This window comes from Phaseolus vulgaris, chromosome 10 (assembly GCF_051622355.1).
Source record: "Phaseolus vulgaris cultivar YP4 chromosome 10, ASM5162235v1, whole genome shotgun sequence".
Classification (NCBI taxonomy): domain Eukaryota; kingdom Viridiplantae; phylum Streptophyta; class Magnoliopsida; order Fabales; family Fabaceae; genus Phaseolus; species Phaseolus vulgaris.
In genome coordinates this window covers 12,279,857-12,351,945 of record NC_143507.1, presented here as the reverse complement: position 1 = coordinate 12,351,945, position 72,089 = coordinate 12,279,857, and the positions used below count along the sequence as shown (strand labels likewise).

Genomic DNA, 72,089 nt, shown 5'->3' with positions numbered 1-72,089 from the left:
TTCGTTCTCTTCATCATGAAAGCATTCACACTGAATGAGATTCTTCCGTTCACACTTCTCTGCAACTTTGTTGCTACTTTTGTCGCTGCTCTTGTCACCGCTTTTGTTGCCGCCATATTACCTCCATTGCCACCACAACTTGATTCATGTTCACCCTCCAAATACTTAATTTTAATTATTATTTGATTTATAATTATTTATATAGATAATTAGTTTTATTATATTGTATTTGGAATATAATGTATTATGTTTTAAATTGGGTGATGGTTATATGTTGAACGTTTTGGTATTGGATCCGGGGGTGATTGACCCTCGATAATGTTGAATGCTTTGGTATTAGTCACACCCATAAAACGGCCTCACTCAGAACAGTTATAGTTAATCTGATTAGTCGCACCCGTAAAATGGCCTAACTCGGAATAGTTACAGTTACTTCGATTAGTCGCACCCATAACACGACCTCACTCGGAACATTTACAGTTACTCCGATTAGCCGTACCCATAAGATGGCCTAACTCGGAACAGTTACAGTTTCTCCTATTAGCTGCAACCATAAGACAACCTCACTCAGAACAGTTACAGTTACTTTGATAAGCCGCATCCATAAGACGTCCTAACTCAGAACAGTTACAGTTACTCCGATTGGCCACACCCAGAAGACGACCTAACTCGGAATAGTTACAGTTACTCCGATTAGCCGCACCCATAGGTCGTCCTAACTCCAAGTAGATACAATTACATCGATTAGACGCACTTATAGGATGGCCTAACTCAAAACCGTTACAGTTATTCCGATTAGTTGTATCCATACGACGGTCGAACTCAGAATAGTTACACTTAATTTTATTAGCCGAACCCATAAGACAACGTGATGTGAGTTGATTTTAGATTGTTCCATTTTAGAGATGACACTTTACTTATGATTGAGATTTTAACAATTATATGGTGAATGATGATGGAAGGCGGAAATTGAAAGAGCATAAAGGGAACAACGTAGTGATTATGACCGAATGGAAAAGATGTAAAAACAAGAACATAACACAAAAATCAATGGCAGAATGGAAGATGTAAAATAAAGATGAAGGAAAAGCAAGTTTATGGATGATATGAGAGGGGTGGATACGCCACTTGAAGGGTGGTTTCCTTCAAGATAAGTGTAGAGGGCCATCACTTGAGAGCTCTCAAATCACTCAAGATAAGACCTAATGCTAAGAGGACACAAGCCTCATAAACACCTCACATAAATTGTGCCGTAACTTTTCTATTCAAATTCAACATGAAAAATACAAGGAGGAAGGCATCCTATTTGTGGGTAATGGTGCCTTGGAAAACAAGAAAAAAAGATAGGATGGGAAATACCAAAATAAGGTGCGGCTAGAGTTTTGACAAAGTCAATGTCACCCCTATATGCCTACTCTTTTAGAAACTAAGTCAAAACAAACTAAAGTGATAAGTACTCCCCCTTATTATGCTAAAGGCACCTTATTCTACTGAAAACAAGATAAAGTGATAAGCACACCCCCTATTATGCTAAAGGCACCTTATTTTACTGAAAACAAGCTAAAGTGATAAACACACTCCCCTATTATGCTAAAGGCACCTTATTCGACTGAAATTAAAAATAAAGACACTAGTTGATGCTCAGCTCCCAAGGTCTATGCTCTGCTCCTCGTGATTCTCTATGGAAGACTAAGTGTTAAGGCATTGACTAGTGGATCCTAACCTAGCTCTGTGTCTTGAATCATGCTCCCAGTCGCCTGGAAGGCTGAGCTTAGTCAGTGGGCACACTCTCTCCTAAGTCCTCATCACGACCTAACTCATAACAGTTATAGTTACTCCGATTAGTTGCACCCATAAGACGGCCTCGCTCAGAACAGTTACAGTTAATCTTATTAGCCGCACCCATAAAACAGCCTAACTCGAAACAGTTATAGTTACTTCGATTAGTCGCACATATAAGATGGCCTCACTCGAAACAATTACTGTTATTCTGATTAGCTGGACCCAAAGGACCGCCTAAATCGGAACCGTTACATTTACTCCAATTAGCTGCACCCATACAACTGCCTCACTCGAAACAATTACACTTACTCTTATTAGTCACACCCATAAGACGACCTAACTCAGAACAGTTATAGTTACTCCAGTTAGTCGCACCCATAAGACGGCCTAACTTGGAACAGTTGTAGTTACTCCGATTAGTCGCGCCTATAAGACGACCTCGCTCAGAACAGTTACAATTAATCTGATTAGTCGCACCCGTAAAACTGCCTAACTCATAACAATTACAATCACTATGATTAGTCGCACCCATAAGACGACCTCACTCGGAACAGTTGTAGTTACTCCGATTAGCCGCATCCATAAGACGACCTAACTCGGAAAGTTGTAGTTACTCCGATTAGCCGCACCTATAAGATGGCCCCCCTCAGAACAGTTATAGTTAATCCGATTAGCTTCACCCATAAAATGGCCTAACTCAGGACAATTACAGTTACTCTGATTAGCCGCACCCATAAGACGGCCTCACTCAGAATCATTACAGTTACTTCGATTAGGCGCACCGGCCTAACTCAGAACAATTATACTTACTTTGATTAGCTTCACCCATAAGACGGCCTAACTTGGAACTGATACAGTTAGTCCGATTAGCCGCATCCATAAGTTGGCCTAACTTGAAGCAGATACAATTACTCCGATTAGCTGGACCCTAAGGTTGTGATACAAACCAAGTTAACAAGCAGATGACCAAGGATGCACAACACCATTTATACTATGAGAAGTCATCTCAACAATCAAGTGAAGACCTCACCAAGGATCTAACAAACCTCTCCAGAGGTGATGTGAGTTGATTTTAGGATTGTTCATTTTATGGTGTGACATTTTACTTAGGTTGAGATTTTAAGAAAGTATATGGTGAGAACTCTAAGAAGATTCCCACTGGCACGAACTTAACCAAGTGGTTAAGTAAGTGTGAAGGTTCACTTCACAAGAGCAAAAGGGAAAAGACAATTACAAGGTGAATATGATGACAATTGGTGCAGAATTAAAGAACATGAAAAGGAAATCCAAATAAGAATTGTCGAATGGAAGAATGAAACAAAACAAGAACATAACACAAAAGGAGGAATGACAAATGAAGGAGAATGGAAGAAGGAAACATATGGAAAATGGAGTGGTGTTCACGCCACTTGATGGGTGGTAACCACCAAGATAAGTGGAAGGTCGCGACTTGAGAGCTTCATTCTCATCAAGATAAGACCAAGGGAGAGGAGATAACACTCACTAAAGCTCACACAATATTTGTGCAGAGTAACTTTTCTTCTATTCAATTCAACATGTAAAATACAATGGGTAGGTCTCCTATTTATTGGGGAAGGAGCCATGGAAAACAAACAAGAGGGGTAGGATGGGAAAAGGGAAAAAAGGGGTTGCCTTAGGGTTTGACTAAGTCAACCCCGCATCCTAGGCTTGTCCTTCTAGAAACTAGGTCAAAATGCATTCCTAAAGGGTTAGGAACAAGCTAAAATGATACCTACACCCCCTATTATGCTAAAGGCACCTTATTCTAAAGTGAGCCCAATTTATTTACATAACTTTTCTCTTGTGGAAAAGAATAGAAGGAAGAACTTCTGAAATTCTGGTTTATAGCTTCTTCTTCCGTTGATATTTTCTCGAGGTTTGGTGGGGCCCGGCTTTGTATACTGAGATGACTGACCTTTTTGTGAGGTGCTTGACGTGTCCTTAGTCATCTGCTAGTTGCTTTGGTTTGTATCAAGAGGGAGAAATGGACACAAACCAGAGCATATTTAGTTCTTTCTGATGGTCTTCTTAAGAATAAAATAAGTTGTAAATAAGTTGGACTCACTTTAGGGGTCCAAATAGCAAAAAGATAAGCTAGAATAGGTGCCTATAACATAATAAGGGGGTGTAGTTATTATTTTAACTTGTTTTACGGTTTTTACTTAGTCAAACCCTAAAGGAAACCCTCACACATTTACCATCCTACCCTTGGCCTTCTTGCCCACCAAGGCACCCATTCCTATGAATAGGGTGCCTTACTCCATGTATTTACATGTTGAATTTTGAGAAGTAAAGAAACTCTACACAATTTGTGTGAGCTTGTAGTGAGGCTTGTTTCCTCTTTACATGGTCTTATCTTGAAGAGTGTGAGGCTCTTAAGTGGCGGCCCTTTCATTCATCTTGGTGGCCTCCACACCCCACATGGCCCTTTCTATTTTTCCATTCCATTTATGCTCTTGATTTCATATTTTTCCTTGAGTTGTGCTCTCGAGTTTTTGTCTCATTTAATGAGTATGGATCATCATTTGGTTTCGCAATGACCACCATTGGTGCTTACCATGTTCTCATTTCATTTCTGCAATTGCATTCCATATTCACCATATCTTGTTTTTCCATTTTTGTCTTTCTGAAATGAACCTTCACACTTTCTTAACCATTTAGTTAAGTTCATGTCCAATGGGAATCTTCCTTAGGTCCTCACCATTAATTGCTAAAATCTCAATCCTAAGTAAAGTGTCACATCTAAAAATGGCTAAATCTAAAATAAACTCACATCTGGTTGGCCTAACTAGGAACAATTACAGTTACATTGATTAGCCAAAACCATAAGACGGTCTAACTTGAAACAATTATATATACTCTGATTAGTCGTACCCATTAGACGACCTATCTCAGAATAGCTACAGTTACTCCGATTAGCCAAACCTATAAGACTACCTAACTCGGAACAATTACAGTTATTCCTATTAGCCACAACCATAAGACAACCTAACTCAAAATAGTTATAGTTACTCCGATTAATCGCACCCATAAGACGACCTAACTCAGAACAGTTACAATCACTCCGATTAACTGCATCTATAAGACGGCCTTACTTGAAACAATTGTAATTATTTCGATTAGCCACACCGATAAGATGTCCTCGCTTAGAACACTTACAATTAAATTGATTAGCCGCACCCATAAAATGGCCTAACTCATAACAATTGCAGTACTCCGATTAGCCGCACCCATAAGACGTCCTCACTCGGAATCATTACAGTTACTCTGATTAGCTGCACCTTAAGGTCGGCCTAACTCGAAACAATTAGAGACTCCAATTAGCCAAAACCATAAGACGACCTAACTCCGAATAGTTACAGTTACTCTGATTAACCGCACCCATAAGACGGCCTCACTCAAAAGAGTTACAATTACTCCGATTAGTTGCACCCTAAGGTTGGGCTAACTCGGAATAGTTATAGTTACTCCAATTAGCCAAATCCATAAGATAGCCTAACTCGGAACAAATATAGTTACTTTGATTAGTCGTCCCATAAGATGACCTAACTCATAACAGTTACAGTTACTCCGATTAGCCGAAACCATAAGACCACCTAACTCGGAATAGTTATAATTACTCTGATTAGCCGCACCTATAAGACGAGCTATCTTAGTACAGTTATAGTTACTCCGATTAGCCGCACCCATAAGATGACCTAACTCAGAACTGTTACAGTTACTCCGATTAGCCGAAACCATAAGATGGCCTAATTTGAAACAGTTATAATTACTCCGATTAGCCGCACCCATAAGACGACCTTTCTCAGTACAGATACAGTTACTCCGATTAGCTGCACCATAAGACGACCTAACTTGGAATAGTTACAGTTACTACGATTAGCCGAAACCATAAGACGACCTAACTTGGAACAGTTATAATTACTCTGATTAGCTGCACCCATAAGACGACCTAACTTGGAACAGTTATAATTACTCTGATTAGCTGCACCCATAAGACGGCCTAACTTGGAACAGTTAGAGTTACTTCGATTAGTCGCACCGATCAGTCGGCCGAAGTCAGAGCAGATACTGTTACTTAGATGAGTCGCAACCATAAAAAGCCTTAAGAATGGTTGAGATGGAAGCAGAAGCAAAGCTATCACAAACTATAAGTGACTCACCCTTATTCGTTTTGGAAGGTTTCCAAAAGTTAGCTAGGAAATCCATCTCGAAAGCAGGAGCACCTGCTTTAGCTTGGAGCTTCTTGTAATCAAAATATTTCTCGTGAGATCTAGATGAAAACAAAAAAGATAGGCTAACTACAAAATTTTCAAGTAAAGAAAAACTAAGAATAAGAATCTGACCCAGGAAGAGGGAAATAAGATCCTCAACAAAAGCCACACTAAGATATCTTTGCTCCCTAGTAGCCTTTGAAGGTTCTTTAGGATTTAAATATTTATCCTAACCTTGGCCTTGAGAAAGTACTCAGCCCTTGATTTAAACTTGTCGAGTAATTTCTAGTATAGGGGGAACTGAGGGTCAATATAGAAAAGTAGTTTTTGTTAGAATTATAGGCCTTAAACAAGAGGGGGTGAATTGTTTTGGAAATATTTTCGCAAGTATTTAAGGTAAAGTAAAAGACAATGAAGAATCAATCAATTAGAAAATTGTTTAGCCAATTATAAAATTGTTTTTAGTTTGATTCCAGAAAATCAACCAGTTGTTTTTGCAAAACAACCGGTTGTTTATGCCAGAAGTTTATAAAAATCAAAATTAAAGTAGTTTAAAGAGTGTAAGGATGTAGAGATTCACACAGGATGTTTATACTGGTTCGCTCTTGCCCAAGAGCTACATCCTGTCCTCAGCTAACCACTGAGAATTCACTATGTAATCAAACCTAAATTACACAACACACACCAAGAGTGATAACCTTGAACCCCTCAAGAAGACACACCACTCTTTGGCAAAAACACACAGTTTCCAAAACAACCCTCTGAAACTTCACCAAACCAAATCACACAGAAATACAATGATTAAGGAAAAAGGGAATAGAATATGATAGCTGTCGTTTTGCTGTCAAATTAATATGATTCTAGTGTAGACTTGTCTAACACTAGAGAGATGATAATATAATTGTGGACAAATGTCCCCAAGTCGTCTCCCAACGAATCCAATAGTAAAATCAGTTGATCAGGGTTTAAAATCTATCTGCAAGCAATAAAAGTTAGCAATAACAATAAAGATGAAAAGGGGGTTTGAGATAGTTGTGCAGAAAATATAAAAGAGATTAAAATAGCAAATAAAAAGCGGTTGATCCCAAGTTCTTCCACCATTGAATTCTTCACAGGTTCTCTAAAGATTAATCTTTTCTCAATCCTCCAACAGAGCTAAACCAGATTGAACATGCGCCGATCTGATTCAACTGAAACTCACCAGTAAAGCATGTGTCTACTGGTTTAATCCATACCCACTTTGTTCCATGCGTATACTCCATGGGAATGCTTACCTCCTCTCCCTTGAATCATGCGCCCAAGAAATTAATTAGAACAATGCGAACTAACTAAGAAACCAAAGTTTAAGATAAGGAAGACTCTCAATCATGCGTTCAAGTACAACCTCTCACAAAAACCAGTTTTCCAGGAGATTAGACAATAAAAACAATTGCTATAGAGAATTAAAAAATCGAAACTTTTATTGAACAAAACCTCAGAACTCAATGGGGAATTACAAAAGAATCAACCAAAAAGGTTTAGCCTTCCATGCGGAGGCTAAACAAAAGAATTACTAAGAAGAAAATAAACTAAGAAAATCCTATGAAGCTCCCCCTTTTCTCCTTTATGCTTGTGTCCTTTTATAGGCTTTTCTGCTCCAAGGATCTTGAGAGAATATTGTAGTTTATATTTTGTTAACCGTTTCTAAGTTTCCATCTTTCCAGAATTCTTGTATTTTGCAGAAGATTTGCTTCCAATTTTGTTTCTGAGATATTGTTGATTTTATTTTCTCTTTCTTCTCCTCAGAATTTGTTTTTTGTTTTGGTTCAAGAAGCAACTTGGACTTTTGCATATTTGGCCCATTCACAAAGGTAGATGCTTCCTCCGGATAATTTACTCTAAAAACACAAAATTAAAAATAATAATAGTTAAGGCCCAAATAAACCCAATTATAAGAATATTAATTAAAACAATGGATTTATTTATTATTATAGTCCAATAATCTATGAATAAGGCTAGTGAGTGTGAATAAATATATGTTCATCAGAATACATTTGGGTAAAATCAAATATTACAATCCATAAATACAAGACAATCCTATTCCACACTTTGAGATGATCCAAAAGCTCTTTGCAATCTTGAATATTGTTTTTGATTGATCTCTCTTTCTTAGTTAATGGCCAAGAGCGTAAAAGAACCTTTTTATACTCAAATCAGATGGTCAAAGCATTTAATTCAAGAACCCAAAGCAGTTTGAATCATTTAAAACAGATTGGTACCGCTTAACAAAATTTTGTTAAGGTTTTTAGAGAAACAACAAGTTGAATTTTTGAAACAACTAGTTGAATTGGTGATGCAAAACTAGTTTGTTTTGGCTTTTTCTTTGTTGTAGTTTTGTATGTTGCGGAAGAATGGACTTGAAAATGATATCAATGGTTGAATGGAAGTGTGGAGAAGATGAAAGGAAGAGGGGAAGTAGAGGCTTAGAAGAGGTGTGGCCAACTTCTAAGAAGATTCAAGCAAAACACTAATAGAAGTACAAACTTGAGAGTGAGAATTTGGAGACAAATGAGCTAGCAACTTGGACAATATTTGATTATCAATTCAAATCTAATTTACTAGGGGGCTAGCACTTGTATATATATTGGGTGTTTTGTGTTGGAAAAACAAAAGAAAGCATTATATATATTTTGGGTTATGTTATTTGCACTCCTTTTTCCCTCTTCCACTTGCTATTTAAAAAAAAAACACAAAAAAAAGTATGTTTCAGTTATGAACCTTTTTTATTAATCAGAAATTAGTTTTCATTATATGTTCATAAACAATACATACAAGTTTCTTTCAATTAGTAAGAAGTGAAAATAAAAGAACTGAAAAAGGCACAATATGGTGAGAAGAAGTGGAGTAAGAGTGTGTCTCGTGAGCTAGAGTGGAATGTGAAGAAAGGGGTAAACTAGGAAATCTAAAAAGTTTGAAAATAACACGGGCCATATATTTCTCCTTTCCAATGGGGTTTAATGTTTTTTAAATGTGTTGGGCCTACTGTGGAGGTTCGGCTTTGGGCTTTTTTTGCTTTCTGCACTTAATCAATTCTAACTTGCACCCAATAAATTTTTCAAATTCTAGAATTTTCCTTTGTTTTTAAATTGGAAATTCGGAATCGAAATATTCATTCCCAAAAAAGATGAAATCCATAATATATTTTTCCAATGGGGTTTAATGTTTTTTAAATGTGTTGGGCCTACTATGGAGGTTCTGCTTTGGGCTTTTGCTTTTTGCACTTAATCAATTCTAACTTGCACCCAATAAATTTTTCAAATTCTAGAATTTTCCTTTATTTTTAAAGGAAAATGATAGTGTGACAACTCAAAGAGTTGTATACAACCCTGATGTGATAGGTTTAGAAATAAATATATATAGTAAAGGGTAAATTTGTAATTAAATGATATAAAATGGTATTAAAATAATAGTATTGGGAGTTGTAATGTGGTTGTATAAAAAAATGAGATTGTCCATATATCATTGCTCATTTTTAAATTGGAAATTCGAAATCGAGAAATTGAAATCCATAATATATTTTTTTTGTTTGGAAAATAAAATTTTAGAATAGAAATAGAAACTAAAATCTTATTATAGAAAAACAAATCCATAATATAAATAATACGTTTCGAAAAAGGATTCTGAAAAACAAAATCCAGAAATCATTCTAAAAAGGAATTCCAAAAAACAAAACAATTGTTCTCGTCGACTGACCTTGGTCGGACCTGGAGGTGAACTCCGAATTGAAGCGACTTTGCTTGGTATTGTTGAACTGAGATGTTAGCGCTTTGTAACAAAGGGAGCTCCACCTGTTGATCGCACTCTGACGATCAAGTCACTAAGAGCATTCAAACTATGATTATATGAATAAAATATGTATCAGTGTAGAGTCCTCAGAAAACTTACCTTTACCAAGGGTCTTAACCCCTTTTATAGACATTCCTTCAACAATTTCATCAACAAGAATATAATTTCATCAATAAGAATATTTTGTTAAGATATGACTTTAACTTTTGAGTTCATGCAACTTTTATCTTTATCAGCTTTTATTTACATCTAATATATATATATATATATATATATATATATATATATATATACTTAACTAATTCAGTTATTCACTATGTTATTTAGCTTTTAATTATCTTTTTAATATGAACTACCAATTATTTGGACCGACCTCATGACACTTCATTGGATCTATTATTCAGCCCATGCCGAACTAAGCATTTCTCAAGTGGGCCTGTCTAACAGAGCTATTACACTTAAGTGCTCGGGTCAAGAACCCGAGCACGTCTGACCAGTGCAAGAACAAAAATCCAAAATCATATTTTGGAAAAACTATTGTGAAAAGTATAATATGAAAAAGAAGTGTTATGAAACCTAAATATGAAAACGTATTCTAGAATACCAGATCCAAAATACATTTTAACATGCATCCTTTACACCTATTTAAAAACTAAATATGGTTGCCATTCACATTAGTGTAAGGTACATGATCAAATTTTTTTGGGTGTAGAAAGCAAAAGCCTCTGCTTTGTAGTTTTCCGCTCTTTTGGGCTTGTAGCCCATTTTCAAAACAAAAAAGTTCTATTGGAAAGAATTTTATTGTAAACAAAATATAAATAAAAAAGGGAATTATATTTATAATTTTTAGAAGGAAACAATTAATGAAGAGGAGCTCAATAACTTCGTAAAGAATACAAATATCCTGAGAGTTATTTAATCGTGGTGTGCTTGAGAGGAATCATTCATCTGTTTGACTGAATTGTCCTAGACCACTAGACCATGGTTAGAAGTTGTATAAAAATAATAAATCTGATTTTATCATGGTTATGTCCTGTTAAAATCTCTATGGTAAAAGTCCTCTATAAAATAAATAGTAATACTTAGTTTAAATTGAAAAGAAAGTAGCAAAAACTGAAGAAAAGAAAAAGAAGTCAAGTTGTTTTGATAAAGGAAGAGTGAAGGGAAAAAAGATGAAAAGTTTACTATTGATTTGAGTAATGTAATAGGATAAAGAATTAAATCAATTGGATAATATAATTAATTGCTAAAATATATTTTATTAAAATGGAATAAGAATGACTATGAATTAAAATTCCAAGATGATTATATTAAAAAAATTAGAAATAATATTACAAAATTATTTTAAACTTGAATAATTAAATGGAAATCATTTAACTAGTTTCACATACCTATTAAAAAAATATGAAAATAAATTCAGAATATAATTTATTAATTTTAAAAATTATCATTAAATATTAAAATAACTTACTTCACACAATATCAAAATTTAAATTATTTTATTCTATTTATTATAATAATATTTTTATATTTATTTTTATTATATTATAATAAAAAATAAATGTTTTATTATATTTTGTTTAAATCTAATAATATAATAGATTATATCATAAATATTAATAAATTATGTTTAAAAATACAGTTTATTATTATGTTGTAAATATTTTATTAATATTTATATAAAATTGATTACGTTTTCATAATTGATTATAGGTAAAATTCGAACCCAAGTCTTTCCAGTGACCAGGGAAAGCATTGACCACTAGACCAAACAATTTCTTTGATCATATTATCATTTTTATTATACTTATACATATTAATATAATTTATACATATTAATATAATTATTAATAATAATAATAAAATAAATTATATTTATATTATTAATATTATTAATATTTATTAATATTATTAATATTATTAATATTTATTAATGTTATAATTAATATTATTATTAACATTATATTCATATTATTAATATTTATTAATATTATTATTAATATTATTCATATTATTAATATTTATTAATGTTATAATTAATATTATTATTAATATTATTATTAACATTATTATTAATATTATTAGTATTAATATTCATATTATCAATATTATATTCATATTATTAATATTAATTTTGATATAAATATACATTTAGATATTTATTGTGTGTGTATAGTAGTTTTATTTGACTTGAGTAATATTACTTTTATCCGGATATAGATAGATAGAGAGAAAAAGGAAGAAATTATATAATATTAATATAACTTTAATACTATAAATACATATATATTGATTAATATATTTCTTTATTTAATCATTAATTTTTTAAAACTCATGGTTAAATTTAAATTTACTTTCATATTATATATATATATATATATATATATATAAAATTATTTGATATCTTATTTTCAAATATAGGTTATTATAGGTAGTTGTGAAGTTTTTGTTAGATGGCTATATAGGTGTTTGTATCTTACACTTCTTTTCTGATTTGAGATTCTTGTATAAGGATTGAAATATCCTTAAAATGTTTTGTTTAATTTTTTTTATTCTTTGTCGATAAAAAAAATCTTATTTTCAAATATTTACTTACATAGATTAAAATTGATATAATGTATAATTTTTAAAATATTTTAAATTATAAATTATTTAATCACTTTGTCATTATGATTTATATTATATATTAGTAGAAAGGGTTATTTAGTAACAACCTTTTACATAGATTTATGGAATAATTAATATAGTTTAAACTATAATGATATGCTAACTAGTAATCTGCATTAGAGATTTAATTAATAGTTAATGTAAAAGTCATCATTTTATGTTAAATGATAATATTGTTTGTTGACAATATTCTTTACTATAACACACAAGTAAAACCAACAACCTATAATGAACTTAATTAAGTCAATATGATCGTAAAATAATAATTAATATGATAGTTGATTTTAATGTAATAGGTAATATGATGACTATGAGTATGACATATATTAAATTTGATTCATACTAATAGATAATATAATAAATTATGTTTAGATTCAAGTAGATTATAGATAAATTAAATATGATTCATATGTTAATATTGTTAGTATCATTAATATTGTTAGTATTATTAATATTGTTAGTATTATTAGTACTATTAATATTGTTACTACTATTAGTACTATTAATATTGTTACTACTATTAGTACTATTAATATTGTTACTACTATTAGTACTATTAATATTGTTACTACTATTAGTACTATTAATATTGTTACTACTATTAGTACTATTAATATTGTTACTACTATTAGTACTATTAATATTGTTACTACTATTAGTACTATTAATATTGTTACTACTATTAGTACTATTAATATTATTAATAATAATAAGTATAATAAAAATCATAATAAAACTAAAGAATTTGCTTGGTGTAGTGGTTAAATTTTACCTGGTTGCTGAAGGAACCTGGCTTCGAATCCCATTCATTGCTAATTTTATTTTATGGTGCTAATATTTACATACGAAAAAAATCCGTATGTAATAGGTTTACATACAGATTTTGATTCCCGCTTCATGGCGCCAAAAATTACATACGGAATTTAAATTACTGGTCACCGGAGAATATCTTGCTCCATATGAAATCCTCTACTCTCTAGATATCTACAACCAGACGATTTACAATAGAAAAAGTTCAATATGTCAAGATTTACAAAGATTATAGGGAGTCTCTTATTTCTTTGTCAAATTTCCTAGACCTTTGCTTGTGAATTTTCGGTCATTGTTTATAATGATAATGTAGAAAACTCCATGTTGACATATTATATTTTTTTCACATTAATATTTGTACTTGTTAGGTTGTGATCTTGGTAAGGGGTGTGAAGTGTATTAAATTTTCACATTGCTAACAATTCGTACATTTATCACGTATTTGCCACAATCCCCTCTAAGATTTGACTATCAATGATTGGCAAGGAAAACATGGGTTGCCCACTACAAGAAAAAATACATTTAACTGCAAAAAAAAGTGAGGGTGGTATATGGACACTAAATCTAAACCCTAAACCCTAAACTCAATAAGGTTTGGACCTTTAATGGAGGTATTGGAACAGGCTGGAGTTAGAGTGGACGAAGAGGGAGCGGTTGCGCATCCAATCTCAGACACACGTTTAGTTATCCCTGGTTCGGTGGGTAGTGGGCCTTTAGATGGTGATAAGTTAGAAGAAGCGGAGGAAGCACAGAGGATTGAGGAGTCACCTTTAGGGTGAGAGGGAGGTCGTTCTCTCCAGGAGGGGAGGTGTCGGGTTTGGGGGTGGATTTGGAGTGTTGTAAGGAAGTTGGAGGTGAAGGAGGCTCTTCGAAGGGAAGGTTGTCGATTTTAGTTGGAGACAAAGCTGGAAAGCAACTTACGGTGGACCAAGTTTTTTTGGTTCATCAATCAGGAAGTGAGTCGAATTCCTTATTCACTTCTGACAGTGCAATTGAGAACTGTAATAGAATTTTCTGGGTGAAGATTGATAAGAACGTGGCTTCCAATGTTTGGGGAGTAGGGAAAGAAACAGGGTTTTCGTTCCCAGGCCGAGAAGAAATAGTTTTAAATAGTATTTGTTTGTTGTCTAATCAGGGTGGAGTAACCACGAGAAAGATGTGGAAGGAAAGGAGAAAGGTTGTCAATGAAGATAATTAGTCTGAATATCATAGGGATAGGAGGTGCCTTAAAAAGGAATTATGTAAGGGATTTGATCAGCAGGGAACAGGTGGATATGGTATGTTTACAAGAGACAAAGTGTTCGGAGTTTAGTAGGGAGAAGGTGTGTGTACTTTGGGGAACCAACGAAGTAGAATGGGTGAAAAACAAAGCTATAAAAAGCGCAGGGGGTGTGCTTACGATGTGGAGTAATAAGTCGTTCCAGTTATCCAGATTTGTAAATGGGAGAAACTATACTGTGTTAGAGGGGTTTTGGAAGAGAGGCAATGGAGCACACGTAACTATTGTGAATATTTATTGTTCTAGCTCTCTAAGGGAAAAGAAAGAGTTGTGGAACGAGGTTGGTAGTTTCAGACAAGGTCAACTCTCAAAGGCTTGGTGTATTATTGGGGATTTTAATTCCATTAGAAGGCAGGAGGAAAGGAAGAATGTGATTTCAAATTCGGACTACTCTAGAGAAATAAAGGGTTTCAATGATTTCATTGAAAGATCAAAGTTGGTAGACATCCCATTGGTGGGCAGGAAGTTTACATGGTTCAAACCCAACAATTTGGTAAAAAGTAGAATAGACAGGGTGTTAGTATCTAAGGAATGGCTGGATTTTTGGCCTAACAGCCAACAGTTCATTTTAAGTAGATCGATCTCGGATCATTGTGCAGTTATCCTGAAGGAAGTCTCAGTGGATTGGGGTCTGAAGCCTTTTAGGTGTCTGGATGTGTGGCAAAAAGATAGCAAATTTAAAGAGTTCGTGAGATCGAGTTGGACTTCATACAAGGTGGTGGGAAGAGGAATCTTTGTGCTTAAAGAAAAGCTGAAAAAGTTAAAAGCAGATTTAAAGGTGTGGAACAAGGAAGTCTTCGGTGATATGAATCAGACGAGCAAGGAAATTCAACAGAGGTTAGACGAATTAGACTTCCACGATGACGAAGTCGGGTTATATGAGTTAGAAAGGGAAGAAAGAAAGTCTCTCTTTGCTAAGCTTTCAGTTTCCAAGTCTAAATAAGAGGCGATTTTATTTCAGAAAGCAAGACATAGCTAGATTAAGCAGGGGGGTCTCAATACAAAGTTCTTCCACTCTTCGGTAAAATGGAGGAGGGCAAGGAATCAATTGCACGGGATTTTTGTTAATAACAAATGGTGTGACAATAAGGAGGAGGTAAAGAATAAGGTACGTGAGTTCTTTGAAGAAAGGTTCGCTAGGAATGACGCTTGCCAGGTCAGACTGGATAAGGTTGAATTTAATTCCATTTCAGAAGCCGGCAATGTGATGCTAATTGGTGATTTTTCGGAAGAAGAGGTTAGAGTCGCGATTTGGGGGTGTGATAGTTCAAAGAGTCCCGGCCTTGATGGTTTTAACTTTGGTTTTATAAAATCTTGTTGGGACATCCTAAAGAAGGACGTGGTGTCGTAGTAAAGGATTTTGCAGGTTATGGCAGTTGGCCAAGATGTTCGAATGCGTCGTTTCTTTGTTTGATACCAAAAGTAGAAAATCCTCAACATCTAGGGAAGTTTATACCTATTTCATTAGTAGGTTGCTTGTACAAGATCATCTCCAAAGCGCTATCCTTGCGTTTGAAAAAGGTGATTGGAAAAATTATAGATGCTAGACAGTCGACTTTTCTTGAAGGAAGAGGTCTATTGGACAGTGTGCTTGTTGCGAATGAGGTTCTGGAAGAATACAAGAGAAAAAGGAAGAGTTGTGTGTTCTTTAAAGTCGATTATGAGAAGGCTTACGACTTGGTGAATTGGGATTTTATATTTTATATGCTAAGGAGGTTGAGATTCTGTGACCGCTGGATTCGGTGGATAAAGGGTTGCTTAGAGTCAGCTTCGGTATCTGTCCTTGTAAATGGGAGTCCAACTACGGAGTTCTTTCCTAGAAAGGGTCTCCGCCAGGGCGATTCGCTTGCTCCTTTTCTCTTCCTCATTGTGGCAGAAGGGCTAGCTGGGGTGGCAAGGGTAGCAGAAGAAAAGAAGTTGATTGACAGTTTGGAGGTTGGAAAAGATAAAGTAAAGGTAAATATGTTACAATATGCAGACGATACTTTGTTCTTTTGTGAAGCAAATACCAAAAGTGTATTTAACATTAAGGCGATTTTGCAATGTTTTGAGCTCTCCTCCGGGTAAAGGGTTAATTTCGCGAAGAGTAGGATTGGTGGGACGGGGCTGGACCAGGTCGTTCTCCAACGGTTCGCAACTATTCTTAACTGTGATACAATGGTTGCTCCTTTTATCTACTTGGGTATGCTAGTTGGTGAGAGTCATAAAAGAGGCGACTTTTGGAATGGGGTGATTGAGAAAGTTCAGGCTAGATTAAGCATATGGAAGGGAAGATGTTTGACGATGGCTGGAAGGATCTGTTTGATTAAGTTCGTGCTCTCTTCTATTCCGCTATTCTATATGTCGTTATTCAAACTGCCTTCGGGGGTGGAAGGAAGGAAGATTGCTTGGGCTTCCTGGAGATTGGTTTGTAAGCCTTGCGAGTTTAGGGGGCTTGGGATTATTGATTTAAAGTTGTTCAACTTGACTTTATTGGGGAAGTGGATTTGGAGGTTGGGTTCGGTCGAGGGCGGCCTTTGGAAGGAGATTCTCTTTTCTAAATACAGAGGGTGGAGAAGTTTGGGAGAGGAAGGAAAAGGTAGGAGGTGCTCCCTTTGGTGGAAAGATTTGAAAGAGGTATGGTCTACGGAGGGTTGGGGGAGAAATTTTGAAGATGGTTTCAAGTGGAAAGTTGGTGACGGGAAGGATATTTATTTCTGGAAGGACAGTTGGTTGAATGGTGAATCGTTGAAGAATGTCTTCCCAAGATTGTTTTCTATTAGTTCTACCAAAGATGCAAAGCTATCGGAGCTTGGTTTTTGGTCGAATGGAGTTTGGGTTTGGCAGCTATCTTGGAGAAGACCGTTTTTTGAGTGGGAGAAGTCGATGGCGGAACAGTTGAGTCAGCTTTTGCTTGAGGCTCGGGTTGTCTCGGGAGAGGTGGATAGTTCGATTTGGAAGGATGGGGTTTCCAAACTTTTTCAGTTAATTCTGCCTACAATGTTGTTAGGAAGGATAAAGAGGCGAATTCTTCGCCGATATTTTGTAAGTTGTGGAGGTGCAAGGCAGTACCCTCTGCAGTGCTTATAGCCTGGAGGTTGATGGAAAACAAGCTCGCTACTAGGGTAAATCTGAGTAGAAGAGGGGTATTGGTGGATAGCTCGACGTGTAGTTTGTGTGGGAAGGAGGAAGAATCTTGCAGATATTTGTTCTTCGATTGCAACTTTGCTCGACGAGTTTGGTGTTTATGCTATAGATGGCTTGGGGTTCTAGTCGTGTCCCACATTGAGCCGAAGCTTAACTTTGCTCAATTTAGGATGACCCTTGCTTCAGAGACGGTTAATATCGTATGGAACACAATATGGGTCGGGGTGGTTAGTGAAATATGGAATCATAGGAATAACATAATTTTCAAAAGAGGAGTGGCGGATGCGTCTGAAGTTTTTTCTTTGGTGTAAGTAAAGGTTTGGTCTTGGGTCTATATAAATTTTAGGTTAGCTTCGTTTTCCTTTTCTGATTAGTGTTTAGAACCTATGGTGTGCATGAGGTTAATCACTTGAGTTTGTTAGATGTAGCAAGGGCAAGGTATGTTTTAGTTAGTTCTGGAGGTTTTAGACAGGAATCAATGTTTGGGTGCCGTGTATAAGGGTTGAACCACCCCTGAAGTGGTTCCTATTTATTTATTTTTTATTTCTGATAAAAAAAATATTAAAAAAATTCAAATAAAATGTGAGAAAGCGTGGTCAAACGGCCACTACTGAAAATATAAATAATAATAAAATTTTAAATTTGTGAATGTTACGTCCACGTTATGCCTTTGAAGGTTAAGCCCACGCTATGCTACTTAAAGTTTTGAAGGTTTAGCCTACGCTATGATTTTAAAATTAAAAATAATAAAATTATTTTATTTGAAAACTTTTAGTTGTTGAAAATTGTTGAGCGTACTGAACTCGAATGTCAGCTTGAGAGAGCTTGAACATTTCTTCGTGACCGTGACCGTGGCATGCGACGACCGTGAACATGTGACGAATGAGTTTCGCATTTCTTCCTCCACTCCTTCTTCTTCTTTGACGACCGTGAACTTAATCTTTGTGTAACCTTAGGTTCTTGATTTTCAATGGTTTGAAGGTCTAACCCTAACACTTTATTTCCTTCTTGGTGATTTTCTGTGCTTTTGAAGTTCTTGATTTTCGTGGATTGTGTTTGCTGCATGCTCACTTTTGTGTTATTGAGCACTTGATGTAGTTCTGTTTACCAATTTTTGTCTTCTTACATTGTTTGATTTAAAAGGTTGATTAAAGAGAATGCTAAGTTCTCGAATGATTTTGATGTTAAGTTCCTTATAGGTCATTGATAGAGGAAATGCTGCTCTTCGGCAAATCTCTCTTGACCAGGAGGACTGTGATTATCACATATTGACCAATTATAGAATTATGATTCTGTCATAATTGTATTCCTAAAACAATTTGATTTTTCCTAGAATACTTCTCTGTTGGTTTTATTTAACATCCCAGGAATGCCAACAAGAAAAGGCAATGCTTAACAAAATAGGCAACTCACAGAGATGGTATATAAGCTTATATTCTTATATTCTGGTTTATTATTCGGACTCTGTAAATATCCTTGTATTGTTTACTAGATAACCTAGTTTCCTCAACTAGCATATTCTTTCATCCAATGATTCTAATCCCTTAACATTGGGGATTGATCCTATTGGTCTTGTATACATGTATGTAGAGCTTATTCATGTAAATCAATAAGACAACATATTCAAATTCAAGTTGGTATCAGAGCTCTCTGGTTCAACCTTACTCTCTTTGTTGAATAGTACCTCCACCATATGCCTTAAAAGTAGTGTAGGCTGCTTAAAACTCTCATCTCTGCTAAGTTATTTATATTTCTATGGTATGATGTGTGTTAGGTGGAAGGTAATTTGACATCCCCAATGAATGAAAATGATTAATCATTATAGGAAACATACTCATCAACATCATGTTCATAAAACAGCATGATGGTTTATGTATCAGATTCATGTGTATCAGATTCTACACCACCCCTTTCTCCATCATCAATAGATTCATCGTCCACATCATCTTCCACAACCTCCATTTCACATTCATCCGCCATGTATTCAGGATCACCCTCGTGGTGATGGGACATTTTCTGCCCAAGTAATTAGAATTTAGAACCTGAAATAATAAGAATGAAGAAGTCCAAATTCAGATTGAGATGACATCTGATTCACACAAATGTCAAGCTTTTGTTTAGGGCTAAGATTGAGAACCACAGTAAACTCAACGAGACTAGGAAGATCTTCAAGAAAATTGCTTTTCTGGAATTTTTGTTTTAATTTTTAGAATATGTGAATTTTCAGGCAACAACAAGGAGAGTAAACTGGCGAGCTGGTGCAAATGTCAAAGTCTCCCTCTCATGAACAGCGACAATCCATTTATTATGCCTCACTTCCTGGGTAAGTAATTTTCTGTTTTGTTCATCAGGAGTTTATTCTTAATGAAAATATGATATAAAAACTTCAAATAACATTAGTGATAATTGGTGCTTAACCTTTTAGTAAGTAAAAGTACTTTATGTTCTGTTCTAGAATTTAGATCCAGAAGGACTTATTATAGGAGAAATAAATAAGAAGGGAAAATAAGATAGTCCAGTGGGTTGAAATTTGTTTGTGCGTAAGTTAAAATCAACTTTTGAAGAAATGATTACGAGTGAGTTTTTACAAAGTAACTTATACAGACCCCCTCACGCCGAGAGTGATAAATAGAAGCTCGTGCATGAGACTATATATTATGGGTGGTCCGATAGCGGGTGGTACGATAGATCCAACACAAACACTCGCTAGGATAAGCTAGAAATGACTCTGATACCATATTACGAAAGAGTGGACTTTAAGCCTAACTCAACCCCATAAAACCGGCTCATAGGATTGAGGTTTGCACCCACTTATATACAATGAAAGACTTTAATCTCTAGTCGACGTAGGAGAAACAATTTTTTATTACTAAGCTTGGTAACTGATTCATTGGTTCTGTTGTAACATGGAACATAAAAGTGCATTAATGGTTACTCATAGTGAGAAAACAAAAAAAGGTAGCAATAGTTTACAAAACATGTAGATTTAAGGTCAGCCCCAAATATATATATCATGAGGCGGCATTACTCAATCCAATTCCCGAGGCCCTCGTGGTTGTAACTGATTGAGCAAAATTTAGTAGCAGAATTGGTTTTGATGGATTCTAGTAAATTTGTATTTCCCGTGCTTAAGTTTGTGTGATAATGTAATTATTGACGGGAACAGATTACAAGGCAGGTAAGGTACATGTTAAATCTTAGGTTTATGAATGTTTTTTTTACCTAACATCTTAATTAAGAAGAAATTTTACAATGGAATCCCAGGAAAAGTAATCTCAACTTTTATTATTTTAATAAGCAAAATCTGAAATTTTTTATATTACAACTTACTTATAACTCTCCAGTCAGTATCTTAATCAAATGTTGATTCTCTCAATACTAATTTTTGTAACTTTGACTATTCAAAGATAAAGATGTTATACTAAAGTGACAACCAAATGGAAAGTATAGTCTTATTCTCTAACACTCCAGCAGATGCAGTGATTGTTGTTAGAAGTTCGGGGCAACGCTTATGATACCTAACATTAGGGAAAGCCAACATGGTGACAGAAGGTTAGTGATGAATTTTTTGAGTGTAATGACTCCGTTAAACAAGGGCCAAACTGAGCATACTTAATTGTAGATGTCATTTATGAATAGCTCTTGAATTCAATTCTCAATTTAGTCTAATTTATTTTTGAGTGTAATGATGTAGATGTTCCCAACTAATATAATTGAAATGTCAGGAATTTTGAGGACATTTATGATATTTTGATTTCCATAACATTTTCACTCATTTCCATTTAAGCATTTACTATATTCATCAACTTTTATTTAAATTTGTTGTTTTTTTTACAGACTCGAGTGACTTGGGCCCCTAATGATGAGTGGCAAATTAGAAAAGTATACGAGTCAAAGGTGAGAAAACGCCTTTCTGATATGCTTGGTAAAGCTAGGATGAAAGCGACTAGACTTAACTGGATTAGTGAACAAGCATGGATTGGTCTCTTGGAATATTGGGATTCGAAAAAATTCAAAGAACAATCTATCCAAAATAAATTGAATAGGTCATCGACTTGAGGTGGGACATTGCACTCTATTGGTTGTAAATCACACCTCGACATTGCATTGGGCCTAGTAAGTATCTATATTTTGTTGCATAAGCATAAATTTAGTAGATAATATCTAATATCGGTAACTTTTCCATTTATTTTAGGAACGAAAATTTGGCCGGCCGGTTCAACCCGATGAATTATTCATAGCCACACACACTAAGAAGGATGGACTTTGGGTACATAGTCGTGCCAAACAGACATACATAAGTTATTACTCTACATTTGTATACATGATTTATATTTCTAACTTATTATTGTCCCACTTACAATTTTCACAATGAACTAGGAAACCTACCATGAACGATTGAAATCCCTTCAATCAGACAACTCTGAAGGATCAACTTCCAACAGTCAACCGATCAATCCAACAACACAACTTCAGTGCTGGAAGGATGTTGTTGGAGGCAAGAGTAGAGGTCGATGTTATGGCACTGCAGACTTGGCTTCCAACATTCGCCATGGAGTGTTGTTCTCGTCGGTTGACCCGCTTCGCCGGTTGACTCGAACAACAGCCTTTGGCCCACCTATCTCCGCCTTGGGACAAGGGAGGATTTTCCTGTCAAACCATATTGTTCGACCTTGGAGTTCCCACGCAAGAGGGAGGCTCATTGAGGAACCATACTATTCTCAACCTTGGTGTTTCTAACCCAAGTGAACGGTCCTCATCCTTGTTGTACGAAGTCAAAGGGACAAGTCTTAATAACTAACCGCAACCTTGCTGTATGAAGTCAAGGGACAGGTTTTTAACGGTTGAACCATACTATTCTTAGCATTGGTGAACTCACACAAGAGGGAGGCTCACTGAGGAACCATACTATTTCCGATCTTGGTGTATCAATTTAAGGGAGAGGTTCATTAACTGCACTGCACAACATACTTCTTAATTGAATAACTGAAATTTTATTGGGTGACCTCGTTAAAAAAACCCTTATAAGGGAAAAAGAGTGTCTCCTAAAACTGTGTACAATGCAAACAACTTAACTGAAATAAAACTTAAGGTTGGTCGCGTTCCAAGTACGAGAGATCGCCCCACCTTCTAAAGTCTCGAGCCTATACGCTCCATTCCCAAGGGCCTCTGTCACTTTGAAAGGACTAGTCCACTTAGGGAACAACTTATTCTCTAGCTGGTACGGGTGGGCCTTTCGCATCACCAGGTCGGTGACCTGAAACTGCCGAGGTCTCATCTTGGAGCTGTATTTGTACTCCACCCTTCTCTTCAAGGCCTCGGCCTTGATCCTTGCTTCCTCCCTTACTTTGTCCAACAGATCCAGGTTCACCTTCCTCTCTTCATTGGACTCTTCGACCACGAAGTTCTGGAAACGTGGAGAGTTCTCCTGGATTTCTTCTGGATTCATTGCGTCCGAACCGTACACCAAGCTAAGGGGTGTTTCTCTAGTTGTGGATTGGGGAGTAGTGTGGTAAGCCCACACAATTCTAGGAACTTCTTCTGCCCAGTCCCTTTGGCTTTATCTAGCCTTCTCTTCAGAACTCGGTTGGCAAACTCGACCTGCCCGTTCATCTGGGGGTGTTCGACCGATGCGAACACCTGCTTTACTCCCAACTCCGTACATAGTTTGCCCAGCTGTTGGCTCACAAACTGGGTACCATTATCAGACACCAACCATTTTGGGATTCCAAAGTGGCACACTATGTTCTTCCACACAAAGTGTTGGATCTTGTGGGCTATGATCTGCGCTACTGGCTCAGCCTCTATCCACTTTGTGAAGTACTCTATGGTAACCACGAGGTACTTCATCTGTCGTACTGCTAAAGGGAAAGGCCCCAGAATGTCGATCCCCCAAGTATGAAATGGTCATGGGCTATAGATCGACCTCACCTCCTCTGGAGGCGCCTTGTGCCAGTCAGCGTTTTGCTGGCACTGCTTGCACCGTTGTGCATACCCCGTGCAGTCTTCCCACATGGTTGGCTAGTAATATCCTGCACAAATGGCCTTTGATGAGAGGGATCGACCACTGATGTGGCTACCACATATCCCTTCATGCAACTCTGCCATAATGCGCGTGCATTGCTCACCACTTACACACACCAGGATAGGGTGGGTGAACCCATGCCCGAATAACTTTCCATCGATCAAGATGTACTTGCTCAAATTTTTCATGCTTTTTTTAGCCTCTGTAGGCTCTAGCGGGAGTATCCCATCAGCCAAATAGCATTGGTAGGGTGTCATCCAAGTTTCTCCTGTTTCGACTTGGTAAACCTGCGATGACCATTCCCCAGCCACTGGGTATACGCTTATTCTGGGCATTTTAAGTGTCTCCTGTGTTAACGATCGATGACTCTTTCTCACCCCTTCCGATGTGCTGATCTGCTGGACTTCTGCCATATTGTCTATGGTAGTTCGAGGTGTTCTTAGGGTCTCCTGAATGACTGTCCTCTGTCTGCCCCCCTTGCCCGAACTGGCGAGCTTTGCAAGCAAGTCTGCTCGAGCATTCTGTTCTCTGGGTACGTGGACTAACTCAAACACCTCACACGTCTCCCTCAAAACCTGGACGTACTCTAGATATGCGGCCATCTGAGGGTCTTTAGCCTGGTATTCCCCCGTGACCTGACCTGTGACTAACAAGGAGTCACTCTTTGCCAGCAAACCTTTCGCACCCATCTCTTTAGCTAGCAACATTCCAACAATCAGGGCCTCATACTCTGCTTGGTTGTTACTGGCCTTGAAAGCGAACCGCAGGGCCTGCTCAATTAGGAACCCATATGGTCCTTCCAAGATTACTCCAACCTCGCTACCCTATTGGTTGGAGGAACCGTCTACAGAGAGTATCCATCTGAAACCTGCTCCTTCTTGGTGCATGGCTGCCGAAGAGAGATTTACCACGAAGTCAGCATAAACCTGGCCTTTAATGGGTCCTCTGGCTCATACTGCACATCAAACTCTGATAGTTATACTGCCCATCTCACCATCCTGCCTGCTACATCTGGTTTCTGTAAGACCTTGCGAATTGGAATGTCTGTCATCACTATTACGGTAAAGCTCTGGAAGTAGTGGCGAAGTCTTCGCGCTGAGAACACTACTATCCCGACTAGTCCTCGGTCATCGACTCCAGTGACTGACCTCATACATCACACACCGGTGCCTGATGGTAAAGATGGGCCACGTGAGGTGGGCCCCAGATACACCTATCAGGGTGGTCAGTCTTCGGACATCGGTGCCATAGACCTCGACGTCAGATGGAGATATCGGACTTCGCCAATAGAGGGAGAGATCAGATGTCGACTGTCTAAACAGTTATATTGGGCCACGTAAGGTGGATCCCAGAATTACAGAGTTAAACGACGAATATGGGGAAAGCCTAAGTCACGAGGGATCCATGCAGGCGGTGTGTATAGCACATTCAGGCCCAGCACAAGTGAATAATCCTTGGAGGTGCTAAGGCCCATTGGGGTTGCCAGGGGAAGCTGCATGCATGGCACGTGAATACTTAGGGCACCTGCACAACAGATGGTCCCAGAGACTTGGTGCACAAGTTGGTACCCAGGCGACCACTCTATTAGTTGTTGCACTCTAGTTAAGGGAAGTTCTATGTGCCAAATACGCTAAGATTATATAAATAGAGGCGCAAGAACGTTCCCCAAGGAACCCTAGACAAGGGTAACAACACAAAGGTAAACCCTAGTTTCAACCTATATAAAGGGTGCTAAGAACCCTAGCAAGGTACAAAGTTTCTAAGATTGAAACTACTTTATACACTTGGTGTTTCTTTGCCCTTATACTGACTTGAGCATCAGAGTGCAAACGGCCGTCAAGGCGCCCTTTGTCTTTGCAGGTGAGAGATTCTCTGATCAAGGAAGAACGATTCTCAGACGGCGAGTCAACCGGCGAAGCGAGTCAACCGGTAGGAACAACTACTGCCAGAGTCGCTTTCTCTATGGCCTGGTATCTCACCTCTGGCCCCTGTAACACTTTGCTGACAAAGTAGATTGGCTTCTGCACCTGATCCTGCTCTTGCAACAGAACCGAACTAATCGCCTTTTCTATAACTGTGAAGTACAAGCGGAGTGGAGTACCCAGTTGTGGCTTGCACAACAGTGGTGGACAGGCTAGGTACTCTTTCAGCTTTAAGAACGCCTCTTCGCACTTTTTGGTCCATACGAACCTGTTGTTTCTCTTCAGGCACAGGAAATAAGGATGCCCCTTATTTCCTCCTGCCGACACGAATCTGGACAGAGCGGTCATGCGCCCCGTCAACTGCTCCACCTCCTTAACTGAGATCGGGCTCCTCATTGCTATTATCGTAGCGCATTTCTCAGGATTCACCTTTATCCCACATTCAGTGAGTAGGAACCCCAAGAACTTGCCTGCCTCTACCCCGAACACACACTTCTCTGGGTTCAGCTTCAACCTATACTTGGTTATTGTGGTGAATAGCTCTTCAAGGTCTGTTACATGTTGCTCTCTCTGTTGGGAGGTGACTACCATGTCATCTACATACGCTTGGACATTCCGCCCTAGCATGGGTGCTAACACTCTGTCCATCAGCCTTTGGTACGTCGCCCCTGCATTTTTAAGCCCAAAGAGCATCACCTTATAACAGTAATAAGACAACTCTATCATGAACGCTGTCTTGCACTCGTCCCTAGGGTGCATCATGATCTGGTTGTAACCAGAAAAGGCATCCAGGAAGCTGAGTAGTTTGCAATCGGACTCACTGTCGACCAAGGCGTCAATACTAGGCAGCGGGTAGGAGTCCTTCGGACAGGCCCTGTTGAGGTCTGTGAAGTCGACGCACATCCTCCATTTTCCACTGGCCTTCTTTACTAGCACCACATTCGCCAGCCACTCAGGTTGAATCTTTGATTCTCAAACAAAGCTTATTTCAATCTGTTTTAAAGATTAAAGTGTTTTTCCATGCAAAGGGAAAAACAACCGATTAAAGTTTTGAGACAATCGGTTGTTTGTCACTTAGATGGCAAAGGAGTTTTGAAACTATTTTTTGAATCAGTTGTGTAATTGTTAAAACCATTCAACCGGTTAAATCGCAGTTTCAACTGATTAAATGTGAGTTTTCATAACAGTATTTTGAAAACCTGTTTTAACTTATTCAGTTGTTCAAATCTGCCTTTAACGGTAGGTTTTCAAAGGTTATAAAAATAGTCTTCTTTCAAACGTTTGAAAATTGATGAAAAATAGAAGTTTTACACTCTGATTTGAGATCAAAAAGAGAGATTACCAACTGTTTGTGAAAAGGTGTTTTTCCAAGTTTAGCAAGATTGCTTTTGAGCTTTGTTGTGATTTAAGAACTAATCAATAGGGTTTCTGGTGTACTGAATTCTAGGTGTTTTCTACCCTAGCTTAGTTTCTTGTAATTGTCCATATTACACTGTGTGAAACTATTTGTAAAATCCTGTAAAGTCAGTGTGATTCTGGCTTGAGGTGTTGCCTGTGTGCAAAGACGGTGAGTAGGCATTGTGGGATTCAAAGTGACCTCTTTGTGGTGTGTGTGTATTTGTAATCTGTGATTGGTTACATAGGGCAATACTCAGTGGTTTGACTGAGGACTGGATGTAGCTCTAGAATTGAGTGAACCAGTATAAACCTTGTGTGTAATTCTCTCTATCCCTTCTCTTTATAACTGTTTGGTATTTCTGCTGTCAAACAACCGATTAAATCGTGTTTTTAACCGATTGAAATTCTGATATCAGATTCTGTTTGACTATTTGATTGGCTTTCTTAATTGCTTTTTTGAGTTGATTGTTAAAGATTCATTATAAGTAAAGTATTTGTGAAAATCTTTTATAAACAATTCACCCCCCCCCCCCCCCTCTCTTGTTCTAGCCATCAATCCTAACAGTTTTTAGAAGGACAAGTCTAGGATGCGGGTTTTACTTAGTCAAACCCTAAGGCTCCTTCACCTATAAATAGGAGGTCACCCATTGTATTTTACATGTTGAAATTGAATAGAAAAGTTACTCTGCACAAATATTGTGAGAGTTTGAGTGAGTATTGTCTCCTCTTTCTTTTGGTCTTATCTTGATGAGAATGAAACTCTCAAGTGGCAGCCTAGCACTTATCTTGGTGGTTTCCACCCATCAAGTGGTGTGACCACCCACCACCATCTCCATAAGTTTCTTCTTCCATTTCCTTCATGTTTTCTTTCCATTAATGTTTCCTAGTTTTCCTCTTTATTTCGACAATTGCATACATGTCACCATACAATGCCTTTTTTATCTTTGCCTTTGTGAAATGCACCTTCACACCTACTTAACCACTTGGTTAAGTTAGTGTCTAGTGGGAATTTTTCTAAGGTCATCACCATTAACTCTTAAAATCTCAATCTTAAAGTAAAGTGTCACCTAAATGAAAACATCTAAAAATCAACTCACATCAAAATGCCCAGCTATTTGGATGTAGTTGCGCAAGGGCTGTTAGAATTAATGGCTTAAACAAGAGAAGGGGTGAATTGTTTGTCAAAAGATTTTTCGAAAAGATTGGATAAGAATGAAGTTTTAGCAACAATCACAAAAGAAGTAATCAAGGAAGTCAATCAAACATTGTAAATGAAATTGTTTGCAGAATTTCAATCGGTTGAAACTTCGTTTTAACCGGTTGTTTATGGCAACAGCAAAAATAAAATCAAAACAAAAAATTTATAAAGAGTGAGAGAGAGAGATTACACTGACAATTTATATTGGTTCACTCGACCTTGAGCTATATCTAGTTCCCAGAACAACCACTGGGTTTCCACTAGTAACCAATCACAGAATATGTTTCTCCTATTAAGTATGCTTTCAGTTGAGATTAGATTCTCATGATAGAAAGTTGTTACAAGAGGTAAGCTATAAAAGGGGCTTGAGACCCCAGGTAAAGGTACGTTGTTTCTAAGACTGAAACTGAATGCTTCTTAAATTCTAGGAAGCCCTTTACTGACTTGATTTTCGGAGTACAATCAACAGGTAGGACCCCCTCTATTTCAACGGAGCTACGTTCAATAGCAACAAGAGATAGGACGGATTCGTGAATAGACAGATGAAACTAGAACTTGTCATCAGAGTCAACCGACGAGCAAATCAACTGGCAAGAACAAATTCAACAGAAATTGACGATTGAATACCAAAGAAGGAAGAAAATCCAACAACAAACTCTCTCGTATTGTCCCTAAAAATCTTAACACAAACAACAAGATCCGAAAAAAACTCTTAAAAATATCATCTATATTAATTTTAATCAAATCAACGTGTTTCCAACTCTCTAAACAACTGAAAGATTACAAGGTACATATTTTTATGAAGAATTATCATTTTTTTCATAGTCATTTTATCTTGTATTATTATCACTTTAACTTGTTAAAAATAAGTCTTCATTCCATGTTGGAAATCACCGACTAAGCTCATTTTAAAAAATTCATAACTGTACAAGAAAACAAGATTCCCCCCTACTCACCCACTCCTCTAATAAGGTTCCAAGTTCAAATAAAAACACATAAAAATGTAATATAACCAAAATTCAAACCCTGGACTACTTTTATGAACAAGTATAGGCTATCACATCCGTTAATCAATATTATTAACGAATATATATTTGCAATGGTTATAGATAATTATTTTATTGTTATTTTGACGAGGGAAGCAAATTGTAGTTGTAACGAAAGAGAGAGGACCTGAGTGACCCCATCCGAAGTGGAGTCTTAACAGGTCATTGCCGCTCGAGTGGAAAGCGACTAATGGGAATGACCCACCAACTTCATAGCCTCCCCTGTATCAGCCCTGTCCACTTTTCTTCTATTTTTCTCTTCTTTATTTTATTCTCTAAATCATACTCATTCTTTAACAACTCTAATTTTATAACTAACTTTAATCATTTTTTTTTATGTACTGTAAGGAGTATTTCTGAAATTGATTATACAAACTAAACTATTTTTTCGTTTGGATTAAATTTTAAGTTAATAATTAAAGAAAGTTAAAAGCAAAACTAGTAAAAAGTCAATTATCAGCTTATTTTTTCGCGTGATACTGGACTGATTTTCTCAAGCAAGGTGTCAAATTTGAGTACTGTGAAAGGAAAAATCTCATTAGAAGTGAACAATTTGGTTTCTAACACATTAAATATTAACAAAGACGACAAGTATTCAGTACCAATACTAGAGTAACAGAAAAATAAGTTATTTTAAATAAAAAAGTTTAAAAAAATTCCAATATATGTGAAATCTAATATGTAAACATTTATATTTAAATTTATATTTCAATTAAACTTAATAAAATAAGAGAGAGAGAAAATCACTGATACTGCAAAATAATTTCAGACAAACATCTTATCACAACCATTAACTATGATAATTTATCTTAGGGTTTTTGGTTTATAATTGAGTTGTTAGCGCATCACTGTTAAACTTCAAAAATAATTTAGAAGAATATGTAAAAAAAAATTAAATTTTTTATATAATATATAAATGTGTGTAAATTTTATCTTATAAATTGATTGTATAAAGTTGAGTTAGACTCAAATTTATCTTTTAATATAATATCAAAGTTATTTAAAAATTATTCTAATGAAAGTTTTTTGAACTTATCAAGTCATTTGTAAGTTTTCCGATCACTCATAAATATATAATTTTTTTATTAACAATAAAAATTAATAAATATGATCCACTTTAGAGTACTTCAACTCTTACAAAAGAGTACATTAGACACTAACTAAGTCCAGTTGTATATAAAAAAAAACACAATATTCTTCATATCGATCTCAATCAAATTTCCAATCACCACCCAAAAACTGCATGGTTACATGAATCACAAATCCCTACTTAACACATCTTTCAATTATAAAACAATAATGATTAAATATATAGTCTCACGCATGAGTTAGAGGATCTCGACGTAAGAGATGTGTGTTAAAGATTCTACATCAACTAGGACACGAACATCTCATAATGGAAATTTCACTTTATAAATTAAAATTTCACAAGGTTAAATTAAATTTAAAATTCATTTTTTAATAAATACAACTTATATATATGTAGATTTATAATTATTTAAACACATAATTTTGTTTAAAAAAATAAATAACTTATACACATATATATTTGATGCATACGAATAAGCTTTGCAAAAGCTCTTTCTAGTGCCAAAATAATTAATCTTTTGTTATAGGTGAGATACTTCTCTACAACAAGCAAAATGGGCATTATATTCAGACTGTGAAAGTTTTGGTTACCTCAATCTGTGAGTATTATTATGCAAAACCCTAGCTACCAGTCAAAGTGGGTTTAGTTAAGAATGTTGCATGATCAAGTTTTCCTGTATTGAAAGCGACCCTTCTCCTACCTGGAGTCTCTCAATCATCAAACGAATGGTTAATGAACCAATAATGGTGGTAAGACTCTGAGGCTGAGGCCAAGGGAAGCCATTATTAATGCATCTCAGACAAAAATAGATTTTCCATATTCTTATCAATTCGTTTAGCATGACAAAGGTAATCTGTATATTAATTAGTTCCAAAAAATTGGCTAGAGACAATAAAATGAATGGTTTCTCATCCACAAGTTTTGAGAAGCAATGTTCTTGCTATCTCTGAATTAAATTTTTGTGGGCTTCACATATATGCCAATTATTGAAATGTACGTGTATGTGACTTGGAGAATGTCCAAAATCCGTGTACTAAAGAATTTTCTACACGTAGTTGGATCCAACTGGTGATTTTAATTGCATGGCTGCCTCTATACATGGAATCATTGTCCTTTTAGCTATTTTAATTTAATCGAAAGCAAATAAGGATCACATTGTTAGGTGTGGCAGAAATATTTGGGACCTAGGATTGGCTCCACACCAACCCAACCGTGACAAATTTAATGACGGATTTGATTGATGTAGTACATAGTTGTGTGTGTGTTCATCAAATCCACTTGGTTCTTCCACGTTAAATTGTGTTAATTGTGACTTGGGAACGAGCACATCACATGATTTTCTCATTTCATCGTCTTATTTTAGGGAAGGGATGCATTTAGTACTTGTAAAGTTATAATGGCTTGTATTGAAAATATTGAAGTAGGTTAATGATTCAATTTAGTGCTGTTTTTTGGTGCGATGTTTGTTTAAGGAACTTTTTTTGGTTGGAAGCTATGTACCTAGATTTGGATTTAAATGAGTTGAACGTGTAGATTTATATATTAGTGCAATTTTGTGTAATAAATTGAAGCTAGGGGGATTTATAGCTATAATTCATATTAATATAGTGCACGCACATCATTATTATATTAGAAGGACTAAAATAAAATAAAAATGATAGGAGTTGGGAAAAGAAATACAAGGACAAAAAAAAGAAGTAATAATATATTTCTAGGTACTAACAAAAAACTTATATTTAAATATAATGCATATACATTTGATTTAATATAACATGAATATAGATTTAGAAAAAAGATGAATCATTATTTAAACAAAATATATATTTTAATTGACTTAAAAGTAAATTACTTACGGGCAACGAAAACAAGGCATAATTGACTTTAAACTAATATTTTATTTGTTGGTACTAACAAATAGTTTTTTTTAAAGCTTGGAATTTTTTTATTGAAAATGACTTTTTAGAAAACCTAAATCTTGATCTTTTTTTACCAAAGAAAACTTTCTAAAAGGTCTAAATATGGTAATACATCATAGGCTCCACTAGGTTATCTTTTTATGGTAGCTAAGTTTTAGACTCTTGAGAGAAAATTTGGCCTCTTTCCTTCCAAATCTATAATGAATAATGATAAAAGAAACAGGAAAAATGATGAGTGTGTAAAAGTTGAGTGAGAAAAAAAAAACGAGTTTGATGAATTGATAATTTGTGTGTATTTGTTAGTGCCGAAGGTGTTTTTTTTTTTTTCCTTTGTGAAGTACGTGTTAGAGAGGACATGAACTGTCTATGTGATGAGTGAAAAGAAAATGAATTGTTTATATAATGTGTGATTGACCATAAGGTATCGAACTAGGAAATAAAGTTGACAAAGTAGAGAGAGTGCAATAATTTCCTAGTTATTTAATTTTGTTTATTTTATATTATTATAAAATAGAACATAGATGAATAAAAGAAAACAGAGATACACAAAAGAGTAAAAGGAAAGTAAAGGATATGAGAATGAATATGTATTCTATTATTTCATGAAATTAAAACAAATAATCTGAATATATACAAGCAGTACACTCATTATAAGTCTAATTAAGGACAAAAAGAATCAATCAATAAATACTAGAATAATAACAGACAAAGACAAAATAAAGGTTATCCACCTCTATAAAGAAAAACGAACTAAGAATTAGAAAAGACATAATTAATATTAGCATTCTTCTATAACTCTTGTATTCATATTCTTTAATACCCTCACAAGCTGGGCAACAAATATTGATGAGACCCAGCTTGGAACAAATACTATTGAAAGACTGAGGACTTAAAGTTTTGGTATAAATGTCAGCTAGTTGTTTTGTGGTGGAAATGGGAAGCAAATGGATGAGACCCTTCTTTAATCATTCCCTAACAACGTGACAATCTATTTCTATATGTTTCGTACGCTCGTGAAACAGTGAATTAGCTGCAATGTATCTTGCTGAGTCTTTATCACAATATAAAATAGATGTTTGCTCAAAAGGAACTTTGAAATCTTAAAAAGGATAAGTTACCCATTGAATTTCACACGTAACAGTGGTCATTGCCCTCTATTCAGCTTCACAAGAACTCTTCCGTATTGTTCGTTGCTTCTTTGATTTCCAGGATCTGAGAGAATTCCCAAGATACACATTAAAACCAGTCACTGATTGTCTTGAATCACTGCATGTGCCCCCAATCACTATCATAAAAGGCTTTGAGGTGAGCATAAGTGTTGGAAGAGAAAAATAAACCAAGACTTGGAACTCCTTTAATATATTCGAGAATTCTAATCGTTGTAGTATAGTGAGCAATTGTGGGCTTAGCAAGAAACTGAGAAAGTTGTTGCACATGAAATGTTATGTCAGGTCGGGTATTAGTGAGATACATAAGCCTTCCAATCAATCTTTTGTAGGCTTGAATATCTGTGAAAGGAACACTTCTAGTAGAAGAGAATTTTTCATGATTATCAATAGGACTCAGTGCAGGTTTGCAGGATAAAAGACCTGCATCTTTTAACAATTCCAATGCATATTTCATTTGATTCACCATTACTCCTTTCTTACTTCTTGCTACTTCTAGACCAAGAAAATATCTTAAATCCCCAAGATCCTTAATCTTGAATGTTTGATTCAAGGCTTTTTAATTTGAGCAATCTCTTCTTTATCATTTCGTGCCAATATTATATCATCCACATACACCAATAATGTTGTAAAAGATCCTTCAAAAGAATTAATGAACAAGGAATGATCATTCATAAATTGAGTATATCCCATAGAAAGCAAAAAGGATGACAGTTTGGTAAATCACTATGTTGGCTTGCTTAAGGCCATATAAAGCCGTTTTTAGTTTACAAACTTTTCCTGGTCGAATAGAAGTCAATCCAGGAGGAGCAACCATGTATACATCTTCTTTCAAATCTCCATGTAAAAAGGCATTGTTTATGTCTAATTGTTTCAATTCACAATTATAAATAGAAGCTAGAGAAAGAAGCAACCTTATAGTGGTCATCTTTGCTACTGGAGAGAAAGTATCAAGGTAGTCAATGCCTTATGTTTGTGTGTATCCTTTTTCCACTAACCTTGCTTTATACCTTTCACTTGTCCCATCATCCTTATATTTTATTTTGAATACCCATTTGCACCCTATGGCAGCTTTTTCCTTAGGCATAAGAGTAGTCTCTCAAGTTTGATTTGACTCTAAAGCAGATATCTCACATTGTATAGTTTTTCTCCAACAGTCATGTTTCACAACTTCAAAATAAGTGTTTGGCTCAACATGCGAAGAAAGAAACATAACAAAAGATGTGTAAGAAGGTGATAAATTGTTATAAGACAAAAGAAAACTCAAAGGATATTTAATTCTTGAAGATGTATTGGAAATATTAAGATTACAATGATAATCCTTTAAATACTCAGGTGGTCTTTTTATTCTTGTACTCATTCGGAAAGATTGATCTGATTCAGAATTTTGTTTTATGTCATGATCTTCATTGAGATTTTGGTCTATATAGGAACAAACTTCTTCTAGAACCTCAATGTGTGAAACAGTTATTATTACTGTTATTTTCAGCATTATCACAAGGTGCAAGAATGGCTTGTGATGGCTGACTCAAAATAGGTTGATTTTCAGTAAAAAAGAAATTGATCATAAATACTGAGACTGTTAGTTTTATTGTTAGTATCTTGAAATATTTGATATGGAAAAACATGTTCATAAAAGACAACATCCCTAGACACAAAAAATTCTCTTGATTGAATATTCAACAAAAGATATCATTTTGTCTCCCTTTAAAAACCAATAAAAACACATTTTGATGTCCTTGGATCAATTTTTCTTCTATTTGTTGACAAAGTGCTAGCATAACATAAAGAACCAAACACCTTTAATCCATTAAAATATGCTTCATTTTTGAAAAGCATTTCATGAGGAGAAGTAGTTTGAAACAGGTGTGAGAAGCATGTTTATAATATGTGCAACATGTATCAAAGAATATGACCAATAACTTTTGGGTAAACAAGATTGTATTATGAGAGCTCTTGCTACATTTAATAAATGATCATGTAGTTCTTTCAACTATACTATTTTGTTGTGGAGTATTGACACATGATGTTTGATGTACTATTCCTTTATTGACAAAGAAATTGGTCATAAAAAAATTAGTCCCATTATCACTTCTTATTATTTGTATTGCTGTCTCAAATTGTGTTTGAACAAAAACAACAAAATTTTTCAAAACCTTGACATTTTCATATTTTTGTTTTGAAGGAAACACCCATGTGTACCTCGAATAGTCATCAACTATGGTCCAAAAATATTTATGACCATGAATTGAAGGTATTGAGTTTGATCCCCAAATATCTACATGAATCAAATCAAAACATTTTTTATTTATTTAGATGTACTAATAGGAAATGAAAGTCTTTTTTACTTTGCAAAATAAAAGACATCACAAACAAAGATTTTTTATATTTAACAAAAGGAAATTTATTCTTGAGAACATCAATACATGTATTTGAAAAATGACCTAATCAAAAATGTCAAAGGGTTTCTGGATCACTAACACTGACATTAACAATATTGATGGGGTGTGTAGATTTGATGGGTTTGATTTGAAGTGTTTGGTAAGATAGGATCTTGAGTATATAAACTCTATATTGCATCTTAGCAGAGCCAATCATTTTCAAGGAGTTTTTGTTCTGAATGTGATAACCATTAGAGTCAAAGGTAAGAACACAAGATAGTTTATCAATCAATTTTACTACTAGATAAGTTAAGGATGAACAAATGTGATCAATAGCACCACTATCAATAATCCAAGAAATGAAGGAATAAATAAAGTTATTACCAGTTTGTGTTGTCATGTTGAAAGGAATAATAGAGACTTGATTAGAAACATTGTCACTAGATTTGGCCTGTTGTAAAAGAGCTAACAATGTTTGATACTGCTCAAGAGTAAAACCAATTTTTTGAGACTCCACTTCTGACTTTGAACCTTCATGATTCTGCTCATTATTATTAAAATTTGTATTCTGAAAAACTACATCAGTATGACCATGATCATGGTTCTGATTTTTAAACTTGAAATGAGGTGGGAAGTCATGCTTTTTATAGCATGTATCAATGGTATACCCTGTCTTTCCATAATGACTGCAAATTTTGGAAGTATATCCTCTTTCATAGCTTCCTATTCCGTATACACCACCTCTTCCATAAGTCGTAGCATTGTTTTTATAACCTCCTTTACTAGTAGCAATCATTGCCTTGGTTTGATCACCAAAAATTTGCCTCTTTTGTTGTGTAACGAGAGAGCAAACTCTATTCAAAGATGGATTATCTGATGAACTAACATGGTAAGGTGAACAAAGATCTTGTGAGAGATCAACAACTTTACCCATGGAAAAATGTAGCAACCAGAGCAAAAGAGAACATAGATGAATAAAAGAGAACAAAGATGAACAAAAGAGTAAAAGGAAAGAAAATGATATGAGAATGAATATCTCTTCTATTATTTCATGAAATCAAAACAAATGTTCTGAATATATGCAAGTAGTACACTCATTTTAGGTCTAGCTAAAGAGAGAAAGAATCAATCAATAAATTCTAGAATCATAGTAGACAAAGACAAAATAAAGATTATTCACCTATATAAAGAGGAACAACTAAGAATTAGAAAAGAAACAATTAATATCAACATCCTTCTATAACTCTTTTGTATCCATATTCTTTAATATACATCATTCGTAATTTTATTTTATATACAATAATAAAGTTTTTTTTTATTTCAATTGGTGTTTGTACCGATCAGGTCATCGGGTATGATGATATGTCTAGCACGTGACTATGTGGGGCGTGCTCAGCAGAACACGTGGACAAGAGAAAGATGAATAGTTCAGAAGTGAGCATAGTCGCCGACTCGTGGAACTGGCGTTCTATAGTGAACATGGTCGGTTGACGCCGAATTTGTGTGTGATCGACGTAGTAGGTAATGGAAGATCAGGTGGTCTGACATCGCCACAAGGAGCACTTCGCCGAATCTCCCAGTAAGCTTAGTTGAAGCTGCTGGAGGCTCAAAAGAGTAAGTTCAAGCGTATAAGTTCAGTAAGATGATTGTTGCGCCAACATAGGACGTGAAGGTCGTGTGGGTTGAGGGGAACAACTTGCCCATCAGCGACAGGATTCCCAGAGTGGACATTCGTTGGTGGCAAGGTTTCCTCAGCTAGAACATGCATGGCGTAGCAATAAGGAAGGTGCCACTTGCAACAAGCGATATCACAAAGATGGTGCACTTTGCTGCATCCGATACTCGCCTCGTCAGGTGGTGTTCCAGAGCATATTGCGTGCTAGATTACTCCTTGAGTAGGAGACTTAGCTGCGCGACTGGTTATTACACAGTAATAACGCTCAAGTTACCCCAACCCAGATGACGACACGTGTAGGGTTAGATGCTACCCGTTACCCAAACCCGGATGATGACACGTGTAGGGTTGGATGCAATATGGAAATGACGCTCGAGTTATCCTAGCTCAGATGATGACACGTGTAGGGCTGGGTGCTATCTGCTACCCCAGCCCAAATGGTGACACGTGCAGGATTGGATGCGAGCCACGCATCCAAAGCGTAACTGCCTGGAGAGAGAAAAAACCTAGCTATAAAGGTAAACTTAACAGAATTTGCAGAGGTACGTTTTCATTACGGCTCATTGTTTTGGGTTGAGTGCACTTTAGTACGGTTCTACAGAGTATAGTTTTCTCTCAGTTTTTGGGTGTTCTTGTCACTGACTTGAGCGTCGGAGCGCCACCGGCCGCAGAGGCGCCACCTTATGTTTTTCAGGTTCTCAGAGAGGCTATCTGTGGTGTGGACTTGAAGGGCACGTGGTGTCAAGCTGGTGAAGAAGATCGTGACGAGACAACGCTCTTGCGCTAGGTCAACCAACAGGAAAAGTGTTTAAGCTATGTCACATATATTCAATTTTTAAAGTAATTTTATTTAATATCCAAGTCTAGATTTATTTACTTTTTAGATTGGGAAAGCTGTGATTAATCTTCGCAGAAAAATATTATAAACTAGTAGCAAATTGTGTTAATGGACAAATGAAGTATTACAATATTAAAATGCATCTATTTCTGATTTGTAGGATCTTTTATGAATTTTTATTTTTTTATAGATTGATAAAAATATTTAGTTGTATTATTTGTTGATGAAATAAGATGTAGAGCACTCATATGTAAAGGTTATCTAAAGTTGGTTTGATTAACAAATATATTGTATATAGTCTAACTTTTAGGTTTGAGCTTTAATAACATTTTTTTGTAAAATGATTAAAACGCAGAAGAGTTAAAACACCCCAAATAGTTTATTTTATTTTTTAATTTTTTATTATCGATAAAAAAAATATCATTCATACATTGTATTTAAAATTTAAAAATTTATCTGTACCTTATAAATATGTTTTTTTTCTTTTAGTTTATGTTCTTTCTGTATTTTTTTTATATTGTTAATCGCTTTATTGCAAGAATAATATGACATTAATTAATCACATGACATTATTACTCACATAACACTGTTTTTTAACATTACCCTTTACTTTATTATTGATGTAACATATACCATGCTATCATGACAGCATCATTGACGGATGTAGTGCACATTTCAAACACATTAGTCTATTTGAAATATGTTGACAATGTTTAGAACATTTAAAGGAGATTTTTAAAAAGAATTATAAATAAAAAAATAAAAATATTAAGAGTATGCATAGATGAATTTTTCCACAATTATTTCTAAGCGAAAAGAAAATGATTTTTTTTTAAATATTTCATAAATTAAAATTAGGTTATACATAAATTAATTTGTAGATATTCTTTTATACAATTTCTCTAAAAATATTATTTCAATTTGTGCATAAATTAATTTTAATTTTTTTTAACAATTTTAATAAAGAATTTTATTTAATGAAATCGTATTTAGACCACAAAAGTATATTAAAAAGGAATTAAAACAACTGATGGTAGTGGTGGTGGTTTTCAGAAAGGAATAAATCCAAAATAAGGAAAAAAATGAAAAGAAAAAATAAATATAGAATAGTGAGAAACTTAGGCTCCGATTGTTTCTGGGAGAAGAAAAGAACTGATTTAATGTTGGTGGGTAAAACACGAAAAACGAGATATTAAATAATATAAAACACAAAAAACGAAAAAAGATTTCCTATTAAAATTTTCTTTGCGTGGAAGGAGAGAATTGTAACGAAAGTTGCTTTATAGTTTAGGTTAGTTTTTTTTTTAATTTTAAACTAAAATTATTATTATTTTTATTTAAAATAAGATTATAATTTAAATATAAAAATATAATTAAAACTGTAAAAAAATATTTTTTTATAAAATAACATAATTAATTATTTATAAGAATAAATATAAATAATAATAATAAATATATATATTTTTAAATAAAAAATTATATAATAATTATATTAATTATAAAAGATAAAGTTAAAATAATAAATTTATTTAATTTATAAATAAATCAATCCAATTAATTTTAATAATTTTTAAATATAAAAATAAATTTGTAAATTTACATTCTTATCAACTAAAAAAAATATAATTTTAATTACACCCATCACATCACTCACAAACTTTCATAAACTTTTCTCACACTTTCCACTCTATTTACCTTAATCCAAACACCCCAACTTTCTTTACACTTTCCCTTCAAATCATCTCAAATCCACTCTCTCCTTTCCACTTCCTCATCCAAAGAAAGCCTTATTGTGATACCCACTGGGCAACCTCCAAAAAAGTGAGATGAAAATGAAGGTGAGTCGAATTTTGAGTATTAATCATATGAAGATGTGATGGGAGGAGGGATATTGGCCCGCCGAAAGCGACCAGGCGCCGATGGCCAGTCTCCGTCTGATTGGATTTCAACGGTCAAACAGTGTCAATAATGTAACAGCCTGTCATATATACACATACATCACACGTATAAATGGCAAATGACAACCCTATCACAATTCACAATCTCTTTCTCTCACATCACTCCTACTGCACGCTTGCTTCCAAACATTCAATCAAAACCTATATCACTTCGTCTATCATCTACTTTTAACAACCAAAAAATATAACTTTCTTCTTTGCTTTTCTACTGATTTTAATCTTCAAGGGGTATCTATTTTTTAACTTTATCTACCATAATTTAACAATCATATGGCTAAATACAGATTGTGTAGTTGTAGGTAAGGTAACAACCTATCTTAATATTTTTATGCTTAATATTGGATAGTAATAAATAAGATTTTTTTGACATATTTTAAAAGTTTTATCTTAATATTGAAGAATTATACACTGATATATATATAAAAGATTTTGACCTATTTGACAGTTATATCACTTTAATTAAGACCTGAGGGTTCTGTAATAATAAGTAAAATTTTGATCTATTTTAAATATTTTAGTGTTTAATATTAAATAAGAAAGTTCACGACTTATAATTTGAGTATTCAGTCTGTCCTTCTTTTTGTCAAATGTTCATTTTAATCTAATATTAGTCAATTTTTCATTTTTTTATTATCATTTTTTGTATAAGACATTGTTTGTAGTGATTTGTATTAAAATGGTTTAAATGTCAGAAAGTATTATCGAGATTCACATGTTAAATGAATTTAACTATGGTATCTTACTTTTATGGATCAGTTATGGATGACTGATCTCCTAAGTTTGGGAAGGTACACAATCCTCCAGCCTCAAGCCGAGTAGGTGAAGAGGTTTATCCAGCAAAAAAAAACTTAGAAATAAATTATCTTAAGAAGCGGACTTTAAGCAAATGTCACCTATTAAAGTCGGCCTTTCATTATACCTACTGATAAGGTTGGTCTTTATAGATGTCGTCTAATAAGGTCGATCTTTGTAGATGTTGCCTGATAAGGTTGGTCTTTGTACATACCACCTGATAAGATCAATCTTGTAGATGTCATATGATAAGGTTGATCTCTGTAGATGCCACTTGATAAGGTCAGTTTTTGTAGATGTCGCCTGATAAGGTTGGTCTTCTGTTTATGCCGCTTGATAAGATCGGTCTTTTGTGTATGTTGTCGGATAAGTTTTGTGTATTCCACCTAATAAGGTCGGTCTTTTGTGTATGTTGCTAGATAGGGTCGATCTTTTGTTTATGTTGCTTGATAAGGTTGATCTTTTGTTTATGTTGTCCGATAAGGTTGATTTTTGTTTATACTGCCTTATAAGGTCAGAATTTTGTTTATGTTGTGTGATAAGGTCAATCTTTGTAGAAGTGATGTGAGTTGATTTTAGGATTGTTCATTTGTATGGTGACACTTTACTTAGATTTAGATTTTAGACAATTATAGGTGATAACCTAAGGAAAATTCCCACTGGATTAACTTAACCAAGTGGCTAAGTAGATGTGAAGGTTCATTTCCATAAAGCAAAGAGAAAAACACAATTAAATGGTGATGATGACGACAAGAACAAGGTGTGGAATCATAAAAGGAAACAAGAACAAGAATGACAAAACCGAATAGACATAAGCATGAATAAGAATGAATTAATGGAAGAGATGATGAAAGAAGAACTTAAGAATGGTGAAGCTAGGATGAGACACGCCACTTGATGGGATGGAATCACCAAGATGAGTGCATGGAGGCCGCCACTTGAGAGCTCATTACTCACAAGATAAGACCAATTTAGGTGGAGATTCACTCACTCACAAATCACACAAAAATTGTGCATAATTTCTTTACTCTAATTTCAACTTGTGAATACATGAAGTAAGTCTCCCTATTTATAGATTTACGAGCCTTGGAAAAGAAGAAAAGAGGGCAAAATGGGGAGAACCAAAAGTGGTGCGGCTAGGTGTTTGACTTTGGTTAAAACCACACCCTTCCAACTATTCTAGAAGGTAGGGTTTCCTTCCTACCTTAATGGACATCTCATAGGCCCATTCTTATGTCTTCACCTCCTAATTATGCTATAACAACCTACTCTACGAAAAATTACAATAAAGAGACCAATTGATGCTCAACACTCAGAGTTTGTGCTCTGTTCCTAGTAATCCTGTGAGGTATGGGTGTTGAGGTCATGGATTGGGCTTGGTCTTCAGCATGGGTTGGCGCCCTTTCTCCTTGGGTCTCATCATGCTCCTTGGGTGAGAGGGAATTAGTCCACGAATTTGGAAGACCTACAGAGAAGGGAGTTAGATCAGTGATATTAAAAGAATGACTACCTAAATATGTATAAGGCAGATCCAACTCATAGGCATTTTCATTAATCCTCTTGATCACTTGAAAAGGACCATCACCGCGTGGCATAAGTTTGGACTTCCTATGAGTAGGGAATCTATCCTTCCTCAAGTGTAGCCAAACCCAATTCCCAGGTTCAAATATCAATGCCTTGTGCCCTTTGTTGGCATGCTCAGCATACTTACCTACCTTCCTTTCAATTTGCTGCTTGATGTGGTGGTGCAAGTCTTTAACAAAAGAAGCTTTCTCAAAACCATCTTTGCACAACACCTCATCAAGTACAGGAATAGGAATAAGGTCAAGAGGTGTAAGGGGATTGAACCCACAGACAACCTCAAAAGAGGTGTGGGCAGTAGTAGAATTTACTACTTTATTATAAGGAAACTCAATATGAGGTAGTACACTCTCCCACACCTTTGGGTTCCCGTAAATAAGGCACCTTAACATTTGACCCAAAGTTCTATTAACCACTTTTGTTTGACCATCAGTTTGGGGATGACAAGTAGTAAAAAACAAGAGTTTAGTTCCAAGTTTTCCCCACAAGGTCCTCCAAAAGTGACTTAAGAACTTTGAATCTCTGTCGGATACAATACTTCTAGGAAGCCCATGAAAACGAACAAATTCCTTGAAGAAGAGATTTGCAACAAAACAAGCATCATCTACATTGTGGCATGGAATAAAGTGAGCCATTTTAGAAAAGCGATCCAATACCACAAAGATAGAATCCATACCCTTGGATGTCTTGGGAAGACCTAAGATGAAATCCATGGAAATGTCTACCCAAGGCATAGTAGGGATGGGAATAGGGGTATATAAACCATAAGGTTGCACTTTAGATTTAGCCTTCCTACATGCTATGCATTTGTCACAGAAGCTATGTATGGACTTGTACATGAGTGGCCAAAAGAAATGCTCATGCAATGTATCTAAAGTTTTAGCTATCCCAAAGTGTCCCATAAGAACTCCCTCATGTGCCTCTCTAACAAGAGATTGTCGTAAAGACCCTTGGGGAACAGAAAGTCTTTTTCCTTTAAAAAGAAAGCTATCATGGATGAAAAAGTCTTTGTGTCCTCCTCTTGAGCACTCTTGATAGATGAGAGAGAAATCAAGGTCATCTTTATAGATTTCCTTTATGTGATCAAATCCTAAGAATTGAACATCCAAAACATTTAGCAATGTATATCTTCTTGAAAGAGCATTCACAACCACATTTATTTTACCTTGCTTATGTTTGATCATATAAGGAAATTGCTCAAGGAACTCCACCCACTTAGCATGTCTCTTGTTAAGCTTGCTTTGGCCTTTCAAATATTTAAGGAATTCATGATCACTATGTTTCACAAACTCCTTTAGAAAAAGGTAATGTTGCCAATTTTGCAAGGCTCTAACAAGAGCATAAAGTTCCTTATCATAGGTGAAGTAGTTGAGATGACTCCCCTTGAGTTTCTCACTAAAATAAGTTATGGGGTGGCCCTCTTGAAGGAGGATATCCCCAATGCCTATGTTAGAGGCATCACATTCTATTTCAAATGTCTTGGTAAAGTTAGGAAAGGCTAAAATGGGGGCCTTTGTCAATTTTTCTTTCAAACTTTCAAAAGCTTCAATTTGGTCTTGTCCCCATTTAAAAACCACATCCTTCTTTACTATGACATTTAAAGGTGAGGCAATGGTACTAAAGCTTTGCACAAACCGCCTATAAAAACTAGCAAGTCCATGAAAACTTCGTACCTCACTAACATTGGTGGGTGTTGGCTAATGTTGAATTGCTGCAACCTTTTCTTTATCTACATGCACCCCTTTAGAACTCACAACAAACCCTAGGAAGTCTATATGATCTAGTGCAAACATACACTTAGCATGATTAGCATACAAACTCTCCTTCCTAAGGGTTTCTAACACTTTCCTAACAAGCATCTCATGATCCTCTAAAGACAAACTATAGATAAGAATGTCATCAAAATAAACCACTACAAACTTGCCAATGAAAGGCCTTAGGACATGGTGCATGAGCCACATGAAGGTACTAGAAGCATTAGTCAACCAAAAGGCATGACTAACACTCATATAAACCAAATTTTGTCTTAAAGGCGGTTTTCCATACATCCCCCGGTTTAATCCGAATTTGGTTATAAATGTTAGAATATATGGCCTTAAACGAGAGGGGGGTGAATTGTTTAAGAGAGATTTTTTAAATCTCTTTAAAGTTTAACAAAATTCTTTGTATGAATCCAAAACAGAAATCAGGTTAGCCAAGAACAAGAGCAATAAAACAGCAGAAAAACAATTGGTTGTTTCTGCGAAACAATCGGTTGTTTATACCAGTAAAAGTAAAAACAGAGTTTAAATGAGTTTAAGGGTAAGAGAAAGATACACTAACAGTTTATATTGCTTCACTCTTAAACCAAAAGCTACATCCAGTCCCTAGAAAACCACTGGGTAATCCACTAAGTAATCAACCTGTTATGCCTGTTAAATTCTAAACCAACATTCCATTCAATTGATAAATTTATGAATCTACAATTTACATTACCATTTCCTGCTCAAAATTATACAAGCACTTTCATTAAATCATTGAACTAGTATATCAATCTACACACATATATGATTTCTAAATCAAAATTACTTAATATCAAACAACCAATTCTCATCAAACATTTCATTAACTCATATGCATTCTACAACATCTACTATATCTACCATTTCACAGTTCAATTCACTCAATTTCCAATCGATTTAAAACAAGAAATCCTGCAAACTAAAGATTTGGAACTGGTGACCACGTCACCCCACATTCAAATCTTCTACCCTAGGGTTCTATTGGAAATTTAAACTAACTTTCCTTACCTTTACTTGAGTAGATGCTCACTAAGAGCCTCAAGCCTACCAAAAGCTTCAAAAGTAGCTTAACCTGCACCATAGAGTCCTGATTAAAAATCTAACTATACCACTAGGAATCTGAGGTAACAAAGACTAATCCTAAAGCAAAAAGGGTCACATGCATAACTTAGATCGAGATAGATCTACAAGTTCAAAATTTAACTCAAAGAGAAGAGTAAAAATTGAACTTACTCTATCAAAGATTTTGATCGGCCAGTTTTGTAGTCCTCGCTGCCAAGAGTCTAATGGTGGACTCTGATCATCAAACTGATGAGTGAGGAGGTTAGAGTCTTAGTGTGAGTTTGGATTGGGGAGTGGATGTTTGAGGATTTGAAGGAGTGGATGTGTGAGGATGTGAGAAGAAAGTGTGAAGAAAGTGAGGTTGTTTGGATTGGGGTATGTTAGAGTGGATGTGTGAGGAAAGTTTATGGGAGTTTGTGAGTGATATGATGGTTGTGAGGGATTTTTTTTTTTTAAATTGTTAAAAGTTACTTTACAAATTTATCATTGCCTATTAAAAAATTTTAATAATGAAATGAGTTATTTTTGTTTAAAAATAAACAACTTTCACATATTTGGTAGATTTAAAAATTAAAATAAAAAAATAAATATATATTAAATATAAATAGATATAATTTAAAAATTATTATTAGAAAAAAAAGTATTCAACAAATTAAATAAAAACAAAACATCAAATAATTTCTTAAAATATTAAACATGCATTATAAAATTAGAAAATAAATCAAATCTTATATAAATAAAAGATAATATTTTTTATTATTAAAAACCCTATAGTAATGAAAAAAATACTAAAAAAAATATAACATAATCAACAATAGAAAATAATTTTATAAAAAATTATTATCAAATAAATTACTAACTAATAAACATAATAATTATAAAAAAATTAATATAAACACAACAACAAATTAAATAAAAAAAACTTCAAATAATTTCTTAAAATATTAAATATATACTATAAAATTAGAAAATAAATCACATCTTATATAAATACTATTTTTTAATATTAAAACACTTGCAGATGAATGAGGGTAAATTCGAAAATAGCACATGCTGATGTGGTTTTCCCTCTACATCTCTTCATTTTATGGGGAGATGATATTTATTCTTCACATGTATATCTTCTCCCCCTCTTCCCTGCAAAACCCTGGATCCAAATCATTGACATCCTCTCACTTCTTTCCTTGTGAACAGTACATCCATAAAAGCAAACAGAGCCTTAAAGAGAAGGGAGAGGAAAGAAAAAAGAAACTTATAGCGAAATAATGGTTCTTTTAAAATGAAACATGAATACTGAATTTTTTATTTATATATTATTTTCATTTTAATAATAAAATATTCAGAAATCATTTAAAATATACCACTTATAATCTAAATTAATTTTCTAAATCTTACAGTTTTTTTTTGTCATGTTTATTTATTTAAGCTCGATTCCAACCCCAAAAGTTAGAATCAATATCTCGGATATTCAGTCGAAAAAGGCAAAAGGTTGAAGTATGAGTTCCAAGAATTTAAAAGTTAGGATGGATACATAATGGGATCGAGAAAAGACATGGTTTTGGGTTCAAAATGGACAAAAAGGAACTAATTTAACTTCTACCAATCATATTAACACGTTTCTTTTCATTTGGATCCTGGATTAGTCGAATATGCAGTCCTTAATTCGTGGAATATTAATGGGTTAATCTATCCCTTCTGTTTTTTCATATCTTGGGTTTTTTATGTCTTTAACTTTTAAATTTAATGAATGATTGAGTATTGGAAAAACTTTACATATAATTCATATTGTGAATAAAATTAAAATTGAAATTTTACTTAATAAAAAGATTGCATAAAAAAAATAACACAATTCTGATATGATATTTAAACTATTAACTTAAAGTTGTTCCTCGTTAGTAAAATCACAGGTTAAATAATATCTACCTTTAAGAATTAATCATCCATTTTAAATATTGTCGGTTTTAAATTTTTTATGATTTTGTGTTAAAAATATTTGTTGAATTAAAAAATATATTTATAAACTATTATTAGTAAACTTGTTTCTCAAACTTATTATCGATAAGTTTGGCATACATTGAAGAAAAACTTATTAAACACATTAATTTATTTTAAACAATTCTCTTATTTACTAACCCAAGAGTTTATTCCGCATTCAAATCTTATAGATCCTTTTTGTTAATTTTGTTCCCAGTGACTATAATATCATAATTAAGTAGGTCGAGTTAAAAACCACTCAATTCAATCTAATTTATTTTAGTAGAGAACTTTTTTTATAACCTAACTCGACCTACAATAAGTTGATGAATATGTATTTCAGTTAAATATGTAATTTTTTCAACTTATTTCACATACATAGGTAGTATAATCGAAACACAGTCTCAACCAGCTATTTACAATACTATAATAAAGATGTACAACAATTTTTAACAAGTACTAATTCACACTTAAAATGATAGATAAAAATTAAAATGTTAACTTATATAATTAAAGAAACAAATAAATTAAACATTTAAACTATTGAATAATATTCTAGTATTAAAAAAATTAAAACTTATACTAATAAAAATTTTAATAAAAAATTGTTATTAATAGATTATTGATCAATCAATTTTGAACTCGTTTAATCTATTTATAAAGTCAGATTCAATTTTACCTTCTAAATAATCAGTTTGAAAACCGTGATAACTCGAATTAACTTATAAATTTGAATTAAACTTGGTACTATATTAGCCATATAAAAGAGAAAGCCAAGTTTATTTGTCTTTTGATTAAACTTGGGATACTTTCCTAAGAAAATTGGCGGTGCTGACAAAAGAATAGAAGAATCCTACAAATAAAATTCCAAAAGCATCAATTTAACATAGTACTTTTAGATTATTCCTAGAATATTCAAAGGTTTTCACAAAAAAAATAGCGAGGGTAAAATAGTCATTCTAGAAATACACCCTATAATTGCTTCGGCTCCATCGTACCCGTACGTCTTTAAGTCCCACATCGGTATCTCCACATAATAACGTTACAGCTTAATGCATATTAATTAATTGTTGTTAAATGTAAAATTTCTTCTGACTGAATTTGACACTTCACACGTGCAGCATTAAGTGCAATTTCCACGCACAAAATCCTCATCATCCAATTCAACACTCCATAAAGTAATCAATCTCCACCGTCGCATTTTAATTTTTATTTTTCAAACATTTTTATGTATTTCACCGTTTGTTACTTTTCCTTCAAAACAAAATATATTTATCAATATGATTTATTGAAAAATTCCAATATAATTTTTAAAAATAATTGGACTGAACAATTTTTATGCTTACAAAATTATTTAGACTTTATTATTTTTCATATATAAAAATACGAACATACATACGCGATAAGCATAAACTTCTACAAATAAAACGATAAATATTAGCAAAAATATTATACATAATTAAAATTTATAGAATTTTATTTAGAGCTACTACTCAAGTAGCCTTTAAAAGAAACAAAAATAAGATTAAACTTTCGTTTAGTTGCTGCTATAAACTAGCCCTTAAAAATAAGATAAAAAAATATGACTGCTTAGCAAGGAAATTAGGGTTTTAGAGAGAGAAAAAAAATCGAATTCATGTTTATAAAAAAGATGGAAATTTGTATCAAATAAAAAAGAAATGAAACAATTAAACTTTATCTTTATTTAGTAGTTTTTTTAAAAAATAAAATGAAAATAAAACATTTAAAATAATAAAACGAAATTAAAAAGTTTATTATAATAATAAAACTAAAAGAGCATTTAAATTTTATTTATTATGGATAACAAATTGGTAAGACGAATACTTCTCTTCTATTATTAGTAGAGGGTTAATTTGTATTATTATATAAAAAGAAATATAACTTTTTATTGTTGGTGCTAAAATTCATTGGTATCAAATGAAGAAAATGTTTGAAGTTATTTTTATAAAGGTTGAGTGATGATTTCATAAATTTATATATTTTTAATTGAGTTTTTTACTAAAATTTTAATTTCATTGATTATTTAAAATATTTTTATTTAATCATTTTCTTTTGTGGCATTAATTTGATGTTATTTTTGTCTTTTCTTATTTAATTTATCAATCAATTTGTTTATTTTTTTCAAACTCTTCAATTAGTTTTTTTTTTCTCTCTAAAAAAAGTTAACAAAAAATCAACTCGTTCATTTTTTTTTTTGGGTAATCTCCTTCTACTCCCTTCTTTTATCTTTAAAAGCAAGTTGACGAAAAGAGAAGAAATGAGTTGATGGACGAATTGTACACAAAAGGATAAAAATAATGATTATATCATCTTATTGACAATAAAATCAAAATCAAATAATAAATATTTAGTTAAAAATAAAAATTATTTTAAACAACAAATAGAATAAAAACATTATTAAAAACTCAATATTAAAAATAGTCACACTTAAACCAAAAATCAATATTATTCCATTAAACCATAATATTGGTAATAATTGAACATTTATATCCTTATGTAGGTCTAACAAAAGACTACTTATTGTTCTTGTTAGAAAGGAGTGTGGCTCTCTTAAGATGAAAAAATTGATATTCCTAGAAAGTTGAGTTTATACTTTTAAGAATTGATCGTTGAATTGTTGATAACTTTGAAGGAGAGTCTACCTGTAGGCTAAGGTATTCAAAAGACATTCAAAATAAATAATAGACACAATTCATTATCAATTATTACTATATATGTGAATGAATATCTGAGTTATATAGTTGCATATGATCTGTTTAGGTTGAATCAAATTTGAGTAGATTTTGTAGATTTTATATTATTATGTATATAAGCCCACAAGCTTGGAATTCATGAATGAGATGCAGATCGATCAATTTGATGGATGAACGAGTTTCAATGTTATGCAAGTGTTCATTAGATTATTTTGATCTCATGATATTTTATTTTGTGAGTTGGATTACTTTAAGAGGGTTGTCTATTTTCAAATGACTAGTTGGATTATGTTGATATGATGTGATGATTGTTTATTTTCAAATGACTTCGGATTACTGTGGTGATCGTTTATTTTCAAACGACTTTGTGTTATAATTTGATGTGATGAGTTTTTTTTTAACTTCTGATTATCATGATCACTTATTTTCAAATATATTGGATTAATGTGATTGTCGCTTATTTTCAAATGAATTTGTACTACTTTGATCAAATGTGATGATCATTTATTTTCAGATGACTTCGTGATCCAATGTGATGGTTATTTATTTTCAAACAACCACAAATTATGATGATTTTGCTTATTTTCAATCAACTTCATACTATGATCTGATGTAGTGACCATTTATTTTCAAACGAACTTAGATTGTGATGGTCGCTTTGACCCTAAATGATCTCAAATTGTGATGGTCATTTTATTTAATAGATGACTTTATCACTTTCATATGATGTAGTAACCGTTCATTTTCAAAAGATTAGCTTTGTATTTCTTTCATCTAATGTGATGATTGTTTATTTTCAAAACGACAGTATTGCTTTTATCTGATGTAGTGATTGTTTATTTTCAAACTATCTTGGACATATTTGGATTTTTTTCATCCGTGATGGTCATTTATTTTCAAACGACCTCGAATGACTTCAGATGTAATTTCTTTGCGATACTTAGATATGAAAAAGAAAATTTTATTTCAAGAATGTACTTGCTCGGAAAAACCCGAAAAAAATCGAGCTAAGAAATAAAAATACATAATTTCATTACAGCAATTTAAATCAACTATAGTATATCTTTAAATTGTACTATACCTTCTTGAGTGATAAAAAAACTATTTTATCTTTATTTATTTTCGGTAACAAATTGATAAGATGGCTACATATCTCTTCTATTATTAATATAACTATGTATAAGAAATATAATTTTTCATTATTGGTGTTAAAGTTCATTTGTATGAAATGAAAAGAAAATGTTTGAAGTTATTTTATATAAGTTTAATTAAGTTTTAAATATTTTATAAATTTTTATTAATTAAAAATTTAATTACATTAAGTACTCAAAATATCTTTTATTTTCACTTAATAACCTCGTCATTTGATATTTAGCGGCAACTTGATGTTAGTTCTATATTTTCTTATTCTATGTCTAATCTCGTTCAACTTACTTCTCTCTCTCGAAATAAGTTGAATAAGATTGGAAACAAAAAAAAAACGAATTAATAGATGAATTATAGAAAGAAAAAAAAAAACAGAAATAACCACTGTATGATCATATTGACCATAAAATTAAATAATAAGTATTTAGATAAAGATAAAAAAAAAATTGAAACACATTTATAAGTTACATAAAACTTATTAAGAATTTTTTTATTAAGAATTTAATAAAAATAAGTTACATAAAACTTAAAGTCTCCAATTATAAAGTGATAATAGTTAGACATTTATATCCCTGTGTAGTAGGCCTATAAATATGTGACTATCCATGAGCCACATTTCCCATGCACAAAACAGAGGAAGCCAGTTTCCAATTAACCCAGAAATGAAGCACATAGCAAGCTCCATTGAAATTTCAGAGATGGAAGCTGAGAGGAACCAGAAGGAGGAAATGCAGAACAGGGAAACAGTGGAAACACTCTACAAGGCCCTGTTGGGTGAAGGCCAAATGGACACAGTGGCAAACATGCTAGCAAGTGACCTTGAGTGGTGGTTCCATGGCCCCCCACAGTGCCAACACATGATGAGGGTGCTCACTGGGGAAACTGCCCTCAACAATGGCTTCCGGTTCGAGCCAAGGAGCCTCACCGCCATCGGCGACTGCGTGATCGCCGAAGGGTGGGAAGGAAAGGCCTACTGGGTCCACGTTTGGACAGTCAAGAATGGCACCATCACACAGTTCCGAGAGTACTTCAACACATGGCTCGTGGTCAGAGACTTGAGGTCACAAACATGGGAAAAAAGGCTTGAAAACATGACATTGTGGCAAAGCCAGCCCCGTGATCTCTATCGCCGATCCTTGCCGGGACTTGTCTTAGCCATTTAGCTATAAGAGAAAGAAATACATATTCCTGTAGCTCGGAAAATTTATTGTATGAGCTTAGATCTTCACGTGTGCATAATTCAGATCAATCTCTACTACGTGACTCATGTTGATATTGATCAGAGCTATGGAGATGTGATAGTGGCGGACTATACAATAAATTTTCCGTAAGGTGAAATTTATGTGAGGTTTGTTACTTTTGTTTAATTAGTTGAGTGAAACCTTCATGAATTTGATCAATAACAGAAAGAGTCTTGAAAAGAGTATTTTGCTGGTATAGCTCTAGGTCTTGGTTGAAGTTCAAGAATGTGAAGTTGTGAGATAGTTGGGGTATAATCTTTGTAGGGTTGTGAAAGTTGTGGACCACATTGAGTTTTCGTACATATTTGGACTGATTAATTGTTCAATAAAATGACAGTGAAGTAAAAACTGTAAGTATACGAGCCAGACACATGCATATGTAGATAGCATCCTATAAGTGGAATTACTTTGGAGCTTGAAAGACCCTTAAATTAGAAATCTATAATAAGATAATCAATACATGGATATAGATATCTACTTCAATTGGAATTGCTTTGAAACTTGGAAGACGAACTAAAAATGGAAATGAACAAAAAGTAAAACAGCAGTTTTAATTGTCAATGCAGTTGGAATACTGAGATTGGAAAGGTTTTTTTGGGGGTCAAAGTTCAGAGTGGAAGGGCATTTTTTGATGAATTTGGTAATTATATGATCATGAAAATGGTAGTTCTAGAAAGTATATAGAACTGTGAAAATAATGCTAAATACTTTTGTACCTAAACCACTTGTGAACTCCAAGTTGCATGTTCTTATCGTAATACTCGGTATGCTTCATCTTTCTCGTTTTAGATAATGATTGATTCATTTGCCTACCAAGCTATAATAATCTACCAGTTTGGACTTCGCAGTTAGTTTAGGGAATGTAGTCAAGAAAGCAGAGCTTTTTGACAAAAAGGCTTTACTTCACATTAAAAGTGGAACTATTGGATTCATTCAACAAGTTGCCTAATAAGGACCATCCCTATCAAGTTGCATCAGTGTTCACCCCACACTGAAAAGTTATCAGTTGTTGCTGTTCAAGTAATTTGCATTGACGTACACGTGATATTATATTCATTTGCACAACTGTTTAACAATTTTGTTTGAAAATTATCAAACACAAGGTAACATCATGGCAATTGATTCGGAAAATAATGTTCAAATATTGCAAAAGTACAAGTCTATTTCGAAATGCATACATGACTGCTAAAACCCTTTTATATAATTGAGGTTTTTCTTCTTTATGTTCTTTTGATGTCCTTATTATTATCTTCAATTTGAATTGTTAGGGGAATTGGCGCTTCCATAGCATTTTGCTTTCTTTCTCTTGAAAACTCGATTCTGAGAGACTTGAATAATCTTTTGACTCTTCAGACCAGATCTTGGACAAATCATGACTGCTCCAAAATGAAGTTGACACTGATGTTACTTGAGGAGCTTTATCTTCAGAAGGCAATGAATTCAGTGCAGGCTGACCACAATTTTCAGTCGGTTTTTGGCAGAAAAAGTTGTCATCAACTATGTCATAGAACTCTGTAGTTCTTACTTCCTGTGAAAGGGAACACCAGAAACACAATAGCCACTGTATGCAATCGGTCACTGCTGGATTCCGACAGCAGATTTTATTTGGTGGCAAGGCAAGTTAAATCTTTCCCTCATTTGAATCCTCCATCCAATAGCCACCATAGAGTAAACCAAACACACAAAGAAATATACCTATCAACCGCAGAACTATTCTCACAGGCTCATCATCAATATTGATGGTAGCCACGTTGAATATCCAAAAGGGAGATACACAGAGGAGGAGGAAAGTTGCAACGTGGACATACATACATGTTACCAAAACGAAGTCTCTCCATATTCCTTCCAAAGGCACAAAAACTACAAAAGAGAGCGAGACATGCCACAAAAAGATTGTCCCAAAGATCAAATAGTCCCCCTCTCCATTGAGGTGTGTACTCAGTAAGACTATGCTCATTTCTTGATGCAAATGTATTACTAATGGGAATATGGTTCTGTGATTCTTCATCAGTTTTATACTCCTTTCCTAGAGGGCTGGCAATGCAGTAAACTCCTGCAAGTGCTGGAGCAGCAATTGCAATGGAGATGCATATACAAACCCCAACAACAGGCCTTTCGGATCTATTGAAACCCCAGTTAAGGCCAGAAAGGGCATATTGAGCAAAGCAATTAACATGAAGTAACACAACTATCACCATCATATGTATCCATCCATTCACGAGGTTTGCAAGTGTCATTCTTACTGTATGTTTTTCTTAGGATTATGATGTCATTTGGCTTCCACCTACAAAGAAGTACTAGATGGTGGAACCGCTTTGGATGTTGGTATAGACACATGAGAGTAAATAGTGCATTGAGAAATTGATTGTTGACCTCTAACCATGAGTTCCTTTGTGACTGCTTAGTAAGGATTTTGTTCAGCATTCCTGTCATAACGAGAAAAAGAATTGCTCCTGAAACAGCAACACAAACTACCCATAAAAGAAGGGCCATGTTCAAAGGATTCTTAATCCATTTTTTGCAGCTTCTCCCGAGAGATGGCCAATAAATCTTCTCCGTAAAAAAAAATGAAAGCTTTTCTCAACTTTTCCCTGATGAATGAAGGCACAAAATGTGAGAATTCATATCTTCCCTCAGTCTTCTGCATAGATGGAGAAGCTAATCTAGAACTGGGTGTGAGTCTCTGCAGTTTAAAGATATTGGTAATAGACGTCAACATTCTGTGTTTCCTTATATGATGGTTTTCATCCTTCAGAAGTCCCCTTTGGGATGATGAAATTTGAAGAGCACTGTTTACATTTACCTTGAAATCATTTGTATTTCCAACTGATGCTGCATCTTGCTGCAGATCCTCTTGCAAGCTTCCTCGAATACTAGCTTGAGTAATTCAAGCCAATAAGATTATGAAATATTTCTGTTTGAAGGTCCAACTACGATTTGATTATCTGCACAGAAGTCCATGTGGCTGAACAGTGATGAATACTACATTCTAATCACTAATTAAAGGAAGAAAACTTTCAAAGCTGATTAAATGATTATTGAGAATGGAGTCTTAAATCTTGACAAATAATAGAAAATTAACATGTTAAACTATTCAGATTCTTACACTGTTCAAGTTTTAAAGAAAGAAGTAACCATCAAATGACACGTATCAATGATAATTTGGTATCCTGAACATTCAATTTTAGTTTTGCTAAGGTTTAGTATCTTTTACTAACACAAGAACCTAAAACGTTTCTTAACCAAAAGGAAACATATTCTTTAAAATCAGCCAACGATGATATTACTTGAAGCCGTCACTACAAGAAAAATTAGTTTTAGTGACAAAAGTTAATGATAAATATAATATTTGTCACTATTAATATATTATTTGTGACTATTATTTTCCATGTCACTAATAATATATTATTTGTGACTATTTTTTTTCTTGTCACTAATATTGTTTATAATAGTGACAAAACTAAAAAAAATATCACAATAGATATATTAAAAAATTAATAACACATATCATAAATAATTACTAAAAAATTATTTTTCTTAAAATAAAAATATAGTTAATAAAAGAAATTGTTCTACTTTAGGTTTGAACTCATGACTCTTTAATGAGGTAAAAAGGTAAGTTTAACATTTCCACTATACCACTTTAGAATTACTATGAAATTTGTGTCAATAATAATAGGTTATAAATTCATTCTTACGTGTATAATACAAAACCTAAACATATATAAAAAATTATAAAATTTATATTATTTTATATTTGAATTTATGATCTTCCTTTTTAGAAGTAAACATTATTTTTATTTTGTGATAATGTAATTAATAGTGATATATAAAATTGTCACTATTTGTATATTAGTTGTAAGTATATTTTAATTTGTCACTATTTGTATATTAGTTGTGAGTATATTTTAATTTGTCACTATTTGTATATTAGTTGCAACTATCTTTACTTTGTCACAATTGTTTTATTAAAAATGACAAAATATGCATGTCATAAAATAATATAAATTATTAAATTTATATTATTTTATATTTGAATTTATGATGTTTCTTTTTATAAATAAACATTATTTTTATTTTTGATAATGTAATTAATAGTGATATATATAAAATTTGTCACTATTTGTATATTAGTTGTGAGTATATTTTAATTTGTTACTATTTATATATTAGTTGCAACTATTTTTAATTTGTCATAATTGTTTTATTAAAAATAACAAAATATGCATGTCACAAATAATTATTCATTAATATAAAATATCATATGATAAATTTATTTTTCTTTAGATAAGAATATAATTAATATTTTTTTTAATGCTTATAAAGTAATAAGGATGATATAATATTAATTTTCATTATTATTATTATTATTATTATTATTATTATTATTATTATTATTATATCACTAGTACTTGTTAATTTTTTTTTCTATTTTAAAATTTGAACATCATCTTTAATTCAAGAAACAACTTTCCCTTTATTGTGTCACTTTACCATTCCAATACTTATTTTAATACATTTATCTATTTATTCATATCATAATACATTTTATTATAATATTAGTTAATAATATGTTTACTTCAAATTTAAATTTAGCATATAAAATGTTAACCAACTAACTATTCTTTCTTTCTTTTTATTTCTCTTTCTCTCTTTCTATATATTATTTATATAAGTAAATAATAGTTGTGTAGATAGATATATGAAAATAAATAGATAGATATGATTCATAAGAATAAACATAATTAATAACAAAATTTGTTTTAGAAAATGATCTAAATCAACAATTTGGATCCAACTTTTATCTAATCTCATACCTTTCAAGACTTTGTGTAAATAGTGTATAGTGAAAACTAAGTTACCTTACACCTCTGTAGTTAGTTTATTTTTAGTGTTTATTCATGGGTCTCTACTGTAATAGGTCAAATCTATCAAATTAATTGATTTCTAGTATGATTCACTAATTTATAGGGAGATATGTTGGTATACTGGTATATTTGGATAAAATCTTTAGTGAAACAATATCTTTTACTAAATCAGTGTTACCTGATTTATCGACGTCTCACTCGCATTTGGTGGAGCATAGTGATAACTTGTGACGAGCTTCCATAACTACCATTGTTGCCATTCACAATGCTTTAGATGTGTTTTGACACGATTGGTTGGTCACCGAGACCCCGAGTGACTAACTCGTCCGGTATTGACCGATACATTAACAATTTGAGTACTTATACAACTAATGTATTAAAGTGAAAATGAAAACATATAAATAGAATTCATGAAATTATAGAATAAATAATTAAAAATACATAATTCATCAATTTCTTTTCAATTTAACACTCTTTTTATTTGATTATGTTCTTCTTTTTCTTCATACTTTATAAATAATATAGACTTATACTATTTATTAAATTTTATCTCTTTTTAAAAATAAAATTTATCCTTATCTTTAATATATTTTATATTGTTAATTTGTTTAGAAAAACATGTTATAAAGTTTGTTATTAAAGTCATACTATATAATATGATTATATTTATTAATTTATTATTAACAAGATAATATGATTATATATAATTATAAAATATCATTGATTAAGTATACCTTTTTTTATTATATATAAATGCATAAATATAGAAAATAAGGAATCAATCTCTATTTGTAGGTTTTTTTGGTTATATGTTAAAATATTCAAAGATAAGTTTAGAAATGATACTTCAATCAGTTATAACTATATTAGTTATAATGTATATTGTAGACATCTGAGTTGTTTGGATTCTAAGAAAATAATATATCTCTAAATAAGAAGTTAGTATTTAGACTTATTATAAGAAAAATACAATTATTATCTTTAGGAATTGAGTTTATCAAATTATTAATGTTGTTTTACAAAAAAATATATACTAAACATTGTCATTAACATCGTAATATATAATATATAATATATAATATATAATTATTTAATTATAATTATTACTTTCTTATGGATAAAATAATATATTTAAATAAATAAATACTAAAATTTGAATATAATTATATTTAAGTTAATATATAATCAACACCTATTTTTAAATAAAATAAGATATAAAAATAAAATTTATCCTTATCTTTAATATATTTTATATTGTTAATTTGTTTAGAAAAACATCTTATAAAGTTTGTTATTAAAGTCATACTATATAATATGATTATATTTATTAATTTATTATTAATAAGATAATATGATTATATATAATTATAAAATATCATTGATTAAGTACAAATTTTTTTATTATATATAAATGCATAAATATAGAGAATAAGGAATCAATCTCTATTTGTAGGTTTTTTTTGTTATATGTTAAAATATTCAAAGATAAGTTTAGAAATTATACTTCAATAAGTTATAACTATATTAGTTATAATGTATATTGTACATATCTGAGTTGTTTGGATTCTAAGAAAATAATATATCTCTAAATAAGAAGTTAGTATTTAGATTTATTATAAGAAAAATATAATTATTCTCTTTAAGAATTAGGTTTATCAAATTATTAATGTTGTTTTACAAAAATATATACTATACATTATCATTAACATCGTAATATATAATATATAATTATTTAATTATAATTATTACTTTATTATGGATAAAATAATATATTTAAATAAATAAATACTAAAATGTGAATATAACTATATTTAAGTTAATATATAATCAACACCTATTTTAAAATAAAATAAGATAATTAAGTATTACTTTATAAAAAAATATAAAAAAGTAACCTTATTTATTAAAATAAAAATTATAAATTTATTTAAAAATATATAAATATATAAATGTTATTAAAAGTATAAGAAAAATAAATATTTATTTTAAAATTATAAAAGTTTGAATAACATTTAACATGATTTATAATGAGATAATTAAATTCCTTTTAAATTAAATTATAAAAAAGGCATGCTTTTTTAAATAAAATTGAAAAATAACTGATGTTATTTTGGGCTTTTTAGATGGATCCAGCACATATGTAACCCTAGAATTAAACTTCTTCTCAATATTACTCAAAGACTTATATTTGTGGATACCTAAAATTGAAGCAGTTATTCTTCTGATACTTGAAGCAGTTATCTTCGTGCTCTCTGAAGTTGCAGGAAGAGGATCCTATTCTCAATTCTTTTTTGTTTTCATGATTTATTGGTAAGTCCAGACTTAATTGGTTTCTTAAGACCTTTTTTTTTTTTGCTTCCCTTTGATAGAAGACACTCAAGGCACTATCGCATTTTCCTTTCTTTTCATCCTAGATTCCTCAATCTTTCACGACACCGTCACATCTTCGGGTAGAGTGAACTGCGTTTTGCAACCGCAGACGCTTTTTACGACGAAAGTGGAGGAGCATTGAGGGATTTCTTGTACGAGGGTTTTCGGAAGTGGAGGAGGATCCTGTTGGAGGAAGGAAGGTTGCGATGTTTGGGAGTTTGTTATTATTCTTTCATTCTTTGTTGCAGATAATATTTACAAGTCCAAAATTTAATTAGTGAAAGTTGTATCAATACATACAGATCAATATTGCCTCCTGTTATTTGATTTTTTAGCAATTTTTACATCTTTGTTTTATTCTTTATTATTACTATGTAAGTTGAAATTCTTTCGTTCTACAAGTGAAATGTAATGGATTCAGTTATTTGTGTTCATATGCTCTCTATGCAATTTCGTTTCTTATTTGTTATGTTTTTTTTCTCAAGTCCGCAAGAACATCATCACAAGGAAATTTTTTTATCACTGTTATCGGGTCTTCTCTTAATACTAATAATGATTCAATTGACACATTTAAAATGTTAAAATTGGGCCAAAATGATTTTATTGCTTACTTTTCAATACTTATTTCCAAAATCTTTACTTTTTTTAATCTCCTCCTCATTTAACAGTTGAAATGTTCCATTAAGTTGTATTAATAATTAAAATAAATTAGTAAATAAAATAAATTAATAAATAATTAGTACATAAAAATTGACATTAAAATGATATTAATTATTAATGAGTACATAAAAATTAACATTAAAATGATATTAATTATTAATTATAAATTATTGACAACTAATTTATTTATTCTCTTATACATTTGTGATAACTTGTTATTGTCACTATTACAAAAAGATATAGTGACAATTAATTTATCACTATTGTCTTATATACTTGTGATATTTTTTGGTTGTCACTATTACATTGAATTATTAGTGATAAGTATTATTGTCACAATAGAGTTTAGTTTTAGTGACATTTAAAATTATTGTCACAAGTATGATAGTGACAAGAGCACTAGTGACAATGTAATTATTGTCACAAGATATTAATAGTGACATATTTATAAGTTTTAGTGATGAATGTTTATATCACTAAAACTAATTTTTCTTGTAGTGCGTACAAATACAAAAGTATTACAAAAAAGCTGAAGAAACACAAATACTTTTCTATCTATTTAAACAATGAATGAGAATAATAGGGATGAATCCCCAGAGAATTTATACCATACACAAAAGCGTAGTACATAATTAATGAAAATCAGTATGGTTTCAGGAAATTAATAGAATTTGCATCTTATTAGCTAATAAAAACACTGCAAGGTATCAACAAATAGACCATAACGGTTGACCATCTCAAGTTGCTTATTTCCTTCCTAGAACTATTCTAGTTAATGTTGAATAAACTTTAATGTAATTTGTGGGTTTTAAAGTTAGAAGTTACTAGAAAAGAGTAGAATGGGAGTTTGGATATGTAAAAGGTCAAAAGTTGTGAGTGGGATTTTAATTGTGTTGTTAGTGGGGTTTTAAGGCCATAATGAAGACTTTTCTAGAAGAGCTTCCTAAAGCCTATAAATAGGATGCTCTCTCAATTGTAAGATACACCACAGAAAGAAATACAATAGAGAGATTTACAAAGAAGAGTGTTTCTTTTAGAGAGAATTTAAGTGTGAGTGAGTGTCTATTTTTTACAATTTGGTATCAAGAGCCAATGGCGAATGTGACGGGTCAAATACCGCTACCACGGTTAACGAAGGCGACCAGATATGACAACTGGAGCATTCAAATGAAAGCTCTTCTCGGTTCTCATGATTCATGGGAGGTGGTCGAAGAAGGTTTTGAAGAACCGACCAATACCACGGGTTATACGGCAGCTCAAACCAAGGCATTGAAAGAGATGCGATCGAAAGATAAGGCAGCTTTGTACATGTTGTATAGAGCTGTTGATGAGGCAATTTTTTGAGAAGATTGCTGGTGCGTCCACTTCAAAGGAAGCATGGGACATATTGGAGAAGGTGTCCAAAGGAGCTGACCGAGTTAAGCAAGTGCGTCTACAAACTCTGCGTGGCGAGTTGGAGAACATGAAGATGATGGAGTCAGAAAGTGTATCTGACTACATCACGCGTGTACAGGCTGTGGTGAATCAACTCAACCGAAACGGTGAAACTCTAACCGATGCACGAGTTGTGGAGAAGATTTTGAGAACATTAACAGACAATTTTGAGAGTATTGTGTGCGCGATAGAAGAGTCAAAGGACCTTGCGACGCTCACAGTCGACGAGCTCGTCGGTTCTCTCGAGGCACACGAGCAACGAAAGAAGAAGAAGAAGGAGGAAACACTCGAGCAAGCACTTCAAACCAAGGCGTCAATCAAAGACGAAAAGGTACTCTATCATCAAAATTCTCAATATAGAGGGCGTGGTCGTGGAAGTCGTGGAAACGGTCGTGGTGGAAAAGGCAGCAACCATGAAGGGTACTATAAGGAGAAGGAACAGTCGAGCCAACCAAATTGGCGTGGAAGAGGACGTGGTAGAGGAAGAGGCGACCGATCGAATTATTCCAACATCGAGTGCTACAAATGTCACAAATATGGTCACTATGCGAAGGATTGTAACTCTGACAAATGTTACAATTGTGGTAAAGTGGGGCATTTTGCAAAAGATTGTCGTGCTGATATAAAGATAGAAGAAACAACCAACCTAGCCTTGGAAGTCGAAACGAATGAAGGTGTTCTCTTGATGGCTCAAGATGAAGTCAACATTAACAATGACACTCTGTGGTACCTCGACTCTGGAGCAAGCAACCATATGTGCGGTCATGAGTACCTATTCAAAGATATGCAAAAGATTGAAGATGGTCATGTTTCATTTGGAGATGCATCAAAGGTGGAGGTCAAAGGGCGAGGTACGGTTTGCTACTTACAAAAGGATGGCTTAATTGGGTCACTCCAAGATGTTTATTACGTACCAGACCTCAAGACCAACATTTTGAGTATGGGGCAACTCACGGAGAAAGGTTACTCGATATTTTTGAAAGATCAACTCCTACACTTGAAGAACAAGCAAGGGCGTTTGGTTGCCCGAATTGAGATGGCAAGAAATGGAATGTACAAGCTGAATTTGAGAAGCATACGAGAAAAATGTTTGCAAGTCAACATAGAAGATAAGGCATCGTTGTGGCATCTCCGTTTTGGTCACCTACATCATGGTGGACTAAAAGAGTTAGTGAAGAAGAATATGGTGCACGGGCTACCCAACATGGACTACGAGGGAAAATTTTGTGAAGAATGTGTGCTCAGCAAGCATGTGAGAACCTCGTTTCCAAAAAAGGCTCAATATTGGGCTAAGCAACCTCTCGAATTGATTCATACCGACATATGTGGACCAATTACTCCAGAGTCCTTCAGCGGTAAAAGGTATTTCATTACCTTCATTGATGATTTCTCACGGAAAACTTGGGTTTACTTTCTGAAAGAAAAATCCGAGGCATTTGAGGTGTTCAAAAAGTTCAAGGTGATGGTGGAGAGGACAACTGATAAACAGATCAAAGCTGTACGATCTGATAGAGGTGGCGAGTATACTTCAACGACTTTCATGGAGTATTGCGAGGAGCAAGGCATAAGGCGATTTCTAACTGCACCATACACTCCTCAACAAAAATGGTGTGGCCGAGAGGAAGAATCGGACCATTCTCGACATGGTTCGATCAATGCTTAAGAGCAAAAAGATGCCAAAGGAATTTTGGGCGGAAGCTGTGCAATGCGCCATCTATGTGCAAAATCGATGTCCACATGTGAAGTTAGATGATCAAACACCACAAGAGGCATGGAGCGGACAAAAGCCAACAGTTTCTCATCTCAAAGTGTTTGGTAGTGTGGCTTATGCACACGTACCAGATCAACGAAGAACGAAGCTCGAAGACAAAAGCAAAAGGTATGTTTTTATTGGGTATGATGAGAAGACAAAAGGGTACAAGCTACTTGATCCAATAAGCAAGAAGGTGACGGTGAGTCGTGATGTGCAAATAAATGAAGCAAGCGAGTGGGATTGGAACAATTCTTCAGAGGTTATGATTGAAGTTGGAGAATCATCACCGACAAGTATAAATTCCGAAACAACCGATGATGAAGATGAACCACGACAACCTAAAATTCGAAGTTTGCATGATTTGTATGATTTGACAAATGAGGTACACCTAGTATGTCTTTTGGCAGATGCTGAAAATATCAGCTTTGAAGAGGCGGTGCGAGACAAGAAGTGGCAAACTGCCATGGATGAGGAGATTAAAGCGATTGACCGCAACAACACATGGGAGCTAACAGAATTGCCAGAGGGAAGTCAGCCCATTGGTGTGAAGTGGATATTCAAGAAAAAGATGAATGCTCAAGGCGAGATAGAGAGGTACAAGGCGCGACTCGTTGCGAAGGGATACAAACAAAAGGAGGGAATTGACTACGATGAGGTGTTTGCTCCCGTTGTAAGAATGGAGACAATTCGATTGCTCATTTCCCAAGCGGCTCAATTTAAATGGCCGATATTTCAAATGGATGTCAAGTCGGCATTCTTGAATGGTGTGCTTGAAGAAGAAGTTTACATCGAACAACCACCTGGGTACATGAAAATCGGAGAGGAGAAGAAGGTGCTAAAATTGAAGAAGGCACTTTACGGGTTGAAGCAAGCACCGCGGGCATGGAATACTCGTATCGATACATACTTCAAGGAGAACGGGTTCAAGCAATGTCCTTACGAGCATGCTCTTTACGCAAAGAACAATGGAGGTAACATGATATTTGTTGCTCTTTATGTTGATGATCTCATTTTTATGGGTAACAATAATGATATGATAGAAGAGTTTAAGGGCACAATGAGACGGGAATTTGAGATGACAGATTTGGGATTGATGAAGTTTTTCCTTGGCTTGGAAGTTAGACAAAAAGAGACAGGTATTTTTGTATCACAGGAGAAATATGCAAAGGAGATTTTGAAGAAGTACAAGATGGAAAATTGCAACCCAGTATCAATACCAATGGAACCAGGTGCAAAACTCTCAAAGTTCGATGGAGGAGAACATGTCGATGCAAGTAGATACCGGAGTTTGGTAGGAAGCCTTCGTTATCTCACATGCACAAGGCCGGATCTTTCATTAAGTGTCGGCATCATAAGTCGATTCATGGAGGAACCAGTTTACTCACATTGGAAGGCGTTGAAGCGAGTCCTACGGTACATCCAAGGTACTGTATCACTCGGATTGTTCTACTCAAAAGCAGAAGATTACAAGTTGGTGGGTTACTCTGACAGCGATTGGTGCGGAGACATAGATGATCGGAAAAGTACATCGGGATATGTATTCTTTATGGGCAACACAGCATTTTCTTGGCTTTCAAAGAAGCAACCGATCGTGACGCTATCGACGTGTGAAGCTGAATATGTGGCAGCATCTTGGTGTGTATGTCATGCGATATGGCTAAGAAACTTGTTGAGTAAGATGGAGCTAAAGCAACTAGATGCAACTGTGATTCAAGTTGACAACAAATCAGCAATTGAGTTGGCAAAGAACCCAGTGAACCATGAAAGAAGCAAACATATTGACGTTCGTTTTCACTTTATTCGTGATCATGTGAAGAAAGGAAGTGTGGAATTGGTGCATGTGGCAAGTCAAGATCAAGTTGCTGATATCTTCACAAAACCGCTACCGAAAGTCTTTCTCGACAAATTCAAGAAGATGATTGGCATGATGGATGGTAGAAACATTTAAGTTTATGGGGGAGTTTTGTTGAATAAACTTTAATGTAATTTGTGGGTTTTAAAGTTAGAAGTTACTAGAAAAGAGTAGAATGGGAGTTTGGATATGTAAAAGGTCAAAAGTTGTGAGTGGGATTTTAATTGTGTTGTTAGTGGGGTTTTAAGGCCATAATGAAGACTTTTCTAGAAGAGCTTCCTAAAGCCTATAAATAGGATGCTCTCTCAATTGTAAGATACACCACAGAAAGAAATACAATAGAGAGATTTACAAAGAAGAGTGTTTCTTTTAGAGAGAATTTAAGTGTGAGTGAGTGTCTATTTTTTACAGTTAAGCAATAAGAGGCTAACTAGTTACTACTACTTTTTTTCATTCAATTACGTTTAGTTCTTTATAAAATTCCTTTTTCAAAAAGTTCATTTTCTAAAAACTTCATTACTAGTTTTATTTGTCTCGTTTAAGTTTAGGCATCAATGAAGAAAATTTCACATCGAAGACCCTTAACATGTTGTAAATGTCAGAAAGCACTGAGTTCTAAAACCTAGCAAACCCATACAACATAAAATATGCAGTCAAGTAGACAAGTGGAATACCGAGTACAGCTTTCTAAAGGGGTGCTCAGAGTGAACCTAACTATAAATTTTTTAAAAAGCATCCATTTTTCACTGTTGCAACTTGGGAATGTTCAGGTAAGCCAAGTTACAGCACGAAAGGCTTTCTGCAAATCATGAGATGAATTAAAGTCATTAAATGTTTGAAGATTCCTACTTTTGTAGATATTTAAAAGGTTCTAAATATTCTCCAAGTTAGAATTAGCAACAAATTTGAATGTAAACATTTGGACACTTCCATAGAAGTAACTGGGCATTGTTTATATGAATGTAAGACTAAGAAGCTTGTCATTCTGATTCATGGTAAGAGCAATGGAAACTATAGTGAAAAAATGAGAAAAAGAATGCATTTTAGAGTGGTCATGTTCAATGTGAGGAAGGTGAAGGGATTACCTATAGGTCCAATTCAAGTGCTAGAGGCAACAATGGTGTGAAAAAGTTACCAATCCAATCCAGAAAGAAAGGAAAACACATTGAGGAATATGATGAACGTGAAAAAGATTTTGACTTTATTGGCACTTGCAGTTGCATAAGCGGGAATATGGTTCAAATATTTTCAAAACACTAGAGGGATCCCTTTTTTCACGTGGCACCTTTTTGATGTTTCAATTTGACTTTAGCTCATAGGTGTTATGAAGAGAAAAAAAAATGTAAAAGAAAAGTAAGATAACATAAAAAAAATATGACACTTATCTCACAGGACAGGACAGGTAAACTAAAAAAATGTTAAAATAAAACCAAAATTTAAATTCTGAATTCTCAAATTAATTTTGGAATCATATATTATAATTTGTATTGAGTAGTAGTAACATTCAATAACAATAAAAAAAGTCCTAAAATATATCACACATAGATGACATGTAATGCTAGAATGAATGTAATATTTTGAAAAGAAATAAATAACATACGTAATCATAAGTCTAATAGAGCAAACTTTTTTCTTATATTTAAATTTGTGAAAACTTTATTTGAATATAATGTTATAATTAAACATAGTACATGCATTAGGTGATTAACAAATCAAGAAGAAAGGAAATTGTAGATCAAAGCGTTCAGGGCTCAATGTTCGGTGGTCGGATCTCGATGTATGGCACAGGCAGGTTAGCTTAGCTGTTGGGCCAGTATAGTGGGTCATGTGATTATGCCCAATTTGGTTAGTAAATCCAACGTGGCATAAGGTAACCTTTTAGTAAAGGATATTTTTGAACCTAAGGGGACGCATAACACATATGGTGCCTTGATGGTCCACGTCTTTGGACAGGGGATCATGGCAGGACCGTTCAACGACTCACTGATCAGAAATCCAGCAAGAACGTTTGGGGAGATACGACGTCAAGTTGTCACTCACATTAGTGCCGAAGAAGCAGTATCTATGAAGCGCGACAACACATACCCAGGGCAAGCCAAGCCCAAAGAAGGTAGCCGAGCCCAACCTCTGAGGGTCCATGAAGCCACGACAAAGAAGAGGTCAGACGCAAGGTGAGCACCATACATAGCTAGGAAGAACCAGCCCAGGACGAAGGCAAAGGAAGACTTGCCATTTCGACCAAGGTTCTAGATGACTTACAAAGAACTGTTGAGCATGCCAAGAGTAGTGATAAACTGAAATTCCCCCAAAAGTCTGACAGGAACTTAGGATCACAAAAGGAGACCTAGTGCGAGTTCCACAAGGAGTTTGGTCATGACGTAAAGCATTATATAACACTGGGCTGTTAGTTAGCAGGACTGGTGAAGGATGGATTCTTGAAGAAATATCTGGAAGGGAACCAGGAGGGGTTGAAGGAAGAGATTGCTTCAACGGACCAAGGGCATGAGGTACCAGTCCATGGCGAGCTGAACACCATCTCGAGAGGATTCTTAGGAGGGGGATGCTCTGTCTCCAAGCGTAAGAAGTACACGAGAGAGGTGATGGCAATAGAGGCGAGGAAGTTTAACCAACCGATAGAGCCCGACCTCTGCTTTACAAGTGCTGACTTGGTAAATGTGGTCCCCCATGAGGATAATCCAGTAGTGATATCCGTTGCCACCGTGGGAAGAAGAGTACACTGAGTTCTCATCGATCGAGGAGCTTAACTGATGTGATGTTCTGTGTAATGTTTAATATTTTGTGATTGTCGCCTGACTAGCTAAGGCCATATGATGGTTGTTTGTTTGGTTTTTTCGGAGATCCGGTGGAGGTGCGAGGGCATGTGGAGCTGAGGACGACTTTCTCAAATGGTGCCTCATCTCGCACAATCAATATCATGTATATAGTAGTTAATGTTGTCTTGGCCTATAATATGCTTTTGGGAAGACCCTCATTGAACAGGTTAGGCGCGGGGGCCTCGACGAGTCACATGAAAATGAAGTTGCCCTCCCTTGAGGGAGGGGAAGTTCAAACTCGGTGCGTCACTAGGTCGAGAGTTACAAGACAAGATAGTTGGAGTAATATCCAGGCATATGGATGCTTTTGCCTGGTCATCCTTGGACATTCCCGGGATAGACCCAGACTTCCTGTGCCATAGGCTTACTATGGATGAGAAGGTTAGACCTGTGGTGCAGAAAAGAAGGAGATTTAACAAAGAGAGGCCCCTGATCATCAGGGAGGAGACGCAAAAGCTCTTGAAAGCTGACCACATAAGGGAGATTCAATACCTTTAGTGGTTAGCAAATGTGGTATTGGTACAAAAGGCCAATAGGAAGTGGAGGATGTGGGTTGAATTTAAAAATCTGAATAAGGCCTTTCCCAAGGACTCTTATACCTTGCCCAACATAGACTCCTTGGTCGATAATGCCTCAGGTTGTCGATTACTGAGTTTCCTAGACGCATTCTCAGGGTACAATCAAATTTGCATGCACCCCTGAGCTTTCCAACTATTGCTACAAGGTCATGCCTTTTGGCCTCAAGAATGCTGGGGCCACCTATCAAAGACTGATGGATAGTGTCCTCGCCCTAATGATTGGGATGAATGTACAGGCGTATGTGGATGACATGGTCATCACCTTAGAAGAAAAGGATAAACACATTGCTGATTTGGAAGAGCTGTTCAGCATGATAGCCAGGTATAATTTAAAGTTGAACCTTGAGAAATGTTTGTTTGGGGTGGAAGCAGGGAAGTTCCTTGGGTTTCTACTCACTGAACGGGGAATAGAAGCGAACCTGAACAAGTGTGCAACGATCATAGGGATGAGGAGCCCTACCAGTGAGAAGGCGTAAACATAATGTTTTCCTGTTGAGTATGCTTTCAGTTGAGATTATATTCTCGTGAACAAAAGTTGTTACATTGATAGTTATAAAAAGGGGCTTGGGACCCCAGGGAAAGGTACGCTGTTTCTGAGACCGAAACTGAATACTTCTTAAATTCTAGTTAGCCCTTACTGACTTGATCGTCGGAGTGCAATCAACAGGTAGCGTCCCCTCTATTTCAACAGAGCTACATTCCAGAGCTACAAGAGATAGGACAGATTTCTGAGAGACAGACGGAGCTAGAGCTTGTCACCAGAGTCAACATGCGAGCAAGTCAACCGGCAAGAACAAAAACAATTAAATATGATATGTTCAAAAGTTAATTTTTATTTGATATAATTACCTTATTTGTCCTTATATTTAGGGTTAATATTCAATTTGATATAGTGGTTTTTAAAAAAATTAATTTAGTCCCTGTGTTTTTTAAAATTATCCAAATTTGTCTTTTATGTTAACTTTCACTAACGACGTCAAGTATTACTAATGTGACCGAGAGAATTGTTGACGTGGATTGTGAATTAAGAGACACATGTGATTGAATGTTGTGTGAAGTGGCAAATGGAGGGGTTTGACATAGATTAATGGTGCGATTCTCATTAATCATTTTTTCAAGGTTTCAGGTTGTCTCCATTTGGCAATTCATTTATAAATCTTTGCAGGGATGCAATTCATTCTTATCTTCTTCCATTCTCGTTCATCTTTCTTCTTTTATGGGTGAGGTTTTGGAGTTTGGAGTCACTGTCTCCAACCAAAAAAAGATGCATGGTTTATATAGTTAACGGTATAATAATTATATTTTTCAGCTTTTTAAATATAAAATGGAAACTTCCTCAATGCCCTCACTTTCCTTGAATTGAAACCTCCTAGTAGCATCCTTCTCCCAACAAATGGTCCTTAAAGGAGTCATTTAATTTTAAAAGACTAATTTTAGTGAATGTCCTAGTAATGTCAAGCGATATGTTCAATTTGAGTATTGACAAATGGACTGAAAGAATAAACACAACTTGAATTTCACATGGATCTAACCTGTGGCCAAGGGTTGCCTGGGGCCCTAGTTTGTGGTGGCTTAAGGAGAAGTTCCAGATTTATAATGCTATTACACCCATGCCGAATTGATGTCTCTATGCAATCTATGCCCGTGTCACCCCACTAATAACCACAACTTTCTTTCCCTTGGTAGAAATGAAGTTACCATCTTTGAGATTGCTATCAAGCAAACTTTTCGTGTTTGCAAGCAGAAACTCCATAGCAAAATAAATTCCAGACAACACCCGCCCAGGTACTGGGAGATCCCTGCATTGAAAGTAAAATTTCCTTTGAAGCATCTCTTAAATGGAAGAAACCCTAAACCCCCAATGTTGAACTTTACTAATCTCTATCAAATCCCTCCACTTGCCACCTCATACAACACTCAATCTCATGTGGGCAATTTCTCCCTCCACCATATCAATTTCAGTAAGCACCCAATCAGTTATAGAAAATGACAAAAATAACCCTCTTTGACGAAAATAATCTTATACAAAAATGGAAAAAGTTATTTTTGAAACTTTTATCTGAAATATTTTGGATTTCAATTTTCGGAATATATTTTTACATTCTGAAATTTTTTATCCAGAATTAGTTTTGTGTTCAGAATTTTTTTTTCATAATGTATTTTTTATTTCTCAATTATAATTATTATTTTGGATTTTTAAATTTGGAATAAGGGTAGTTTTAGAAATTTAAAAAATTGATATGATGGAGGTTAAAATTGATATGGTGCAGGAGGGTAGTTTTGGAAATTTAAAAAATTGATATGGTGGAGGTTAAAATTGATATGGTGCAGGAAGAATTTGCCTCTCATGTGTCTCTTAATTTACAGTCCACATCAATAATTCTCTTTGTCACATCAACAACACTTGACGACGTTTGAGGGCAGTTAACAGAAAGACCCAATTTGGGTATTTTTTAAGAAATACATGACCAAATTGATTTTTTTAAAAAACTACTGTACTAAATTGAATATTGACTCTAAATGTAAGTACCAATAAGATACTTATATTAGTTTTTTATTTAATCTAAATTTATATGAATTTTTCAATTTTTTATAATAATTGATGAAAGAAAAACAAAAGGAAAAAAATATTAAAGGTTATATTTGAACGCTTAAGTCAGGTGCTACACAGTATTAAGAGATAATAATAGTAAGGTTAGTATTAAGAGATAATATTATTAAGGTTTAGCTATCCCACTATATCAATTTCCTACCTGCATTATATCATAGAGGTGTCCTAAATAGTGTCATTATTGTTTTGTTGTGCACGTTGACAAATACTATTCCGGCAGCCGTGTGTAGTGCATTTTTTTGGGCATTTTGAGTGCTGTGTCCAATGGCAATTGCTTCCTGCACTATATTAATGTACCCTATTCCAATAGAAAAGATGAAAATGTTCTTAATGTTTGTATTATAATTTTTTTTTATCCCAAATGGACTTTAGATTTTTTTTTCTGGATTTTTATATCCAGAACATAAAAAGCTCTTCCAGATTTTTTTTCCTGAAACTTTCTATTTTGGATTTTCATTTCCAAAATAAAGGTTATTTTCGGAATTTTAAAATTATGTTGGG

The 72,089-nt window shown here is 33.9% G+C and overlaps 2 protein-coding genes, 1 long non-coding RNA gene and 1 pseudogene across 3 annotated transcripts; 3 read left to right on the top strand and 1 right to left on the bottom strand.

Annotated features, from left to right (window-relative positions):
• Window positions 1–13,924: 13,924 nt before the first annotated feature.
• LOC137814338 (uncharacterized) lies at window positions 13,925–16,665 on the top strand. Its single transcript, XM_068617026.2, has 4 exons — window positions 13,925–14,094; window positions 14,845–15,523; window positions 15,689–15,835; window positions 16,084–16,665. The coding sequence occupies exons 1-4, from the start codon at window positions 13,925–13,927 to the stop codon at window positions 16,663–16,665; spliced, it is 1,578 nt and encodes a 525-aa protein (XP_068473127.2).
• Window positions 16,666–52,013: 35,348 nt separating this feature from the next.
• On the top strand, window positions 52,014–52,982 carry LOC137819406 (Nuclear transport factor 2 (NTF2) family protein). Its single transcript, XM_068623242.2, has one exon. It carries the CDS (start codon window positions 52,050–52,052, stop codon window positions 52,548–52,550), a length of 501 nt encoding a protein of 166 aa, XP_068479343.1. The 5' UTR covers window positions 52,014–52,049; the 3' UTR covers window positions 52,551–52,982.
• Window positions 52,983–53,696: 714 nt separating this feature from the next.
• LOC137819405 (uncharacterized) lies at window positions 53,697–55,515 on the bottom strand (annotated as a pseudogene).
• Window positions 55,516–59,677: 4,162 nt separating this feature from the next.
• LOC150024234 (uncharacterized) lies at window positions 59,678–60,300 on the top strand. Its single transcript, XR_016516449.1, has 2 exons — window positions 59,678–59,806; window positions 59,911–60,300. It is a non-coding gene; the product is annotated as an uncharacterized LOC150024234 (long non-coding RNA).
• Window positions 60,301–72,089: the final 11,789 nt, after the last annotated feature.

Bases quoted from the DNA above. Each gene is read 5' to 3' on its own strand.
- LOC137814338 (XM_068617026.2), top strand. From the start codon at position 13,925: ATGGAGGTATTGGAACAGGCTGGAGTTAGAGTGGACGAAGAGGGAGCG. The intron at 15,524-15,688 runs GTTTCCAAGTCT...TGTGACAATAAG, and splicing joins CTCTCTTTGCTAAGCTTTCA to GAGGAGGTAAAGAATAAGGT. The intron at 15,836-16,083 runs GTTAGAGTCGCG...TGCTTGTACAAG, and splicing joins GTGATTTTTCGGAAGAAGAG to ATCATCTCCAAAGCGCTATC.
- LOC137819406 (XM_068623242.2), top strand. From the start codon at position 52,050: ATGAAGCACATAGCAAGCTCCATTGAAATTTCAGAGATGGAAGCTGAG.